This window comes from Neopsephotus bourkii, unplaced genomic scaffold, assembly GCF_033783945.1.
Source record: "Neopsephotus bourkii isolate Nb327-2 ecotype Australia unplaced genomic scaffold, CSIRO-AGI_Nbou_v1 NB_1630, whole genome shotgun sequence".
In the NCBI taxonomy this organism is placed as follows: domain Eukaryota; kingdom Metazoa; phylum Chordata; class Aves; order Psittaciformes; family Psittacidae; genus Neopsephotus; species Neopsephotus bourkii.
The window spans coordinates 9,690,955-9,747,201 of NW_026902105.1; the positions used below are offsets into that span (position 1 = coordinate 9,690,955).

At 42.3% G+C, this 56,247-nt stretch overlaps 1 protein-coding gene and 1 long non-coding RNA gene across 2 annotated transcripts; one reads left to right on the forward strand and one right to left on the reverse strand.

Annotated features, from left to right (window-relative positions):
* Positions 1–7,436: 7,436 nt before the first annotated feature.
* Positions 7,437–15,475, reverse strand: LOC133223061 (uncharacterized). Its single transcript, XR_009728454.1, has 2 exons — positions 15,337–15,475; positions 7,437–8,557 (listed from the first exon to the last, which is right to left on the reverse strand). It is a non-coding gene; the product is annotated as an uncharacterized LOC133223061 (long non-coding RNA).
* A 5,509-nt stretch (positions 15,476–20,984) lies between these two features.
* On the forward strand, positions 20,985–42,048 carry COLEC10 (collectin subfamily member 10). The gene is made up of 6 exons (XM_061373435.1): positions 20,985–21,379; positions 32,357–32,428; positions 33,739–33,810; positions 36,471–36,524; positions 37,803–37,898; positions 39,668–42,048. The coding sequence occupies exons 1-6, from the start codon at positions 21,232–21,234 to the stop codon at positions 40,057–40,059; spliced, it is 834 nt and encodes a 277-aa protein (XP_061229419.1). The 5' UTR covers positions 20,985–21,231; the 3' UTR covers positions 40,060–42,048.
* The last annotated feature ends 14,199 nt before the right edge of the window (positions 42,049–56,247 follow it).

Here is a 56,247-nt window from a genome sequence, read left to right on the forward strand (position 1 = left end):
TCTTTCTAGTCTTGGGGCTTTTTCAAAGACTGGAGTAGCAAGGAAATGATCTGTACTGCCTAGACAGAATCTGGCTTAGGATCTTGGCAATGAGAAGTATCATGAAGCCACAATACATGTTTAGGTAATCTGTAAGTAAAAAGTTTGCATTTTGGCATCTAGTTTATTGACTTTACTGGTCATTCAGGAAAGGATATAGATTAGAATCATTAGAACCACTAACTCATTCTCCAGTTCCTCTTAACAGAAGCTATTGTTTCTCAGCTAATGTATAAAGGAAGCTTTCAGGCTAGAACTGATATGTCCTGTTTCAGTCTCACCCTGATACATTTCTCAGAGCTAAGCTAGGGACTGCAGGGAGTCCAGCAATAGCTCTCCTTCAGCGGTGAGAACAAGAGAAACCTTGGCACCAAAACATCCATCAAAACGTAATTCAGTGATGACAAACATAAAGGGATCCATTATCTGCTTTCCTGTATGTATTACAGACCTTGGACCTCCCTGGTTTTCAAGATCAGAGAGACTAAAATATGTGGCAGGATATGAGGCCATAAGTACTACTCAGATTCTCCATGTAGCACTGAAGTAGGGCTGAGGCAGTACCGAATTCCATGCCAGCTTCCTGGGCAGGTGTGCTTTTCACCCTGGCTAAAGGACATAACATTTGCTTATGTCCTGACAATTGTGGAATGCATTGCTAACCTCACCACAGCCTGCCACAAATGCGAACACCAACCTACGGGAGCATGACAAACCTTCCTCCATGTCTAGCTTAGAGCCTTCTCCCCTTTCCAGCCACATGCAGCCTGGCAATCATTCAGTCCCTTACTGTCCCTCACCTGCTTTTTTGTGAAAACAATATCATTTCCATTACTGGCATCCAAACCCCAGCATTATAAATATAAAAATCAGACGGCTATTCCCTCTTTCTTCATGGGATTTTCCAAGATTGTCTTGGATATATTTAGTATTCATGTGTAATGAGTCAGAGTGTCCACCTGTGGTCTCCATAAACCGATTTTGTAAATAGCATTGACTGATGTGACTAAAAAAAAAAAAAAAAAAAAAAGGGCCAGTTTCTGTTTTCCAGTTTTAGTCTGAATTCAAACACTGTCTGCAGTTCCAAGAACTCTGTGGGTTTCATGCTCTGGGTCAGTGGGTGGGGAATACTGGAAAAGGCACACTCCATCCTGTCCCCTCGTTCCGGTGGGCTGTAGGTCTGCAGAAAGATGACTTTATTTTATAGCACAGCAAACAACCTTTTCATTTAGAAACTGTTTAATATGCAACCTGTAGATGAGGCCCTGGCATACATCCCCTTTCCTGTGTCCATCCCTCACTTGGAGGTTGCTATTGAAGAAATCAAATTTTGATCAAGCACAGCATGAGCTGTGGTCTGGTTTTTATAGGTGCCAAGAAGTGTGGAAGGATGTAATTCTCTCTGATTTTCAGTAACACTTTGAAGAATATGGGAGAACAACTTGACTTCAGTGTCACATTATCTAAGCTCAATTTAGCCGTATGCTACTAGAGGTGGCCACACTGTGCAGTGTGCCCATGACGGGGGGGTTGGAAGTAGAAGAACTTAAGGTCCTTTCCCACCCAAACCATTCTATGATTCTAAGTGACACCTGAACTACTTAGTTTGGACTGGAATCACCTATGTGTGGAGTGAAGCCCTTTGGGGCTGCAGTACTTGTCCTTCATCTTTGGAGAACTGAACTGTGGCTCTGAAATGCCCCTGTGTGACTTGAGAGGGAGCTTCCAAGCTCTTTTGGTGGAAGGGAGAAGTTTTGGGAAGACAGTAAAAGACTGCTTGCAAAGAAGAGGCACCTTGTGACCTGAAGAGTTGTGTTAGCTGTTTATCAAGAGGACCATTAAGACTCACAGAGCTTTTGAACCTGCTCTGGGTTGCAACCTTAATAACACTGCTTCATTTTCCTTCACCAACACTTTATGAAATTTAATGTTTGCATATTTCCATTATTTTCATATTTCCTTTATGAAAGTCAGGAAATATGATACCTTGAAGGATTTTTACATTAATGCTTCAGAAACACTTGAATGTGGAGCTCAAAGCAAACTTCAAGGCTAGCAAAACCACTTAGGTTGGAATGTGTAATACAATAAAAGGCAATAGTCTGCCTGTCTCTTTGCCAACTGAAACCAGCAAGTACCACATGGATCGATTAGGACGTGATTCTGCCAGGTACCAATGTGTCTTGTGAGTCACTGTGTACTCTCAGCTCTTTGAAATCAACAGAACCAAGTCAAAAGACACTCAGGATTTAATGAGATCACGTTTCTAAGAAATCAGTAAAAGAGTGTTTCTGCTGTATGCTTTAAATAGAAGAAACTCAAAACACCCACTCTCACATCAAAATTAATAAAATTACCAAGGAACCATCATTTCTCATACGGTAATAAATGCCAAGCAAGCAGCTGAGTTAGCAGATAACATGAGGCGTGTTAATTTGGAATTACAACAGCATTTGATAGCAAGGCGATGGCTAAAGTTCTATCAGCTTTTCCATTATAAGCCACCATAAATATCTACTGAAAGCAGATATTTGGTGTTTCTGAGCCTCAGAGTCATTCTGAAATTTGCATTTGATTGAGTAGTTTCCAGTGGAAATAAATCAAATCAGTTGCATTTATGGCATTACAGATAAAAATTCAACTGAAGTTTAGGAGAATTAAGTTTATTTGTACTTCTAATACCTAGCAAACTTTGGTCCTTAACATTAATTGCAATGCGTGCTATTTCATAACTGTAAGAAAGAGCTTCCTCGTTTTAAAAATAACCTGCAAAGGAGTAATTGCTCATTCTTTATAAGCATGTGTTAAGTGCTCCTGATGCAGGTACCTGTGGCTGGCAATTTTTGCTGGAAGTGTTAGAATATGCACTAGAAATAAAATACAATAACTGGCAAGTGGAGTATGTCTTCTATGTCGGAATGGTGCCTACTGCCTATTTGTATTTGGTGCTTTTTGGTGACTACTGCCTATCGTACTCGGTGCTCTTTGGTGCCTGTGATGCTATGTAAAGATTATTTACTGGCACAAATTCCCAGTGTTCCTCAGGCTAGCTGTATTCTTATTTGGATATGAACCCTAGTTGGTTGGGCACTTTCCAAACAGGAAAGGCAGTTCAGCTTTTGTTTCAAAGTGTCATAAGCTAAAAAGGCATGACACAGAAGGAACAACTCAGAAACCACTGAAATCTAGCCAGGTCTCCTTGGGCATTAGTCAAAGAAAGACAGTCACCCCTAGAAATACTGTTATTGTAACAGTGCCAGCAACACGACACAGAGCAAAGGGAAGTAAGTACAGAAGAAAGAACTATAGTCAATTAAAGCAATCAGAACTGTAAGGTAATTACCCAGTTTGTATATAGCCCAAAGCCAGGAGAGATGCTGCTATTCTTGTGACAAGTGTCAGCCAATGTTTTATGGCATGGAGTGGTCAGAGCCTCAGTGCTGGGATTTACCTGCAGGAGAGCACCCCAGCAGTGCATGAGTGATTCAGGGTGAAGAATGTCATCTTATGAATCACAATGCCACTTCCTGTGGCACTTCTTTTTCCTTCCAGGATTCCCCTGGCTGTCTGATACTAAGTAGATTATAAGATCTTCAGGAAGCTGAATATACCTAAGGTCTCAGAACAAGTCTGTGCCCAGTGCAGTACAGCAACAGCATTGCTGCCTTTGCCTCCAGGTTGAAGCTGAAACATTTAACTTCCTGTAGACCTTATAACCGTAGGAATAGTAGGTCTAATTTTAAAACATGCCCTTGTTTTTGTTAAGTGTTGCCTAGTCTTCCAATTCCATAGTCATTTAGGGAGTAGTCAGTGTTTCCATTACAAACTCCTCCTCCAGGGATTTATCTCTGCAATAAACACATATTTTTATGGCAGAAATATATTCTTTGCACAATTTCTCTGGTGGAGGAAGGTGAGGTTAAGTGTCAAATTTGCTATGCCAGTGCAGGACACAAAGAGAAGGACTAAGGACTTGATTCTGAAAAGAGTGTCAAATGCTGGAGTTTAAGCTCTGGAGAAATTTAATGGAATTCTAGAGCTTTGTTTACATTTTTAATAAGCAAGCACAGGCACCAGAGTAATTAACAGTTGTTAGAAATGGTTGATAAACAAAATAAATAAATAGATGGATAAATACAGGCATAAACAGATACTTTACATAGGCCTAACATTCATGAATGTAAAGCCACATCTGCCTGTAGAAGAAAGGACAAAGATCACAATCACAATACAGAGAATAATGCCATCTCAGTTCTGCAATGAATTTCAGGTGTGCTTTGTACCCTCAGCTCTTGTTCAATTTAACTATGAGAAACTCAAGCTGTTAAGAAAAAGGATTAGGTTCGATAATGCAGTAAGTCTGATGCACCTTCCTTCTACCTTCTGATATCTATCTTACATACATACAATAGGAAAAATTAATAGGCATTACAGTTATTGGAAGAAGACTAATGTGTGACAGAGGGAAACTGCATGATGCTTCTGTAGATAACCAGTTTTGCTAAGGCTAGAACTCTAATCCAGCAATTGAGCAGCAGAAACTGTTCCTTCTCTCATTAACACACTCACAAAATTAATCATGGAATCATAGAATGCCAGGTTTGGAAGTGACCTCAGAGGTCATCTGGTACCACATCTGCATGATGCACATAGAGGCAGAATTAGAATAAAGCCTGAAACTGTTGTTTTCTAATACATAGAGCTACTTACAAGCACAAATTTTACTGTGTATATAGTATGTTAAAGGAAGAGCTTGTTCGGAAGACAGCTGCAATCCTAATCATGCATCTTATGGCTATAACATTAATTTTGTCTATTGCAGCTAGAAAAATGGTACAAGACTAGCTACAAAAATTTAAGCATAGCAGATGCAGAACTTTGCTTCAGGGTGGAACTAAGAGATGGAATACAGACAGTGAAAAAACATTCCCCAAATTTTGCTATCAGAACTATAGACCTTGGCAAAAGGAGAGATCATGAGAAACAGACAGAAAAGCAAAGGGAAGCCAATGAATAAAGAAAGATCCATAGACATTCTGAACATGTTTGTTCAGTTTATGCCTCTTAATTAAATTCTCTACCCCAGCATACCACAAACCCACATCAAATAGTCAAAGAAACTGCCATGCCCAACAGATTTAGTGAGCTGCAGGCCAAAAGCATATGCCTGTGGAAATCAAAGGAGGTGGTTTTTGATGAGCACGTGTACCAACATTTTATCTTCTCCTCTCCTATTGAATTGAGTTGTAAGCACTGATAAACAATAGCAAGCATATCTAAAACAAAAATCCCACTTTCAACAGCATCCATTAAACCACGTTTTGACAATGGCTTTCTTTTATTTCTCTCTGCAGTCCATCTTATCTGTAGAAATATCAGAGTAAGAACACCCCTAGCATATTAAAATACCACAGCACATTTTAATTACCCATTCAGTGTTTTAATATTTGCTTCCTGAATTAAATGAGGTGAAGAGACTTGCAGACAGACCTGTGCCTTTCAGCCCTCCTCATAATGCTGCATCATCTATAAGCTCTCTTGCTTCAATCTCATTCCATGAATTATTTTTAAAGGTGCTCATTTTTACTGTAAAATCACTATACAATGGGGCAAAACTGTTACATAAGATGGCATGCTGAAACTTACCTTTTGGTCCTGTTTTGTTCTCCCAAGAGAGATGATCCAGTTCTCAATATACTGGAATGGCACCTTTCTGGGAAAAGTAGAGTTTTCTTCAACTCACCTCCAGACCAAACTGCTCTACCGGTTCAACTTTAGCAGGCTTTGACCAAACTTACAGAGACCTTACTGAAACAGTCTTTTTTATATGTTTGGTCTGAAAGTCTTGAATTAGCGCAAAAGTTGGTTGCAGTAATTACTGTCAAATAATTTGAAAAGAAAAAAGAGAAGAAAAGTAAAAAGGAAAAGAATAAGGAATAAATAAAAAGAAAAAAAAAAGAGGAAGAGAAAAAGAAAAAGGAACAAAGAAAAAGAAAGAATGCTGCAAAGAACAGGTAGCTCTGCAGGAGCAACTGTTGAAGAAGCTGGCCAGGTGCACAGACTATGGTGCTGTGTTTTAACTGTATCAGGATTTACTCGTATTTTTTGTTTAATAGATAAGCTTGGGAGGCTAAGACAGAAAGTGAATTTATCTAAACCTGCTCTTGCTTCCTATCAGACTCCTGGTTCACTGGAGAGTCTACCAGAGACTGTCAGGGAAGTGACAGTACCTGAGAAATTTTTATTGGAGCTCTCCAGGACAGACAGAGATGCTGGAAATAACTAATTTTTCCAGCTCATCTTCTTTTTAGCTAAGTGAAAACTGAAAGTAAGAGATAATAAAGCTGATGAGGAAGGGTTGTTCAAGCCTGAACACATCAACCTGTCCTTGACAGTCTGTGAAATCAGCCAGCTGTGATGCTGGACTGATGATTAAAGGTTTTATTTCCCCCAATTAGGTAGAATAAAGATGTTGCAGCCTTTCCACCGGCACTTTTCTAAGGGGATTTAACTTCAGAGCAAACTTCACTTTACATGCTGGTTTAGTAGAAGTCATGCAGGGATTTTATGCATCTGGTACCTATTACATGCACTGGAAGCAGTGCCACCTCACTTGCCATGGTATGTTTCTCTGAGCAAGGAAACTTACCTACTTTCATCTTGTACCAAGTATGACTGCTGAAGGGACTAAAGACATAATTTGTAAGCATTGTTTTGAAGCATAAGGCAAGAATTAGGGTAGAGACTCATCCCTTTTGCACAGCTGTTATGCACAGAATAGTGTGATAGCCTCACTGCTTAACGTATGCTCTGCACCCAGGCCCAGGAGTGGATGTATCCCCAGAATAACAAGGGGTGCACTCATATGGCTGAAATAAAAAATAAACCATCTGATGATACTCCATTAAACAAAAATCTCCTACAGTTTTTCCCATGAAGGTACAAAGTTACTTCTTTAGTACTCAAATATAGCAAAATGGTGCTTAGGCACGTTTAGTCTGAAAATGCTGTCAAATGCCATGCTGCTTCAGACAAAAGAATATTTTACAGTAGTCTCTTCTCAAAACTCAAGTCACTTTTAACCAGTAGTTTATAGTTACAAATAACAGCAACTCACATGCCTTTGGGCACTTGTGTCAGAAAGCTTTTATTGAGATTGGGTCAACACACTCAGACCCAGCAAAGCACTGCTGATGCAGAAAACTTTGTCATATTTAGCAAGCATGTTGCAATAAACAAGAGCCATTTGGGAAGGGATCTGCCTTAACAATTCAACCACATGTCGGGGAAGGGCTCTGGCTTAGCAGTTCAATTGCATCTGTTCGCCTCCACTGGCACTGCAATACAAAAAACCATCAGAAAATCATTTGTTGTGGGAAAGGAAAATAAATAAGGGCTGCAAATTGTAGCATATTGTTTATTATTGGATTAATCTTAGGCATAGACATCCACATGAAGGAAAATTCATAGCAAAGGGACAATCTGCCATAAAAGCCTACTTGGTGACTAAGCAAAACACAGAATGTCTAGATCTACTTGCGATAGGCAGCAGATCAGTGAGAAAACTGAAAACAAGGTGTAGGTTTGACAAGCCTCAGCTTAGCAGCCTGGTGCAAGATCCAAAACAAAAGTGTCTATAATATTTAGTCTTCTTTATGGGTGCAGTTGTTCTTAAAACTTCATCATTCGTTTTCTGGGCTGCAGAGGCTATCTTCCTATTGATTTTAAAATATCTGCCAGCTTTCTTACAATTCTGCTCTACTGTTAAGTACAAAGGCTGCATTTCTGCTTACAGCCCACCGTTATTGCTTTCCTCCTTCCTCTGCTTTGGAGTTTATACTAGCTTTCGATTCGGGTACAGTAGTCATGGGCTACCTAAGGAAATTTCCACCTAAGTAGTTATTTCCACCTAAGATAAAAAACGAGTGTCAGTTTCAACTATGCATTGCTGATTTAATTTTTAAAGAAAGCCTACTCTGTTCACATGCAGCTGCCTCTCCATCATCAGTGGGACATCAACGCTGACTGCTTGTGACAGAAGTGCAGTAATGCTGTATTGGTAACCTACAGTCCATTCACATCACTTATCCTTTCAGATTATTGGATTCAATAGTTTTTTTACACTGCTTCTTGCTCACCAGAGAAAGAGCGTTCAGAGATTGCATCACTGACAAAATCAGACTTTCAGAAGTTAGGAAATAACACATTTGCATTTGCCCAGATGGTCTAAATTCTCATATTTTGTGTTCGGTCTAGGCACAAAATGGAGAAGGGCAGATGGGCAGTGTTGTAGAATGGAGGATACTTGGGAAACCCCAGGTTTGATAGTTCCTAATTTCAAAGCATTGATTTTGTAACCAGATCTAACTTCATACGAATCAGGGCCCTGGGGAAGAAAGAGCCCATGATGAAAGCAACTGAAGATCACAGCAGAACACACAAACACCAGGCTGAATTTGAGTTGGCCAGACAGACAAATATCCAGCATTTCCCAACTTCAGAGGACTTGGTTTTCCACCTAAGGGGAAAAAAAAAGAAGTGTCAGTTTCAAGTATGCGTTGTTGATTTAGTTTTTAAAGAGAGGCTACGCTGTTCACATGCAGCCACCTCTCCATCATCGATGGGACATCAACACTGACTGCTTGTGATAGCTACACAAAGCCAACTGAACTCTCTCAGCTACCAGCCACGCACACCTTGCTGCTATGGAGAGAACTGATGGAAGAGGGAATGGAGAGAGCTTGCAGACTGGGGTAAAGGAGGGAGCCTCTCCCAGCTCCCTTTCACCAGAGAGCAGCTCCAGCACCCCTGTAAGCTCTCCTGCTGTGCTGGCTGCAGTGGAGATACCAGCATGGGCTTGTAGTGCTGCCCAGGTGCCCCAGCTTCCCTGAGCTCTGGGAGGGAGAGGTGCAAACCATCTCTGAATCTGATCAGGGCTCCCAGGCGTGCAGGTGCCAGGTGCCACCCTGATGATTACAGCAACACCAGATACAGCCCACCACAGAGCATCAGGTTGGAGAAAAATTTCCTCCTGCATTTCCACATATGGGGTGCCTATTGCTGGTCCTGACTAACCCAATAAAAGTGCTGTTACTGACTTCAGAATGAGAGGAATCCCAATGCCAAACAGCTTTCATATCTGGTCTTCCTGACTGAATCAGAATTTTAAATGCACAAAGCTAATGGTGAGTGTCTGCCACAGTTATTATGGGAAGCAAAAAGAATAATGTCACGTAATGGTACATTTGTCTCCCAAGAAGCTTTGATGTCAGGAAACAGAATACCCAAGTACAACTATTTTTCTAACTTGTTCATCTTTGGGGGTTGCCACAGGCAGGTCTTTTTTTCCTCCCAGACCACCACAAAGTTGAGACACAGAGAACAAGTGATCATCCACATGACTCCGGATCTCTGGAATGGTCGGTTACAGGACATGTTTATTCATTTTTCCAGTCAGTGGGCATTACAGAGGTACGGGACAGCAAAACAGAGGTTATACTGATAGTCCCCAAGTGACTATCAGGAGCATGCACTTTCAGTCTCTCATACAGATGACAGTAGATATTTTCAGGGAACAAAGGGAAGACACAGCCCAGCTTTGTGAAACTGCGTAGAAGACAATAACTTTGAAAATTTGTATCTATGGACACAAAATTGTATTGCTGGGCAAAAGCACAGGAATGTCTTTAATAGAAACCTCTGCATACATCTCATTACCATATTATTTGTCATGCGAATTCACCCTGTATTTTTGCTGCTTTCCAAAGTGAGTAACAATGACTTGGAATAGAAAGCCCTTTGATAATCCGTTCTTACGTTCTATTACATACACCCGCTCCCACTGTGAGTTTATGTCATTCTGGTGATGACACAGACTGGACTCTTCATATTTAAACACTGAATTTTCCATGCTGTATAATTCACAGAGGATTTAGTTCAAAACTCAGGGAAGTTAATGTGCTGTTCTATTTCTCCATCATAGATCTTCAACTCTTCATTTTCTTTCTGAATACTTACCTGCGAAACTGCTTCTTGGAGTCATGCTTTTCATTCATTTGCATTCAAAGACCCACTGGAGAAAAGCCCTTTCAAGTTCTGTAGCTTCCCTATATTTTTCTCTTTACCCTATTTGCTCCTTTCCACAGAAAGGTAGCTTGGGAAATCCTTGTTGCTCCCATCCTTTCTCAATTGCATTATGCATCCTTCCCAAACCCATAGCATGCCTTTCCAGCATAACAGGGTGGGACTAAAATAGCTACCTGGCTTTCTTATTCATGGCAGAATTTGTTTCCCCCACATAAATGTACATAATAAGATGCTTTGTGGAAATCTATTAGAATCAACTCTTCAGAGTTAAGAGGTACTACAACCAAAAGAAAAATACAGGCACAACTCCTTCTGGACCTGAACTGTTCACAGAAACAACTGCATGAGCAATACTGTGGCACTGTGCCTGAACTCCTTAGCTTTGCTCGACTTAAACTGACTCAGTCAGGACCATCTTAGCTCTCTCTGTAACCACTGCACTGGTTGATCTGCAAACCAAATCATCTTCCCATGGATAATGGAGAGATGACCCTTTGTTCGTCAAGCAAACAGGCTGTCTCATCTGAAAGGTTATTCAGGCAAAATGTTGAGGTTTTGTTGCAAATATCTGAACTCAGTTTTTTTCTCAGGAGAGACACTGAGGAGCATCAAATGAGAACAGTAAAGGTCACTAAGGACAGCCAGGCAACATCTCAGCCACTTCCCTACATGATAGGCAGTGGTAAGACTAAAGCCTCCAACTTAAATAGCTGTGGAGTTTGTCAAGAACACTATATGCTGCAACAAGATAAAACAGTGGACCTCAGGACTGTTGTTTAATGGAAAGGAAACCAAGAAACATTTTTTGCTGTGTGCAAAAAACATCACTGGTAAGAAGTATAGCACTTCAAGATGGAAGGTGCTCTCTTAACTACAATACACTATGCCATAAATCAACTTTCAGGATACAGGATTAAGAACTAGGTTGCATCTGGGCCTAAAATTGATAGAAAGCTATAAATACTTCAAATTAAATTGTTTATTTAAACAGGAACACACATTAAATATACTTTACTAAACATGCATTGCAGAAGATCCGGCAGGTCACAAAATGAGGCTAACTAGTCACTGGAACAGGATAGTTGTGTTTGCACTCACTTGAAATAGGTAAATAGAGATGACACAGCTTCCCATCACCACCAGCAGCTGTGAGCAGGAATGGTGCAGTGAAATTCCAAGGCTTATGTTACGTAGGAGGCCAGCCGGGATCATCATAATGTTCCCTTTTGGGTTTAAAAGCTCTGAATACTATACATAATCCTTGTAATTAATCTAGCTCCATAGGCTCCTGTTTACAAGTCAGTTATTTTGGCTCTCTGTATCAGGAGAAAAAACTAGTTGCAGCCAGTCAGGGTTTATTGAAAATAGGGAATTACTATTTGGAGCAAAGTCTGTTTCTAAAAAGCCTGCTGTATAAGGCTAAGCTCTTTGGAAACACCGAAGCTGATCTCTATGACACATCCTATTTGCTAAAAGTTTACGGTAGATTGACTCATGCAGTTTTATGTTGTGCTCTGTTTAAAATGCTATTTTTTTTCAGTTGAGTGGTAGCTGTTTCAGTGGTTACCTTTTGGTTTGATGGTTTGTTTTCATAGGGCAGAGAAAGTTTACCCAAATTACGAGCAGTTGCCAGTACTGACTGAAGAAAAATGTCATCCTGACATTGATTTCTTTGGGGAATGAATCATGCAGCCATATAACTTTTAGCAGTGCTGTCTGTCTAGATTTGTGATCTTTTTTCATTCTTTTAGTACAAAATTTGTCACTTGAAACAATGTGTGATGTCTCGTCTTAAGCTTATTTATAGTTTTCCATCTGTTTACCAACAGTTCTGTTCTGTGTGTCACTCATGTCTGGCATATGCATCATCAGTAGTTCCATTTCAGTATAGAAACCCATAATTTCACCTTATATTTTGTCCATATGTATCATTTTTGTGGCTATGTTTTATCCATGATGGTGCATTACAAGGAGGCCTTCTTAATGGTAGAAACCATAATACGAGTCCCAAATATAGCACAGTGTGGATAATTGCAGACAGCCGTTCAGGGGTATTTTTGGTTTTGACAATTAATGACTGCCTGCATGAAAGATTTAATGCATCTCATCACATTAAAAAAAAAAAAAAACACCAATGGAAAACCAATGGCACGTTCCTTTGGAGAGATCCCCTGAGCTCAGCTAATCCAAAGAAAATCAAACCAGCTAAATCTTTAAATCAGCACAAACAGCAAACCTAAGTAATGAATATAGCTTTATGGATTTCTTCAGGCTAGATCCTGCTCACTTGAAATGCTCCACTTAGGAGAAAAGAGCTGAGGAGTCCCAGGAGCAGCCAAATCAAAGCAGCAAATGTTTCTGGTCTGATTCTAATCCCATGTAATTAGAATAACAGATAAATCATAACTTCCCATTTTCTTATCCCTGCTTTCGTTTTAGAATTGCTCAGTTCCTTTGTTTGCTCTATTGATGTGTGTCCCTGCTACTTATTTTTTCCTTATTAAGTGCTGGTTGATGCACATCTTTGGAGGTATAAAGCCATTATGCTTGCCATATCTAGGGACTCTAGTTAATAAATATAATAGAATCATAGAATCATAGAATTGTAGAATCACAGATTGGTTTGGGTTGGAAGGCACCTTAAGGATCCAACCCCCCTGCCACAGGCAGGGCCACTATCCAGTAGATCAGGTTGCTCAAAGCCCCATCCAGCCTGGTCTTATTATAAAACAGTAAAATATCAATCCTTGTCCTTTGTCTCCTTGAAAAAGGGCAGCTCAGCATTTAGTTTGTGTCTGCATTGCCCTCCCCACCACAGCACAGAGAGACACTCACTGAACACGTGCCTGTCCGTGTGCCATAGCATGACAGCAGCATGGTCATCACATCTGAGGGAGTTGGCACTGAGGACTCACTGGCATCCACACACAGGGAAAAACTCACAGTTACTGACTCATTCCCCGCCACAGAGCCTCCTTAAAGGAAAACACGTGCTATCTGTGAATCCCTTCCTTGTGCTAACAAGCAGCAAGTCACTTTCAGATCAATTAGGTCTAGAAAGTTACAAAGAAAAAGTTCTCAGTGAACAGTTCTTGCTGTGAAATTGGCGCAGGCAACATGAAGCAGGATGCCAATCTAAATCCAATTCCAGTGCTCATCTGTACCCTTGTGAAATTGGCTTCCCACCTCTGTGAGCAGGCACCATGCCATCCTACTGTATGGGTACCAGGGTGGGCAGCCATGCGATGATGCGCACACACTGACTGTGGGCAAGAAGGGCACAAATCCAAGCCCAGGAATGTGGATGTTACAGCATGGATGGAGCTTCTCCACAGATTAAACAGTTAATGGACCATGTCAACAGCATGAAGCTGGAATCACCTCCAAGATCAGCCAAACAGCCTCTTCCACTGTTTGAAGTCATTTTTGCTGCCAAGGGATCAGGACATATGAGACACAAGAAGAAGGAGGAGAGGAAAGAGAAGAGCAATTGGAGATTTCTTAATGATGTGTTCTGCATTCAAGCTCTGCCTGCTCTTTGTGTAGTCTTTATTCTTTTGATCAGGCTGTGGGCTTTGGAAAGAAAACATCTGATCTGTGATGCAGCACTGTGGATGCTTTGCATGGTAAATCTCTTCTGTGATATAAAGCCAAGGACTAGTTAATGTTAGAGGTAATCTCTTACCATTAACCCAGCTGCTTTCCAGTTCAGGTTTATTCTCAACTGGTTATGGCTGGTTATGGCCCAAGGGCTAAGACGTCCCTACCACAACATAGGGCAAAAACTTGTCAGGATCTAGTGCTTCCTCCCAGCATGTGCTGCCCTGACTAAACTGCAAGCACGTAGCAGATTGTGGCAATTTCATGCTCCTTAAACTGAAAGTGACTGTGAATCCCATAAAAAGTTGGAATCTCCAAAACCCTTGGAGGAATTACAATGCTACACAATATATTAATGACAGTGTTGGACACGGTCTGACACTGTCTTTGGAACTGATTTAATGTTACTTCCAAACTCGTAAATTCTTTTGAATACCTTCTGTCATAAAAGACCACACATTAAACGCAACTATTCACCAGGTTTTGGTGATGAGAAATACTGTGCTGATTTATGACCTTTTCTTCTGTATCTGTACTTATATTGCTGCAGCCAGAGAGCAGCTAGACGAAAAAGCAAAGCACCCAAGCAAGGTGCCACTTCCTATGTTGGGATAAGACAAATAAAAACTCGAAGTTTAGGGAATTCTGCCTTGGGGAAAAATGCTGAAAACTCAGTGGTTCCCAACAGCTCCCATCAATGGCAAAGTAATTACTATACAGAGATCTTTTTATAAACCCTGTAGCTCACTTTTTTCCTTGCTAGGGGTGGCTCAGCAGTAGTTCCAAGTGCTGTGAATTACTCTAAATGGTAGAAGTCGCAGCAGTCCTTTTATCCAGCCTGTGCTAGTGCTGTGCTTTATATGTTAAACTTCTAAACCCAGCCATAATGACACCACGTTATATACCTAAGCCAGTATCTACAATTCAGAGACATGCCTATGAAGTGGGGACTGGAATCCAGCTTTCCAGTTCCCAAATCACAGGTCACATCTCAGAGGTACTAGCAATAGTCAGAATTGAGCAGAAAAATACCTTTTTTTCCTTTTTTAATCTTTCTTCATTGTACAAAGCTTCAAGTTGAAAAAAGTAAAATTCATTAATTCAGTAACAGGTAAAAAAATAAAGAAAAAAAAGAAAGCAAGCAAGCCAAGCAGCTTTTTGAGCATGTACTGAAGAAAGGGTTTTTTTCTTTCATTTCTGTTAGGCCATCAAGCAGAAAATAAGCCACCCCCATCACCCCCCCCCCCCCCTTCACTAGCAAACAGTCTGCCAGACAATGACTAGGAAGGTGAGAGAATAAGGTTCAATGCTTTCTTTTTCTTGCCAGAAAGATACCCACACAGACATGAAACCAGCATTATGGTACACATTGCACAACACTGTGAGCCCCCAGACACCGGAGAAGGAGCTCAGGAGGTAAGATAGAGTTCACTGCATGGGGCAGATTCCTTGAGACACATTTGGTAGCAGGGTTCAGGCAGTGACCAAGGCCAGGAGTTCTGAGACCAGCAAGTCAGCCCCTTTGAAGCAGTGAGCAGTCAATGGCACCACTGACGGTGTTCAACACCACAGAAACTCCCTGGTTTAGACTATGCACTTATTATCACATACCAGTGGGCTAGGAGGGAGGTCTTCAAGCTTTCTCTGGTTTTCCATGCATCCTTCCTTGTTCACCGTGTTTCCTTTTCTCTCATCTTCCTTGCACATTCGCCTTCCCTTTTTGCTGGATGAGCTTATAACCTTACAGTGGAGGTAGCTGCCTCTGGTTTGCTGGGGTTTCCTTTGCAAATTGCTGAAGAAAGTGCTAAGATCTGTTAGGCTCTGGATCTGTTTGAAAAGTGAGCAGCAGAGTTTGAATTGAAAAAGAATAAAACCAAAATTCAATAATAATATATCTATATAACCTATAAATACTTGTGTTTAACAGGAAGGTCCAATGGGTAATGCAAGGCACAGCAGCTGAATGACAGGACCAGGAGGCTAAGATCCTGTAGGACTTGACAGACCTTGTGCTTTAAAGCTTTGTCATTGCTCTGCATGATAAACACATGCTGTATTGAAATCTACAGGTCAGCACATCACCTAGGTACCACTTCCTCATATGCGTGTTTTATCCTGGGTACAAGGTTAGCATCTTCCATCTCTTGTGACTGCCTTCCACCCATCACACGGCTTTCTCCAGAGCACCGCACACAGTTCACTGTTTCATGGAAGGGTTGTGAGCTTGTCAGCAAGCAAAGCTCAGCTTTGCACTAATACAAGGCTTCGTACAAGGCTCTGCCAGTCTGCACTTTAAAGTCAGCGACTGTTCTAAGCCTGTTAAAAAGGGTTAAAGGGAACAGCTTCAACCTTTTTTGGTTTGTCATGGTGGGCAGTATCCCTGTTCTTTTGGGGTGACTTGTGCACAGCTTTGCTGCTGATCCCTACTATAAACTCAGAAAGCAAACTCTAAAGACCACACAGCAGTTGTATCTCAGCTCACAGCAGTGTGTTTAGGCCTGTTTCTGAATATAAATACTTTCATTAGCCATGCAATCCTCTGTTTAATTGCTTACGTGATATTTGATTCTCTATTTTTTATAGAGAGGAGCCTCAGACCAGAATGGGAAGGGTATAACTGGGCAGGACAGAAGTGTGATCCCAAGTAAAACATTATATTTGGTCCCTATTTCTGCAGCCCAAAATAACAACTCTCCAAAGAGCAATGGAGATATTCAAATTCCAGAGCCAGAACTAAGCTCCATAGCTCAAGACAGAATGAGATCTCTGGGAGGAGAGTGAAAGAGAGCCCTGAAAGACAGAAATGCCTGAGATAAGAATGCGAACATCCGAGGCTGGATACATGCCCATGATCTCTCATGGGTAAGCAAACAGTTAAATTTGTGTCAGGGAGCAGCATGTTCAGTTTTCTAAAGAAGACATTTCCCAGAAGGAATTACATAAATATTTATGAAAATGAAGCAGGAAATATTTTCCCAGGGTAGGACCCTGCTCACTGCTGCACCAGGTCAGCAGAAGCCGGGGTTTGTTTTGTCAGTTTTCCCCTGGAACTGAATCATTGCCCTCTTGTTTGCAAAAATCTGTTCTGACACAGGAAGAGACTGCACTTAGATAAACACAATTACAAACCACACCGAGTATTTCACTTTCTATCACATCTCTGAATGCATATGTGAATGCCTCTTTTGAAAGATTCCTTGAGTGATTACATGCAAAACAATAGCAATAGGTCTTAGGCCCATCAGGAAAGCTGATGCCGTATGAGGGAAGCCAAAGGCACCTTCAGTAGAATTAAAAGTCTGCAGGCTATCTGTCTGAGAAGCATTCTCAATGAACATGTTCACAATAAAAGTGCTTATACACATTTACTATGAGCCAGTGCATTCTTGCAAATCCAGAAGTTAGAAATGTAAATTGTGATGCACTGCTACGGGAGTGAGCAGAAGTTACACACCATTGAGTCCTGTTGAATAACGCAGTACAGGGCGAAGTACCACACCTCACTAAGCATCCAGCAGCTCTCTGGATTTGTGGTCTGCAACCCAAGCTGTTTCTGAGATCTCAGTACTGACCAGCAGTCCTGCTCCCTGGGCACCAGCTGCATCCAAATCCCTCCTGCCTTGCAGCAGACACTTCCAGATAGAATCTGGGTCAGCTTTTCCATTTAAAGGCTAAAAGCTGCAGAGGACAGGAGTGGGAAAGGAGAGGTGGGAATATCCCAAGAAGCGGTGTGAGCTCTAGGGCAGACCTGAAGTTTTCTTAGAGCATCACCCTTGCATAAGACAAGGGAATGCTCACACCCATCCCTCAAAGTACCCAACTCCACAGACTCAAACTCAGTAGCAGGAAACCAGGGAGATCATAGTTGATAGGGACACGTGTGTTTTTTACACCGCCTAGGCTGACAAAGCCCCTCAAAGATCCATCAAGAATTACCTAAAACCATTAGAGTCCTGCAAGCTCTTTTACTGATCATAAAAGCAAGAAGCTTTTGGAGGAATTTGTCCTTGGTTTGGTTCTTTTGTCAGTTATTTCAGGCATATCAAGGTCTAATCATTGTTTATATCTTAGTCAGAGGAACAACAACTGGTAGGGATGCTGTTTACAGGCACAAGAAGATATTGTGTGGTGTCAAAACCAAAAATAACACTTTACAAAATAGCCCTGGGATTGCTTTCCTCCCAGTTCTTGGCAAGCCACGTTAGTGCCTTTCCTCTTCCATTCTCTCTAAGCTTTGCCACTGCGATTGATGTATCCAGTATGACAGGCTGAAACATTCCAAATTGCCATGACCTCTGATACCAGGAGAACTAAAACCATCTAGGATACCAAAGCAGAGAAATATGGTACTACATTTTTCTTCTACTTCAGATGCCTCCGGATTTATTCAGTACAGTAAGGTTCAGAAGAAGAAAGTTCTCCTGCATACTACATTTGGGTTAGAAAGGATGCTAACAGACTCTCAGCACTTTTGGCTAAATCAGCTCATGGTTATAAGCAGAATGTATTAACCTGGATTCCAACCATAGAATATGTGACTATATGAATTATTAAAATTGGCTGTAGATCTGGCCACCTTTTGATGAACACTGTTTTGTGATGTTGTTTGTACTCCTTATACTCTATTGACATTTAGCTCCTAGCATCTGAAGAATAAGTAAGCGAAGATAATACAAATTACCAACAAAGTACGTGGGCTCCAAGGAGACAATGCACTACACAAAGGTTACCAGACTACTGCTGATCTCAAGCAAACCAAAACTTTCAGGATTTTCTTTTGTATCTCCTCAGGGTTTCCCTGTCAAACATTAACACCCCGGGAAATGTTTGCTTTATATCTTTTATGTCTGGACAACACTGCCTGGTTTATTTTTCACTGTTGTCTACAGACATTTCTCTACGTCTGATTCAATGAGAATTAACATGCACAGTAGGCAACGTGCCTCATTAAATCTCCATCAGCAACGAAGACGCTTGAAGATTTTTCAATAACACTGGTTTATAAATACTCATTTGCCAAAACACAGGCTTTTTTTGCTAGTGTATCAGTTCTAATGGATTGCCTGTTAAGGTAGGCTTCCTAGCTCCAGGGCAGGATTTCTGGTCCAACATACAGTAAGACATAACTGATTAGCAAACAGCCTTGTTATAAGGCGATATAACCTTAAGGCTCTAGTGCAAACATCAGTTTGAAATACTCAGGCAGAGAAAGAATTTCAATTTGGATCTCCTATATTTTATACGAGTGCTTTCATTACCAAGTTCTTGGATATATTACACTTCATTTCTTACTGTGTCTTTAGGGGATTTGTTACCATCATTGACAGAAATACAAAGTACGGTCTCGGTTTCTTTGCTAATGTGGAATGAGAACATTTGTTAAATAATCACAGCAATAGCTGTATCAGAAAAATGTTCCCTGCTTAGTCCTGGTCAGTGACCGAAGTGGTTAAACAAATGGCTTCCTCTCTAACTTACACATGCCCCTCCCTGTCCTGATAAATAACAAAGAAGTCACTGTAAGTCTCTCAATACTGTGGAACAGATAGCATCATTCACGTCAGTTTGGCAACATTTCCCAAACAGCCTCCTCCAAAGCTAAGTACACTAGCTTCCCACTCCTACGCTCTCTATTCTTGCTCTTACATTGACCTTCTGCTCACAAAATGGAAAGTGAAGAGAAGAAAAAGATAAATAAAACAGATTTACAGTGTACAAGTCAGAGGCACACTGCCCAACGCAAATCACAGAGGGACAAGTTTATTCCTGGTATGACTCTATCCAGCTATAATCCCGGCTTTCTCTTTCCTCCCCCTCTAGCTGTGGTGTATCCATTATCAAGGCCGCATTTAAGGGTGTTAGTTAGATGACATTCTTTAGGACAGAGACAACTATTTATTTCTGAGAAGTACTGTACACAGTTTAACAAAAAAAAGAGAAGTATTTTGGAAAGTGGGACAGTCTGTGACCAGGCTAGAAAGAAAGAGGGAGACCAATGTCTTGACCCCTCTTGTGACTTTGGCCAACATTTCATCCCAGATGAAAGCTTGAAATCAAAGCCTTCCTTCAGCCTTTAAATAAAAGTATTCACTTTTACATCAGTGCTGCTACTTATTCTGTCTGTCAAAAGGCTGGAAAGTTGTAGGGCTAAGGAACTAAAGTAATGAGGAAAGCATCTCAAAGCTGTTATCATAGGACATACATTTTTTGCCTAGAAAGCAAAGCAAACCTGCTCTCACACACAAGACAGTTCAAAAGCATAGTTCAGCTTTCAAATTTTGAAGCCATCTCCTTCATTCTGTGAGAAAGAAGAAGTTTAAGAAATTTCTGGAAAGACTACACGTACTCATCTCCCCTTTCTTTTCTGCCTGTACACCTTGAATGATCTGCTGTCCCTGGGTACTGTGCTCTCCCAAAATGAAAGCTAGAGCTTTTTCTAGGAAATGATTCCTCACAGACGGATATCTGTCACAGCTGCTTCCAAGGGAGTATATAGCAGTTTTGTATGCTACCTGTTCCATCATCCGTGAGATCTCTTCTCACACCTAGCTTCGAAGTCCCAGCACCCAGCTGAAAACCAGACAGCTACCTCCTGGGATGTGAACCAGCAGCAGCTTCCTGAACAACCCAAAGATGACATTCTGCTGGGACCTATGCTACACCACTGTCCTGATACAAGGCCTCCCCCATGTGCAGTACAGGGGAAACATGTATGGGAGGAGGTCCTGCAGTGGTTCAAGCTCATCCTGCTCTGTGGCTTCAATCCTGAAGTCGGTCCTTAGGTACTGTGTCTATTAACACAATCTGGGCTTGCAGCAGCCATTATGGAGCAATCTGTAAGCAGCATAAAATCATAATTTATGGGTTTCTGGCTAAAACACCAAATGACATCAACTTTTCATTTGCTAGTCTGGGGACTAGCAAATGTATGGGTACGCGGCACCCAAAAAGTGCAAAATAGCATCAGTGACTTCCAGCCGTAGCAGACTGGCAGCTCATCTGCTGTCACCAACAGTCTCGTTGGAGGAAAGCTTTTGTGGAAAAGTCTCTCTACATGTTACATGGAGTCTGCATTGTTCTTCCAGCACACAGCCAGCCACAAGTGTCCTATAACTCATTAATACGCGCTTGGATACAATACCGAAGTTTTTTGTCTCTTGAGTAAATGAAAAACTGGGCATGAAGAGTTGGTGCCGAAAGGAAAACAAAAGACAAAACAGATATTCCCATATATTGAAGACATTTTCCATGGCAAAAGCGGCTAAACTCTCACAGATAAGAGATACATTGGAATAAACAGCTGTCACAGTTAAATAAATATCCTGGATAATGTGCAGGACAGAAATAACTGCAGCATGGTCGAACTCCTTTCTTCACTTTATTTAGCTGTTCTTGCACGTAGCTCCCAATCTTTCCACTGCTTCAGTTAGTGGAGCATTTATTTTTGAGTCAGCTGCATTTGTTAAGACTGTAACAACGAAAGGCATTTCCTGGGAATCTGCAAGGATGAGCAGCAAGAAAGAACAACAGCTAAGGAAATTCGGGACCCTAGTAGTGCTTTTTATCTTCCAAGTTCAGATTTTGGGTTTTGATGTTGACAATCGACCTACAACAGATGTCTGCTCGACACACACAATTTTACCTGGACCAAAAGGTGAGGAATATCAGGTTGATAATGCTGACACCAGTACTGATAGAGGCTGATTTAAAAAAGATACAGACATGGAGGGCTTGTGGAACGGGCTGGGGATGAGAGATGTGAATTACTGCAGACTGTACAAACATCTAGAAAAGTGGAACTGTGATGGGGGAAAGTGATGAAGCAAGGAGATTTGAATTTGCTTTGCTTTAGCATCAGGAACAGTGTCACCTATTCTGATAAAAGTTAGAGGTGTCCTTTTGCATCCTTCTCCAGCCACAAAAATCTTCTTTTACTTCTTGTATTCATCACACAACCAGTACAGCTAGCAGCCACAAATGGAGTGACTCTGTTTAAAAGTAGGCACCTATTGTGAACTGTTAATGGCTCGCTTTGCACCTACTGGTAGGAAGAGATATGCAATATTTAAAATGACCGAACTGTCATTATCTCCAGATGTTTACTTGTAAATACAGCTCTGCAGCATTCATCAGACCTGATTTAGCAGCTCTTGTTGAATTAAACAGGACTTTTGCTACAGATTTCAACAAGAGCTATATCGGCTCTGTCATATGCAGGTCTTTTATCTTCCAAGCACTTTGCAGATATCTGGAGCAAAATTTTCTGCATTAACTTACTTTTTGTGTAACACAACTAACATCAGTGGAATTGCCTGGAGGGTATTACAGTCAAAAAATTGGGTCCATAATGCACAAATCTATCTTGCAGTGACAGATCTAAAATATATATTCCACACCATGACTGCAGTTCGAACTATTGCCTTCTTTTTAGTAATTCATTGTTATTTTTCTATAGGCTACAGACTCAGAGAAAAAAAAAATGCAGCTGATTTAAATTTTAAACAGAAAAAAAGATTATCAAGTCAAAAGCACTGCTACAGACTCATTTGTTTTTATGATGGATTATTCAAATGCGTGTTGCTTAAAGGACCACTTTTAATCAGCAAGTTAATTTCTTTATGATTACAATCCAGGCTTAAACTTTTGCTGCCACAGCATAAATGCAGAGAGATGTAATGATCCCCAAGGGAGCCAGTGGGAGCTTGTTCAGTTAGTATCTGAATAATGGCAGGCTGGAGAACAAAGTTCGACAGAATTGTGTTTAACGAGTCACAGGGCTAATGAGGTGGTCTGGTGACACACGAGAGTAGCTGGGACTCCAGCTGGTTTCTGTGGTCTAGCTCACATAGGGAGCAGTTAAAGGTTGGATATTATGGCTCTTTGCAAGTGTGATCCTGGGAAAGTCAGGATTTAGTCATTACTGGTCCTATTGCCTCCTGGCTGACACCAAGACACATGAGGAGCCAAATGGTATATTGGCATGGCGTTCACTACTACTTTAAGATTCAATTACGATGCCCAAGAAACATGACTGGTAAAAGGAGCATGGAGTAAATCACCTCCAAATTAATGGCTCACTTCCACTGCAGGTCATCAAATACATTTTCCGGTCTATGTGCTATAGTCCTATAAACTAATCTCAGTTCGTACCAAAGCGGAGATCATCCAGGACAGTTACACGTGGCTCTCAGTGGCACTGGTTGTTTTGACTGCCAGTCAGCTGGCAATTCAAGACTGAGCAGGCTGCGTGTGTGAACTACCCTGTTACTCCTCAGGCATCCTTTGTAGTCAAGGATGAAGCGTGCTGACCTAATATGGCAGAAGAAAGTCTGTTCTGCTGCCAGTTTTCCTCTATCCATCTTATGTCTGCAGACTCAGAGCACATGAGCCCCCAGCCTACGACTAAAGCAACACTTTGCTGCTCAAGCTTTAACTCTGCTAGATAAGCTACTGACTTTTGTTGCTTCAAGTTCTATTTTCTGTGCTACTTCTGTTGTGCCCTTTTGTCTACCATTCTCCTGAAAATGGATTTTGTTCCACCCTGCACCAGTTTTACCCCCTTACCTCCAATCTGCTCAGCATCTTCAGCTATAGTAGAACACAGCGGTGATCCCACAAGACAGAGCTGCTGAGCTCACACAGGGCATTGGCCAGCTTTTACTACCACCACATTCCTGTTGTGGCAACTTCCTTCTTCCACATGAACATGGGAGCCTGTAATGGGCCAGAGTAACTAGAAGCGCAAGGAATTAAAAGGTGTTCAATGGCTGTAAGACTTCCTGAACCATCACACCTCACCTATCCCAAATTGTCCTGCTGGCTAGATACAGTCTGCGGGCTACAGGTGGGATAGTCCCTGGTGCTATGCAGCAGAAATACTACAGTTCCCATTGCACTGCACAATGGAGAGGAGAAAGCTGAGGGAGAAGTGAGGTTGGTTTGAAAGACTCAGGATTTATAACCCTTTATTTCTTGCACTACTGGAGGCTACATTACACACTTCATCATCTAGGCATTCACAGTTGTTATAGGAGCAAGCACCTGACCCCTCTGCATGCTCACCCTGAAAATCATCTGTTGGAAAAGGGTCATTAGTGTTGTGAAAACTGGCCACTTCCACAAGCCTTATGTAACTTGTCAGAGTTACTTTGTGCAAGCCAAGTTCTTCCCCTTCAAAAATATACTCTTCCTTATGCTCATACCAGAGATGTCACAAGAGAAGTATGATATGAATGAAGGGATGAAAGGAAAGGGTAATTCCAGGCTGATTATCAGGAAAATCTTCAAACCGGTCCCACCAGCTCCCTAAGAGCATGAGACAAAACCAGAGGCCTTAGTGTATAACACAAGGAGCTAGAAAATACTGTGGAAGGATGCAGCCTCCAGGAACACAAGGAATGCAGTCAATGTCCTGCAAGCGTTTTGCACTTTCTGTTGCAATGACAGAAGTCAGTCTGAAGTAAACTGCTCAGCATTAGAACCGAATCGGAGTTTTAGTCTGACCTCTTGTGGTCCTGAGCGATGCAAACCAGGAACCTTGCAATCAATCCCCTTCACCTATCAGCTGCTTTTCCATCCCTGGTGCAAGCACATGGAAGCTGAAGTCTGCTTGTAAGGAATTATGGAAAGAAAACAGGCACTCCAGAAAAAGGGGATAAAAAGAGTAGAGAAAAGCAAAAGCTGGCACCCCAGTTGCCTTTCCTAGGCAATGCTCTGGTTTCTTCTTGAAGAGAAGGGATTATTTTTAATGAGCACAGCCCTAGTGCAATGGCTGCTTTGTTTGCCTTCCTGAGAAAGCTTTTGAGGTACACAGCAAGCTGGCTTATACAGCAGTTAAAAATAGAGATGTGTGAGGCATTTCCTAGGACCCTTATTGAAATAACCCCAGGAAACCAAGAAAAGAGAAAAAATACATGCTTTGGACCAAACCGGATTTTCAGTATTTGTAACTAGTGATTTCTGGTGTTTGACCTGAGATGTTTAGGAACAGCTTGGTCTCAGCTGGACTGCTGTGGCACAGGACCTCTGAAAACTTAATTAGGTAACACTGATCCACAGCTGAGTAATTAGAGCAATGAAGGCCAAGCTCTGTACTCCATCAACTTCCGGGCCCAAAGAGGACCAGATCAAGCATAAACAAAACAATTGATTTCCCAGGACAGCCAAGAGCCTGGCCTAACAAAGCCATTCATGGCCCTATTGCTTACTTTCCACCTTTCCAAGCCTGGAAGCAAGCTGTCTGTTGCTGCTGCTGAGGGAGGACCTGGCACTGCAGAGAGGCAGCAGCTAACAGAGTGATAGCAAAAGTTGGTCCATGCCCTGGCAGCATCAGGAACACTGGGCTCTGCACCTCTGGGCTCTGCCTTTGACTGGTGTCCTGGCTCTGTCCTTTCTTCTAGCCTGCTCTCTCCTGCAGGCTGCAAGCTCAATTTTGTCTGACCTGCAAAGGAAGTTTTAAGTAAATGGGCTGTTGACATAGATGGGACGGGATCTGACCTGGTCTGGGTAAAACAATAAGCAACACCATGAGGGCGGAAATAAGCAGAGCGCCCAAATAATTGTTTTCTGTACTCCATTAAAAGCATGAGCAGGGGGAAAGAAGACTGGGATGGGGGCTGGCTCTGTGGTACCTGATTTGTTTGTAGGAGCTTAGTGTTTCAGAAGACTGGATCTAGATCTTGCTATCTGTACCCGGTTACAGCTCATTTCCTTTGAAATCCAGACATGGGAACTTCAAAGGTCTTGAATCAGATCCAGGTTGAGAAACTGGAATGAGATGAAACCTGAAGAATACTGGGGGTTTCCCATAGCAATTTAGACGTAAAATGTTTCCTTATTATTTCTGACAAATGATGTTTATAAACTCCATGACACTGGCTGGGGCCTCAAAATAGCATTTACTGTGGTCTCCAGTATAGCTGTCCATCTCTCTAATTGTGCTTACGCAATTCTACTCCTGGAAAATCTCAAACTCGCTCAGAAACCAGATACACTCTTATCCACAGTTCCTTCCGAAAATATAAAATGCCTTACCACATCCTATAGGCTGTTCAAACCTATAACTTAGTGCTTCACGTTTGATCCAAAGAGCCCTTTAATTTCAACATAATTCTGTTTTCATGCCTTTTAGACTTCCCCATCTTAGCGTACATTAAGTTTCAGAAGTTTATCAGCCTGAGCTACAGAGCATATATGTGGGGACTTGAATCCATAAATCCAAAGTATATTGGCCAGCCTGATGCCCCACTGAAGCCACTGTAATCCAATGGTCTCTGAGATCATGTCAGAACAGCAGGGGAAGAGGCTGGGAAAACTAAATCAGGCAAATCAAGTAAAAGGAGACTCAGGAACAATTTATATTATTTCTATGTCATTAAAGCGACAGTGTGTGTCCCAGTCATTCACAAAGGCCCACACTTTCCAGTAATACAAGTCAGCTTACAGAAGGCTCGGGTATGGCTCATGCAGGGCAACAGGAGAAGAGGGTCAACAGACATTTATAAGTGGAAAGCAAGAGCAAGTTTGTTCTTGAAGATTCCTTCTATTTCACTAAGGAAGGGCAACTGTCATCTAATTTGGAGCTGGGTGAAAAAAGACATGTCCAGGAACAGTGGAATCTGTGGGAGCCCTGCGTGCTCCTACAGGACACCTGGAAGAGTGGCTATGGGTCCAGTTGCACACTACAGTTGCACTCATCTGTCAGGTTTTCTGCCAAAACCAGAGGCCAAGCATCTTCTTCCCCCACTTTGACCATGTGGTGTTACCTTCACCTTGGGCTGGCTCAGCTGTTTACTCATCAGACTGTTCATTGAGCTGATTCAGCTCACTCACTAAAAATGTGTATTTGCCTTCTTGAGATTCCTCTCTTTATTTAGTTGAATTACTTTAACACAGGGTCAACATCAGGCAGAGGGCAGGGAGGTGTGCAGGCCAGTGCTGGGGGCTGAAGGGAGGAAGAAGGGCAGGGAGGAGGACATTGCATCAGATAGGCAAAAGATGTCAAGGAATCCTGTCCTCATTAGCCATATATAGCTTGAAAGAGCACTATATATATCCAGCCATATATAGCAAGAATCCCCACTGCTACGGGAAATTCGCTAAGCATCTAAAAAGACACTGAAAGTGAAATTAGAGGAAATCTTGAGGCTTTCCACTGATGTACCTGTGACGCACTTGTACACTGGAGAAACAAACTGAGCTGTCTGTATTTGTTTATTTCTTGGAGTCTGCAACTCCCTCTGGTGACAGAACCTCTCAGTAGAGACTGTGCATGTGCAAGTGCTGCAAACGTTCACAGTGCTCAGGGTCACTGCGTCCATAGGCTGCAGGGCTAATCCTGTGGCTATCTGTAAGGCTCTGCATGAGGGCAAGGCATTCAGTTGCTCATGGAGGGTTTTCAAGGCTTCAGAATGATGCACATCTCCTTGTCCCTTTAGTTTAACACCCGTAGCAGGCAGAAATCACCTTTGCTTTTCACACTCTTGTCTGTGGAGGTGGGAGCATCCCTACAGCACCTCAGGTGGGACTACAAGCATGAAACGTGGCGCTCAGCAGAACTGTGTCATGCGTGATTAGAGGGTAAAAACGCCTAATGGATCCCATAGAAAACCTTTGTGGTGGAACATTGACTATGCCTAAGAATGCTAAACGTATCCAAGGCAAGCAGTACAAAGCATCCATGTGCATACTAATCAATATTAACCATTCTTCTCCACTCACAGAATTCAGTCATACCCCCAGGGCTTCTCAAGGACTTTTTGGCTGGTGGTGGGCTGTTTTCATTTCAGAGTATCTGACGCAGGAGAACAACTGTGCTGAACCCAGGACACCCAGCATAGGTGGTGTTCCTATCCTTTGAAAGGCTGGGTATGCCTGGAGTGTGGGGAGGTGCATCTGCAAAGAGAGGCTGAGAGAGCGTAAGTATTTCTGTAGTGTTTTGGTCAGGAGATGGGAACTGGAGCTGACCTGAGGCCATGACTTGCCAGCACGCCTGAGAAAGTGCCTCAGTAATGGACCCAGGGAGTCTATCAGCAGAGCTCCAAGTAAAAAGACTTCAAGCTCACAGAGAAACACAGGCATTAATCCAGCTAGGAATCTCCTCCTGCCTTTAGCCTTTAGGCAGCCTGCAGACATACTCTCACCCTGATGCAGTGCTGTCTCTATAGATAAACATGGACTCCACAATCCCCAGGGATTGCACCCTGGTTCTCCAAGAACCAGGGTCATCCCTTGATCACAAGACTTGAAGACTCACTAAATACATGGAAACAATTCAAATCTTCCTCAATTCATGAATACAAACCAGATAAACTGCCTGCAAAAAATCCAGCAGGGAAATCTAAGTCACTTGAAAGTCAGTAAATTATTACTGATTAAATTCTTACCAAATGTAACCTCTCAACATTGTGCTATTTAATGAAACTCCTAAAAAGGCAGAGCCCCTTTCACTTGCCTGAAAATCCTGCCCATCATTAGGCCTTCAGCATCTTCCTGAGCCTGTTTACAGGGGAAGGAAGGACTGTGGTTCCCTCTCAATTACAATTAGAATTTTCTAATGGCTGCAAAAGTCATTTACAGTTTATGGCTTCTGCTTCCCTTCTGTCTCACACAGTCCCAAGCTGGAAGAGTCTAGTAATTTATTGCTCTGTGCGTTCATTTTAATAGTCTGGTATTTAAAATCTGTGACACAGAAGAAGTGAATCAGCTTGAGGGAATACTAACAAGATTGAGAAATGGTCTTGCTTCAGCTACTGGCTCCAAGTGCTTCACCCATGCTTCAAATGCCAATGCAGAGCATTATCTGACATCCTTCCAACCAGTTTTAAAGTGACCATTTGCTAATTAGGTTGTGTGTAAAGCAGCACAAAGGAGGGTTAACCTTTAGGTATTGGCTACAACCATAGGAGGTCAGGATACAGAGGTTTGGGGTTTTTTTCTGTAAGAAAACTCATGTTGCACAAAGCACAGTAGTACAATATTCAAAGACCCAGTCCAGAGTACTGTCAGGATGTAGATTGTTTTCTGCCAGATGACAAGAACGCAGGTAATACAGGGGGATGGCCTGTCCACGGGAAGTCCCAGAGGAAAGGCTGGGATAGTTATTAGAAATTAGAAATGAAGCCTACTCAGTACCTGTCCAAAACCAGTCACCCAACCTCTCACAATCCCTCCTGCCTGGATGCAAATCACAGCGAGACCACAAGGGGGGAGCAAAACCCAAGAATTCACAAAGCCTGAGCTCACTGCACACAACTAAAGGAGGAGACAACGTATTTATAACACTGTATTATTAAGCACTGGGCTTAATCCAGTTTTACATGAACAATGAAATAGTACTATTAATACTGTTTGCTTCTACCCCTGCTTTGTAATGGCCTTCCCATTCTTAGATGCAATATGGGGTGAAAAGCAGATTTTCCATCCCTTACAGATAGGCAAATTATTATTCTTTCCATTTTCCTAGGTAGGAAAACTAAGGCAGGGTGTGCAAGGCTGCTTTATGACAAGATGAAACAGAAACATGTGACATATCTTACTGCCCTCTCCCTCGGGCTTTAAAAGGGCTTGAGCAAATATTGGGACTACACAAGGTGTTAGCAATGGAAGTTGAGACACTCTCTTACCTCCCAGAATCCCCAGAACAAACTTTTGCACACCTTTTACCCCTTTTCCCTGTCGGCTCTCAGTATAATGGCCCTTACAGGACAACCTAGCTTCATCCCCAGCAGCCCCATGTGTGAAAAGCTCGCTCCAAAGTCTCTCAGAGAAAATCACTGCAGCTTTCAGTTGCTTGAAATGTTGAAACTGAGACTGGAAGAAAACACCTTTGGGAAGTAATCACAGCTTCTCCACTTGTATATTGGCTTTCTTTCCTGGGCTCTAAGATTAACTGTCTAAGCAATGTTTCTTACAAAAAAAAACAACACCATCTTTCTTGCAGAGAGTTCTTTCTCCTGCAGCAAACAAGAGCCTCTCTAAAGCCCTTAACTCAACAGAGCAGGCTGCAAGCTACAGGGAATGTAGCTATCTGGCCTGAGTGAGGTAATGAGGACTGCCATGGTGACAGGCATGGTTTGGAAGGTCAGCAGGAATCTGGTTTGCTCACCTGTGTGATACAGGCCAAAGAAACTCCCTCAGCAGTTTCTACGTCAGACCGAGAGTTACAGCATATCTTACACAAAGGAATTCATTGCATGGGGAAAGGCTGCACATGAAACGCCTCCTACATCTCCCCTCCCTGCCATAGAGTGTGGTCATTTGTTAAATATCTCCATGTTGCATTTCTAGTCAGGACTTATCCTGCTTTTCTACCCCTTGAATCACACCCTGCTTCCTTTCTATTATTACAGTTTTCCCCCTCTATGGGTTTACAGACTGTGATCATACCAGCTCTCAACTTCTCCCAGAATTTTATTTCACAAGCCCTTTGTCAGCCTCTGGGAATCTTTTGAATTTCTGAACTACTGAGAAGTGACTTTTACACTTTCCTCAAGGATTTTATAGATGGGTTTGGAAAGGACAATTTCTTGGTTTCTGAGTTGTAAATGTTGTTAGCACCGAGGTCAACAACAAAATTAACCTGTACATTCCCTTGCTCTGCTGTTTGATGGTCAGTAGACAAGAAACCAATGCAAGAAGGCATCCTTCCATCAGTTCCAGGCTCAGACCTACAGCTTCAGGTGGATGTTTAAGGAGCCTGGCTTTTGGAAATACTCAGTATTTAGGAATCAGTATCCATCACTCTAGCAAATGCTTCCTCCCTCCAATCCAAACGGAAGTTCAGCACTTTCTTTCCCAGCTTGGACCACTGACCTTCCCCACAAAAGGGCATCCTGACCCACAGGGTGAGCCTGCCCTCCACAAGAGAGTCCCAGCACTGAAGCTTTTTTGCAGCGCATAGGGACACACTCAGCCCAGTCCACATAACTGACATGGAAAGGAGCCAGACAGCTAATACTACATTTTATTGGCTGCAATTAATATGCACCACTTCTCATCTGTCATCACGCCACAGAGCAGCCCACGATATGCCACCTATGGCTACAGAAGTAGAAGGTAAATCAGGAATGAGTGGGCAGTACATTTCAGAAAACAAGAACAAGGCCTAATGAAACAATCAGTCTTAAAGCAACCATGGGAAGCTACTTTCTCCCCTAGCACACAATTAAATCACTGACCTCTTTGCCACACAGTATTTATTATAGGGGCCAAAAATGTGAAAGGGTTTAAAAGGCATAAGCCTAATCTCTGCAGGGAAGAATCAGTGGTGGCTGTTCACAAGTGGACTGAATGCAATGATTGGTTCAGGCAAGCCCTTAAACCACTGCTTTTGAGAGTCTGGAAGTAGCTGCCTGGGTCATAGTCACCCTCAGCACACCCAGTTCCCTGAAAACCTTGTGCCAGGGTTGGAGGCACCACCCTCAATGAGGCAGGTTACTGGTCTCTTTACAAAACACTGTTTGGTCCTCACTTCTCTTTTGCTGACATCCAGGCTTCCCTCCCTTGGGTCTCCATCCACTGAAATGCAGCCTCTTCTCCCCTTCTGGGCTGCAGGCACACACACCACTGGCTGCCACTCCCATGGGAGATCCTGGCTTGGCCAAGAGACTGTGGCACTGCTTCCCACTGCATGGCACGGCTTACTGCAGACAGCGGCAGGGAACAGGGGCAGAGGCTTTGGAAGGCTGCTCATAGTCAGTGCTGGTCATTTGGTGCAGGGGGGTACAGGGATTGGCCCCCCTCCAGTATTTTTTATCTTTAAAAAAAAAACAGTAAAGATGTTCTTGGGATTTGGCAAAAAAACTAAGAAGTAGAGGATAAAAAAGTCAAATGCAGTTGTGCCTCCAATTTCCTGTGCAATGGGAAATGAAATTGTATTCTAAGGAAAGAGGTAACATTTCTTTCCTACTAATTGATGTCTTGCTCCTTTATACTGTAAGCTGCTCAGTGGGAGACTGTCTCTTACAATAGTACTTATATACTACTATACAGGAACCTGTGTCATAGACTCCTGATCTCGGTTGGAGAAATCCCTGTGCTGCTGTAATAAATGCAATGATTTTACCTCTTACAGATAATCTGTGTATGACGTTTTGTAATGGCAAAACATGTTTGTTATACAAATGCCACCTGTCAAAAACTGAAGGCAAGAATTCTGCCCATACTAAGAGCTAGGGCCTATGTTAAGATCTATTTCAACATATTTACATTCCTTTCATTCCAAAAGCATCTGCATACCTTGAACAGAGTCACTACAGAGTCACTAGGAACAATTAAATTCCTATTGCCTGCCCTGGCAGTTCGTCCATGTGTGTGCAGGTTTCCAAACACAGAAAGATTGGTTTATTTATCCACTTTATAGTTAATAGGGCCTAAAGGGAAGGACTAGGAGTTGGTGTCATATAATTCTCATGTTTGAATAGCTCTCCAAAAAGGAAATTATTTAGCTTTTCTTAATGATGGTCAGATTCATCAGCTCTTCTCTGGAAATTTATGTCATGGCTACTGTGTCTGCAAATAAGAAATTAGTAGGGAAAAAAACCTGTGAACTTTACTTTCTGTGGATGTACAGTTGCACTTACTGCACCAAGAAAAATGTACCATGATGCTTTATTTTCTGTTTTTTTGGAAGGGGATGAAGGTGTAAAAGGAGAGAGAGGAGAAGTGGGCAAACAAGGAAAGGTTGGACCAAAAGGACCAAAAGGTATTTATGATGGTTTGTTGGCTATTACTGATATATTAATATCATTACACACGACTGTACTGGTGCATGTGTTCGGTGATCTTTAATGCTTTGCATTCCTGTTGCACCAGTGGATTTCACAATCCTGTCAAACATTAATCAGTGAACCTAACAATACTCGCAGAGCTGCTTGTAATTCCTACCTACATGTAAGACAGCTACCTATGGCAATAAATCAAAAGAGTCATGTAACAAAGCAGTGCATTTACTACTGCTCTCCCAAGTAGCTGTCGTAAGGTCATAAGCACAATCTAGAAGACCCAGATCATATGTATAATGAGGAAGAGTACTGTTCTCTTAATGAAATGACCCCTTAGTTGAAACTGAATTCTGAGAGTTATTTCCTAGTAACAGGAAGTCAGGATGCTCCACAAAGTCCAGTCTGTTGTCCCTGTTTTGAAGAAAGGCAAGTGGAGGAATACACTAAGAAACACAGATGGTGTCAGCCTTGTCTGCATGCTCTAATTAAAAAGCTTAATTTATCATTAGAATTTAATGATAATGTGTATCCATGGTCTTTCTTCCGTGACGTGGTTTAAGACTAATCAGGAGAGTTTTCACTTTTACAGAAACTTTAAAATCACCCTGTTATTATTGTTAAAATAAAAAACCTTTTCCATTTTTAAATACATTCATATGGTTTTGCTTCTTACCTTAAAGAGAAGATCAGGTAAAATACAAGGGAATCGGTAACAATTTACAAAGCATCCTAGTGATGTTAAATTCAGTGTGGAAACTGAGATTCCCTAAACTGGGCTGTCATCAGGTGCTCTGAGGACCGGGAAAGCACACATAGCAAAACTAATACCTCCCTATTTGCAGTCCTGCTTTGAGAAGGATTCCCAGCAAAGCAACAAGAACTTTACAAGGAAGAAAGAGTTTTGTTTGGCGTGGAGAAAAAGAGCACCAAATAAAACCTGCCATCAGCCTTGTTCGGCTGTGAAGTAAAATCAATATTTTACTGATTTTATTTGAATACTCACTAGCAGTTTTAGTTTGTATTTTCTGTAAGGAAACATGATGTTTCTGCACATTTCAATAGGCAGTTCTAGTAAGGTGCTTTCAAACTCCTACTGTTGTATGCTGTAATAGCAGAAATCTGCACTGTCCTCCGCCAACCATCCTCCGGGCTCCACTCATTTTGACTTTGCCACACATGTGTGGGCTAGCCAAGCTCAGGAAAAAACAACAGCAGTAGAGACCTAAATAGTGCCTTGGAAAGAAATGACAGAAACCATCCACACTCTTTTCCTCTTTATTTCTCCTCTCAGGACACAAAGGACCTGTGGGGGATGCTGGTGACCAGGGAATGCTTGGGAAAATTGGCCCAATTGGTGGAAAGGGTAAGCTCTGGTGTGGGAACTTTCTTGTTTTTTCCCCCAAGGTAAATATGTGTTTTGTGAGAGTTCCAGCTATGGAGTAATATCAAATAACGGCTGAGACCAATGCTCCCAAATAAAGTTATGCATAAAGATCGGTGACAAGAGCTAACTGAGATACTGCTTTATTCACCATATGCAAGATAACTGACAGAATACAGGGATGTTGCCCAGGAAGCTAGGGACCAGGTTAGGAAAGCTAAGGCCCAGTTGGAATTAAACTTGGCCAGGGATATTAAGGATAACAGGAAGGGATTCTACAGGTACATAGCAAATAAAAAAATAGACTAGGGACAATGTAGGCCCCCTCCAGAAGCTCTCGGGAGAGCTGGCTATACAGGGTTTGGAGAAGGCTGAGGTTCTGAATGCCTTCTTTGCCTCAGTCTTCACTGGCAAAGGCTCTGACCACACCACCCAAGTCTTGGAAGGCAGACCCAGGGATTGTGAGAATGAAGACCTTGGGCCCACTGTAGGAGAGGATCTCATTCGAGGCCATCTTGAGAACCTGAATGTGCACAAGTCCATGGGACCTGATGAAATCCATCTGTGGGTCCTGAATGAGCTGGCAAATGAAGTTGCTAAGCCACTGGCCATCATCTTTGAAAAATCACGGCAGTCAGGTGAAGTTCCCAGTGACTGGGAAAAGGGAAATATAACCCCCATTTTCAAGAAGGGGAAAATGGATGACCTGGGGAATTACAGACCAGTCAGTCTCACCTCTGTGCCTGGCAAAATCTTGGAGCAGATTCTCCTGGAAGGCATGATAAGGCACATGAAAAACAACCAGGTGCTTGGTGACAGCCAGCATGGCTTCACTAAGGGGAAATCCTGCCTGAGCAATTTGGTGGCCTTCTATGATGGGGCTACAGAACTGATGGACAGGGGTAGAGCAGTTGACATCATCAACCTGGATTTGTGTAAAGCGTTTGACACTGTCCCACACGACGTCCTTGTCTCTAAATTGGAGAGACATCAATTTGATGGATGGACCACTTGGTGGATAAAGAACTGGCTGGATGGCTGCACTCAAAGACTTGTGGTCAATGGCTCAATGTCCGGCTGGAGACCAGTAACGAGTGGTGTCCCTTAGGGATCAGTGTTCGGACCAATCTTGTTCAACGTCTTTGTCGCTGACATGGACAGTGGGATTGAGTGCGCCCTCAGCAAGTTTGCCGATGACACCAAGCTGTGTGGTTCAGTTGATACGCTGGAGGGAAGGAATGCCATCCAGAGGGACCTTGACTTTCTGGCATTCCTAAAGAGCTACTTAGAAGGAATATAACCTCTGCTGCTAGGAGATCTGCCTTGAAAGCTGAGCAGGGACACCACAATCCCCAGGGGAATTCTCGTTTCTAACCAGCATACCAGATAGAACCAACTCTCCAGGAGCTTCCCAAATCAATGTTTTGATTAAACCTTTGATGGCCTCTAGCCAGCCACGGATCAGAGAAGAACAAGAGAATTTGGCCTGAAGGACTAATCTTCAGAAGTACCCAGATGGTTATCTCCTAAAGTTCTCTTCAGTCACCAAAGGAGACTAGAACTTGAAAATCCCACAAACTACTTATTTTTATCTGTAAGTAAACCAGTGCTCTGAGCCTTTAAATCAAGCTCGCTCTCAACCTGAATGTACAATTTATTTGCCCCTTCTAGTTTTTCTCATTTTCTTTCTTTATTTACAGAAGCAAAGGTCACTAAGTCACTGTTTAAATCTACCATGAAACATTCAAGTTCTTAATGAAGCAACCCTGAAATTTGAGCTTGTAAGTGTGCAGTGTCAAGCAATGCTCATTAAAATCACACCCAACTCCTAATTCATTTTACACAACCATATAAAGGAAACAATACCAAAACATGGCCATCAACAAGGCAGAGCAAGTATTCGTATTTTTTGGCCTCTGAAGGTTTTAATTCATAAAAAAAGAGCTGACATGTATTTCAGATAAAGTCCAGCTCTTCCTGATCCAAATTACAACTGAGATTTATTAAAAAGCTAGTCACTTCCACTTACATAGTAGCACAGCATTTGGGGAAGTATTTCTATCATTCTTATGGTTTACAGAAGAAGGTACAAACAACTGGATGAAAATAAGTCAGATTTCCATGGACTATAGCTGATATGAAATGCTGTTCCTTACTGACCTCATTTTGTGCAGGTGCGAACTGGTGCCTGCACAACATAAAGTGTTGCACACATGAATTCAGTTGCTTAGTGCACATCAGCTTCATCTGGTGCCTCATCCCATCATGGAGCTACTGAACTCAGGGAAGGGCTCTCTCGTGCAAGGCAATGTGAGAAATCAGGTCTCACCTCTCACAGATTTCATGGGTGCTTTCAACCTCTCAGGATCGTTCTGCAGTTTATGTTCAAAGTAAGTGGTACCAGGAGCCAGCAGCACACAAGATGCCTGTGTTATCAGTGAGTTAGCTATTAAAGGGTTCTCTATTTCCATACACCAGAATTTATCACAATTTATTTGATTTGGCACATCTGCTGGTACAGCACATCAGGGCTTCCTATCAAAAGCACACCATTAATGTATTATTAAACAGGTTTTTCAAATAGTCTCCCCTGACATGTGCGCTGTCTGAGATTTGAGACTGTATTTTTGCTCTTTGTTCAGGTGACAAAGGAGCTAAAGGCTTATCAGGGGTTTCTGGAAAAAAGGGAAAAGCAGGTAAGCTGTGCATCCTCCTCTGCACAATGGTCAAGTCTGCTGGGTCTTTGATTTCAGGGTTGTTTTTTCTGGAGTTTCATGAAGTTTTAGGCCCATGGAAAAACTTGAGAGTAGATGACCAGGCAGAGACTGAAAAAGTTTTGTTTAGAAAAATGAAGACTTGGGTAGGGACCTGACTGATACCTATGAATATACCAGCATACTGAAACATGCAGAAGAATAACCTAAATTCATGGACAATGTTTGATATCACAGAACCTAACACATAGATGGGCCAATGGTATATTTATACTGGAAACTAGAAGAAAGTTTCTGAATACCGAAGGAATTAAGTCCTAATTCTATTAAGGATTCATATTAATACATATTAGTTATTCTATTAATTTTCCTAATAGGAGCATGGGGTTGAAAAGAATAAGTGATTTTAGATACAGCATAATCTGTTGTCAAATAAATGCAATGCATTTGCTCACAATAGGAGAATTTGGATCTGATGACCCAGAAAATTCTGTTCAGTCTTAATAACCTTGACTGGTTTTCCATCTTGTGTTAATTTTCAAGATATTTCATATGCAGTGCCAGTTTGGTTCTTAATGTGAAATCATCAGCAACTTTTTTTCCTCAGAATAACAGAGGAACAAACATAAACCTATACCAAGCCAAAATTCAGTTTACCAATGAAAATATAACTGAGACTTCAGTGCTTGAAAGTTGTTATTTGAGTTGGTATAGACTATTACTGCTGGACCACAGCTGCATGCAGCATAACAGAGTCCTTCTACCAAAGTTTTGCCAATCACACCTCTATGCATGATCACAATACTCATTCACTGAGAAAGCAACAGTTCCCCATTTCATGGATGCTGATCTTTCTATTAGAAGGCTGGGGAACCCGTACTGTTTACAGATACAAGGTAGACCACTGGCATTCAGATGTGGTGATTACCACAAGCCACATCTCTACAGCTAGATGAAATAAAAAATGATAAGGGCAGCGATATGCAAATCCCACACTGATATGGGTAGAAAGATGGCAAACTTTTCAATCCATGCTTTTAACAGTAGGGATTCTTACGCCAGTTAGCAAGGGAGTGTACAAAGCCACAACATAAAGCTCTTTGATCAACAGAACTATGGCCAGTGAGGCAGGATGAGACTAGCTCTCCACAAATGGAGCCAAGTCTTCAGAAAGTTTGGAAGTGGGCTATAAAGGGCCCTCCACACACATACACAAATGCTTCTAAACAGGTAAGTCCTCTATTTTTTTTATTGCATCAGGCACGGTCTGTGACTGTGGAAGATACCGCAGAGTTGTTGGACAACTGAATATCAACGTTGCTCGTCTTAACACATCCATCAAGTTTTTAAAGAATGGTAAGGATCCTTATGTATTTGATGTGATGCTATTCTTCCACCATTGCTACTCTATGGCAACATCCACAGAAGATCTGGAGAGAGGGTTGCACTGTGTGAGGCACTCTGAAAACATATAGAAAAGAGACACCTATAAGGATATAAGCAGCAGATGACCAAAAGCAAAAGCAACACATAAATTATCAACAACATAACAGAAAGACTCATGAAAAGCACAAGGCACAGCTCGCTAACCGCCTCTGCACTGTCAAACTGCTCAAGCTCTGCTGCCACACAGGCAATGAAAGAGAAAAGTTTGTGCCAATATGCTCCAGAGAGGCAGGGAAAGCCATAGGAACCTACTGATCTTTCTGCTGCACAGGAAGGCTGCAGACACGGTGCTCTTAGTGCTTCCCTCATGCAAGCATAATTTTTCTGTAACAAACGACCAACACTCAAAGGCATGGGTTATAATACCTAAATACCAATACCTAAATACCTAAAGGGGGCCTACAAGAAATCTGAAGAGGGACTTTCCACAAGAGTATGTAGTGATAGGACAAGGGGGAATGGCTTTAAACTGACAGAGGATAGCTTTACATTAGATGTTAGGAAAAAGTTCTTCACTGTGAGAGTGGTGAGACACTGGAAAAGGTGGCCCAGAGAAGCTGTGGATGTTCCATCCCTGGAAGTGTTCGAGGCATTGGACGGTGCTTTGGGCAACCCGATCTAGTGGAAGGTGTCCCTTCCCAATGGCAGAGAAGTAGATGATCTTTAAGATCATTTCTAACCCAAACCATTCTATGATTCTGTAAGAAGCCATGTCTGCAGGCAGTGCTGCCGCATGGACAGTGCAAACTGTCCCCACTGAAAGGAAGGAGGCACATTTCCTGGCATAACAGAGATTTTGAGAAGGCTCAACCACTCTTCTAGCCCTAGGGCTGTATCAGTAAACTAAATGTGTTTGAGACGGTTCTCTGGCACTGTGGGCAACCAGCACAGAACAGCACTCATCTATATTACAAATCCCACAAAACTGAATGCCATATTACCCAGAGTGTCCCTCTACTAACTAACTGACTGTGCCTAGACTAAGTCCTGAATTGTTTGGGAAAGTATTAGTTACCCCAGGTCAAAGTTCTGCTCAGGACCATTCCTGATTGCTATCCATGACCAGGGACAATCAAGTTCCAGCTGCTCAGGCATGCTCCTTGGTACTGCTTAATTCACTAGGATACACACTGGTTGAGAAGTTTGGCTTTTAAAGCTGGTGAGCAGCCAGTTTTTGTCCAAGTCAATGCCACTTAGTGGCTACAGAGCAGCTCTGAATATCAGGCTGTATTTAAATGTCTCATTTTAGCAGTCACACTGATTTTTGTCTACACAGAAAGGACTTGAAAAGCTATTTATACTCCTGTGTTTCTATCCTAGGGCACTCTTCCACAGTTGTTATTCAAAAACATGCAGATCAGTGGGGATGATCCAGAATTATTTGACCATTTAGCATGCCTTTATTTGATTAGTACTATATATCCAGGAAGTAAAGCTTAAGTGTCACAGGAGACATATGCCAATCAGGACTCAGTAGTTCTTGTCCTAATGTGTGCAAGGTGCTTGTCAGTCCCACTTGATAGTGTCCTCATCATTTATTACAAACTCAGCTGTGGGAAGACTTTTCCTCTCTCCCTTTTATTAATTCTAATGTAAAAATCATCTCATTGTCATACTGGAACAGAAGCACCTTCAATATCTGTTGACATGCCATTATGTTATTTTCTTCCCCTTTAAAGTTATAGCAGGTATCAGGGAGACAGATGAGAAATTCTATTACATCGTGAAAGAAGAGAAGAATTACAGAGAAGCCTTGATCCACTGCAGGGACAGAGGAGGAACACTGGCCATGCCTAAAGATGAGGCAACCAATGCCTTGATTGCTGACTACATCTCCAACAGTGGCCTCTTCCGAGCTTTCATTGGGCTGAATGACCTGGAGAAGGAAGGACAGTTTGTGTATGCAGACAACAGCCCACTGCAGAACTACAGCAACTGGAAGGAAGGGGAGCCTCATGACCCAGCTGGCCATGAGGACTGTGTGGAAATGCTCAGCACGGGAGAGTGGAATGACTCTGAGTGCCAAGTCACCATCTACTTCGTCTGTGAATTCCTCAAGAAGAGGAAATAAAAGTGCCACAGAATTCCTCTGGCACCTGCCGTGCATGCGATAACCCCTCCTCATTCACCCACTGTAGGGAGAGCAGATAACCAGGGACAGGGCTCAATCCAGCCTTCACCTCACTGGGTTAAGCAAGAGTAACTACTGTTAAGATGGCAGTGACTGTAAAGTCAGCACAGGCATGCAGGGAGCATCCAGCCAGTTGTGAATTCTGATTTCATTTCTATGTGCCATTTCGGGTGGGCATTTCTACGCATAATTTAGGGGCAAATTTAGAGCACACAGAGGTGAATATGGGTTCATTAATGCTAGGAATGGTAAACTCACTGGTATATTAATTACTGATGTGTTTCACAAAGTCCACAGACAGAAAGAGTTGGGATCTTTACTTATCTTGGACCTCCATGGGAAATCCTTGCCATTTCCCTGATGACTTCAGAGCTGGGAGAACAGATTTGTAGCTTCTCTTGAAAAAAAATCCTTTTTTTAGAATCATAGAATAATTGAAGTTGGAAGGGATCTCTCTCCTTGAATCTTCCATGCAAAGCAGAGCCAGCTTCAAACTTAGACTAAAAGTTGTTACACTCTCCTTAATTTGGTGGTGCAATTATATTGCCTCATATGCAGGGGAGGACTCACTTATTTCAGCTGCCAAATCTATCGTCTGTCAGGCTGGTCTGAGGTGTGAGAAATTAATTTAGCAATAGTGCTTCTGCATGCAAGCCTGCGCAGCTTGTAGGCAACCTAAGGCTAGGTGGAGCAGTTCTAGTCTCCAGTCCCCCCAAATCTATGAAAAATATACAGAAGTCTAGCACAAATTGAACAGTGCAAAGGAAGCAACACTATTGCTGCAGGCTGTAAACAGGCACATGTAGTATCAGCTATACCAGTGGGCACTGCTGGCTTAACAAATGCCTCTAGGAATGTTAACTCCCTAACTCAGTAGCTAGTAACATTTGGTGCCTCACGCTAAAATCACCTGTGCCTTTACAACACTGGAAGCAGCTATACAGGCTTTATCCCCTAAGAACTCAGATTCAGGTGTGGTTGAACAACTTAGTCATGAACTTCAGCAGGACTCTCCACAGAACATGAGCAGCGAGTATGAAGGCTTTGCTGCCCAAGCCTAGCTACTCAGCTCTCCATGTCAGAATGCCCACAATGGATCGTATTTTCATGTCTTCGATAATACTGGCGAAGCTCTCTTCTTCAGGCACAGGCAACATTTTGCCTTCACAAGTAAGCCTGCTCTTACTCATGGTTCACCTTTCTTTACAGCAGGAGATGTCAAGAGAAATGCCCGGGCCCCTGTAATGAAATTCTATAGATTCTCTTTCCTACCTGACACTAAAATGAAGGAATAATATCTGGAGGCTAAAGAGAATGCTAGACACTAAACACAGTGCAGCAATGTACCCTGCAGGGCACTCTGAACACTAGCTGCATATGGTCTTCCTCTGTGTACATGAAGAGTTGGACCTGCCATGAGCTATTAATGCAGAGGGGCAGCTCCAAGTCTCCCTTTTACTGCTGCGTACAGCACTGCAAAGACAAATAGACAACAGTCTACTTCCTCAACCTCACCCTCAACAGGAAAATCCTCCAAACCATTTAGCTGGTTGTTAGTTTGACTCCAAGCTCATACCTGAGCAATGACCAATGCAGGAGCATCTCAGCAGACTCAGTGACTCAGAACCACTCTTGCAATCCAGTTTCTCTGACACTTGTTCCTCCAGAAAACCACCTATTGCTACGAGCAGTAAATTACCCATGTTGCCACACACCCTCCAGGGAACTATTCAGGCCCATGAATGAAGGGGTGGAACCACATTTTGTTTTATTGCTGCCCTACTATGCTATGAGAGTGTTTGGGCACACAGGTTAACTTAACACAACATAATTCATCCTGGATTGTTCCTTTCCTGAGAATTGATATTCCCCCAAATTACACAGAATTACACTTTTAAGGATCTATAATAATAAACTCATTAAGCTAAATGCTTTGGTTTAAGTATCATTAATGGGTAATGATAAAGAATAACTAATTCAAGGCAAAGTTTCTTGAGGAAAAGTAATGCCCTTTAGAAGTTCAAGTGCAGGGCTGCAAGACTCACTTACAGTAGGTCAGTTCTTACTAGTCAAGCAGAAGTGCCAGAGTAGCATCCCTGTGGATAGGGACAATCACATTGATACACTCTCTACACCCCATCTTAACTTCTGACCCAAAAAGTCACCAATACATGCTTGCCAGACCAGGGATCCAAATTCTGGAAACTTCTTGGCCATTCTGAGACCACTGGCTGACAGAATCCTTAATGCTACGCTCATCACGAACAGCCCACTTTTCCATTCTTTTCAGAGGAAACTCAGGGCTGGGAGAAGGTGAGAGAGGACACCACTTTGCTGTATGATCAAGCCCTGCCTGAGATGGGATCAGGCACTCTCCTTCACATACAAAATCAGAGAATACATGTCTAAATTGAAACCCTTGTGAGTTGCAAGTAATCCTGGAGCATGCTCCATGTGCGGGAAGGAATGATGGTCACAGTCTCTGGCTGTGGAAGCAAGAGAGGAACTCATGTTGAGTTTCTGCAATGGAAAGTCTGGAACTGCCCAGTTCCTCCATCCTACTCCTCTCCTACCACATCAGGTTAATCCTTGCTTAAATAGAAAAAATAAACAAAACCAACCCTTTTACCCACTAAATACTCACGTACAGTGGGCAGAGCCATACCAGTTGAAACAAGTAGACCTTGGGTGGCCATTCCTTTGCTAACTACTGAAGAGGAACAGTAGAGGAGCAGAGCAGCATTCAAGCTAGCCAGGCATAAGTATGGTCAGGTGCTTGCACAACCCATTCCTGCAGCACGAGGTCCTAGTTAACAAGTTTTGCCAAGAAGCCTAACTCACAGGCCAAGCCAAATAAAAAAGGCTATTCCACACAGGAAACCTGGCAGGTAGGTCCATACAGCTCTGCACCATGAAATGTGGACACAAGCTTGAGCATGCACTAACTCAAGTATTATAGCTGTGTTTTGCAGGAAAAATATACTTGTTATAATTATGAATTTGGGCTCTATCACTGCTCACCAATGGAAAATCACTGTGGTGGGTAAAGTACCTTAGCTTTCTCCAGGAAGTGGATGGAGCCAGGAATACAGGAAATGGTGCCTGAATGTTCAGGATTTATGGTCTGTTAAAGCCTGACACCTAAATCATTTTACCCAATGCCAGTATTATTTTTTCCCATGTTTTTCTTTTCATGATTCCCAGGCTGAACCTTGCTTGTTTCAATTTATGCTTCTTGTCCTCCTACCAATTACCACTGTGAAGAGCCTGGCTTAATCTTCTGCTGCTATGAGATCCACCTGAAGCCGTATCTTCTTCAGGCTGGACAAATCCAGTTCCTTTAGCTCTCCCTTACATGGCTGCAACTCCAACCATCCTGAGGGCCATTGGCTGAACTTGGCTCCAGTTTTTCAATGCCTTTTCTGTCCTGGGGGAGCTCAAAAGGACACAGTGTCTATATGTGGTCTAACAGGTGCTGAGCAGGAGCATAATCCCTTGCATCAAGCTCCTAGCTGCACTCCCTCCAGCAGAGTCAGGATGCTATTAGCCATCTTTGCTGCCAGGACTCTGAGGGCCTTCTCAAAAAAGCCAGTGGACTCCAGCCTGTATTGGTGCAAGGGACCAGCACTCCAGATGAGGGAAATTGCCTTTGTCCTTGCTGAGTTTCATAAGGTTCCTGCTGGCCCATTCCTCCAGCCTGCCCAAGTCCTTCTGTATGGCAGCCCTGCCCACAGCGTATCCACTGGTATGATTTACCACTGGTGAGATCCATGCTGAGTGTTCCCAATCACCACCTTCTCCTTCATAAGCCCAGAAATGTGCTCCAAGAGGACTTGCCCCTTTTAAGTTCCATGAGGACCACAGTGATGCTGATCGATTTATAGTTCCCTAGATTGTCTTTGGCATTTTCGAAGAAGGGTGCAACATTTACCTATTTCCAATCATTTGGAAATGATTTCATGATCTCCATATCCTTTCCAATATGATAGAGAAGCCTTGCAGAGACATCAGACCAGTTTTCCTGGCACCTTGGATGTAGCCTGTCTGGTCACATGGAATCATCTGGTCAAACTCTCACAAGTTCTCTGACTAAACACTCATACTGCTTGTAGTTCTATTTGAACCCTTTCCCTAAGCACAGAGGAATGGGATAGCTTGTTGGTAAAGATGGCAAAGAATTTTTAGAATGCCTCAACTACCTGTGTCTGCTGCCCCTCCATAAAGCAGTGGTTACACATTTTCCCTGCTCAGCCTTTTTATGCAGTGGAAGCTCTTCTTGTTACACTTCCTGTGCAAATCTCAACTGCATTTAAGTTTTGATGTCCTGAGGCTACCCCTACAAACTCAGGCAGTGTTTCTAAATCTTGCCACCATAGCCTAGCCCTGTTTCCACTTCCTCTATACTGCCTTTTACATTGGAGCTCCAAGCTCCCCCTTTAGCCACCCCAGTCTATTGATATACCTGCTTGCAACTGTACAGTGAACATAAGACAGCTACCTATGATCTTGCTACATCCCTGTGGGAATACTTCAGAACGCTTCCTGCTCTCAGCCAGCCAGGATTTTACTATCTGCTGTATTCTGAAGATTGTCACCTCACACAGGGCAGGCATTATCATCTGGCTTTCCCCACGTTCAGAACACACACATACCTATAGTAAACAAAATGTTTTAAAAACTAATTCTAGTAAAAACAATCACAGAATCAATAAGTACATTAAGAATCTGTTTTCCTCAAACATTTCAAACAATCGCATATGGGCATTCAGCAGATCCACTTCTTTCATTGCCTTTAACCTGTTCAATCACATAAGAAAAATAAAGAAGTTAGCACCTAGAACAATGGAGCACCACATTTTTAACCACAGCCATGAGAATATATAGGCATCTCTAGTTTCACATACAGTCTTAAACAGCACATTTAGTTGTAGTTCAAGCAGCTGAAATTGCTAGTAAGAAATGCAATTTGACAGTGTGTATGATGATAAAAATAGTAAATGTGTCACAGAGAGAGGGATTAATTTATGGTTATTTGGAAAGCACTGCTCTAGATTGTCTTGCTTTAATAGTCTGCACAGGTACAAAAGCCATGGGTTGCCATCTCTATTTTATTAAAGTCATACGTAACCTACTCAACATGTGTAAGAAGGAATGAGCAAGATCAAAGCAGTACCTTAATCTGGGTTGGTTTTATGCTTGCATGGAAAGGGACAACAGCAAGTTGTAAAAGAATTCAGTGCCTACCTGCTGCATGCAACGCGTCTGACGGCAGCCCTGGGGCCCCACCTTCCCTGGCCTGGGAAGGTTTCTCCACGCGGATGTTTCAACACAGGGAGGAAAAGTTTCACTTGATGGTGGGTGGGACCAGGAACTTGCATCGCCCTATTTTGCAGACAGCAGTAGCAGTCTAACAGAGTCACTAACTACACAAAACCCTTCATGGCTGGAAAGTGTGTGTGACCAGGTACATTTCTGAGTCCCTAGGACCCTTAACATCCTCAGTGTTATACCTGTGCTTAAACCTCATTGAAGTCCCTGCTAATCAAGGGCAGATCTACAGATGCTGGGGCAGTACAGGGGCTGTAGCTCCTCTCTGGTGTGATGTAGCACAGCATGGAGCATCTGCAGAGCCATGACCTTCTCATACAATGCAATTTCATCATATACTTTCCCTTACGTTGCATTTGTCTTTGCTTATGGGCTTTACAAAACAGGCATAACTTTTTTAAAGTAGCCAGACGTCAATGTCCTGGGTTCAGCAGGACAGTCAATTATTACCTTGGTCTTAATTGTTGTAGACATATTTCAAGACACACAAGTAATATCTTTTTTGAAACAGATTTCAGTCATGAATTCTCTGTTCATTTTTTCTCCTTGCCAGATGTTACAAGCTTTTGCTATCTTATTAACCTCCCAGCAGTGAATTGTCTAGCACGAGATGCCAATCTTCCCAACTTCATACAATAGAAGTCTTTATATCAGTTGCCCCACAACATTCCCTGAGCACGTGGGGCATTCTACCATGTGGCGGGTGGAAGGAGCAACAATGATGATCAGTCAGTCAGCAGAAGATTAAGTAAAACTGCAGAAAAATGTGAATGCAGAGTTGGCGGATGCTTAGCATGTGAGCTCAGGAATTTATTTCCCACTGTGAGCCAGTTTCTAGGTCTTGAAAATGCTTTAAAGTTTGTCAGAGAAAATCTAAAAGGTTGTCAGTAGATCCAAATGGAAATCTCAATTCAATAGCTGAGGAATCCAGAGCTATCTGCAAGTTCATATAACCAAAAGAGCTTTCTCAGGACCTGAAGAAGCAGAAACACATTTTCTGCAAAACCAAGGGCAGTTACAAGCCTTTCTTTTTATTCCTGCTTTCTCAGATTTGAACATTTTCCAGTGCAGATATATGCCAGTGGACCCATTAAAGTTGAAACAGGAATATATATGTGTGCACTGCACTGTCTTCTCCTTGGACAGAACAGTGTGTGACAGATGGTAGTGACCACACATTCCATGCCATTTAAAGAGTCTCATAAAGAGAAAATAAGAGAATAATAATAACAACAACAACAGCAGCAGCAGAACCCTGCATCAAAACTACCCAAGCAGCCATGACAGTTTGGGAAGCAGAGGAGGGAAGGTTAAGGAATAGAGACAGGTACCCTTGCTTATCCTCCCCAGTTGTTCTAATTACATATTAAATTATGAGGATTCAGTCTGTGATTCCTGCTAACCCACAAGGATCTGATTTGTAACTTGGAGATGTCACACTACATATGTCAGTCCCTGTGTTCATCCCCTTTTGATTGTTGCAGATAGGTAAGTTTCTCTGTGCATGAGAAGGGTAGTAGCTAGTTCCTATTCCAGTGAAGATGAGGCTCACTAGAAAAGCTGGAAATGAGGGCCAGGTGTCTGTATGGTCAGAAAAACATGGGAAGTAGAGGAGAGATTTGGAAAAGGTTGAAGAGAGATCCTCATAAGCACAGCTCTTCTGCACTGGTTCATCCAGAAGAACAATTCCAGGGGAGGGAGCTGGACAAAGCCTTGTAGAAACACAGTGCAATCCTACACTGAAAAGATGTTTTCTTTTTCTTTGCTAATAAGGTTAGCAAAACCCTGAAAATAAAGATTTTCTAAAGAAGAGCCAGACTGGGACATGCAAAGATGTCCCTGGAAGGAAGAAGTTTGTTTAGGTGTGAGGTGAAGTGTGCAATTCAGTATTGGGCATCCAAAATGTGAGGTAGACGTAGATTTCCCTGATCACTTCTACAACTGCTTCTGTGGGGCTGGAAGACAATCAGTTTAATGTGGGGGAAGCTGGAGAGATCTTTGTGTCTGCAATAGATCCAAGAAGGAAGGAAGGTCTTTGCTTTGTGTTTACCTCATCAGAGACCACATGAATCTGTGGCTCAGCTTCAGAGATTTCACTAGTACTACTGACCAGTATGAGAGGCTGAAAAGCTCAGAAGTCTCTGGAAGGAAGTAGGCCAAGTTGACACAGCTTCAGTCCTGGACGGGTTTGGTATAGGAACTTATTCTACTATGCTTTGACAGAAAGAAAAACACAAACTTGGAGGGCAAAGAAGAAGAGCATAACATCTTTCATTCACTATGTCAAACATGCCTGGAACCATGTATGTATGTTTATGGCATACACAGTCTCTTCAAGTTACATGAAGTCACTCCCTTCACTCAACCAGCCAAGGATTTTCACTCATTTTAAGCACCCTTTATATTTACTTCCATATCACTGCAGAAAACACTGAACTAGTTTGGTCCAGGGATTTCTCTCACCTAATTATCTGCAAAGGCAGATGTTCACATCAGGCCTGGCCACCATAAACTTCCTTTGCAGTCAATAAGCAGACACAAATGATTCATATGATCTACTTTCAGATACATACTTCAGTACAAAACAAACTGCTCCTCAGAGGGGGGTTGGAACTAGATGACCTTAAGGTCCTTTCCAACCCTAACTATTCTATGATTTCTATGTGGCTATGGCTATTTCTTTTCTGTTTCTAGTGGGGAATCCAGTCAGGTAGCTCAGAGATACACATAGGCAAGGGGTCAGCAGAATTCCACCCTGGTTTCTTTGACTGTGCACCAGAAACCCAAAAGGACTTCATGCAAGGTTAATTATTTCTTTCCAAGTATAACTAGATATATAAGTGTATGAACACAACATTAGTCCTGTACTACAAATTATGTCTTCAAAGAACCCTATAAACACTAACTACAGAGCAATTAGACTAACCTGTTAGTAAAATAATGCACAGAATACTGACCTATGTATTGTTTTGCTGTTGTGTAAAATTAATGAGCTGTGTTTTTTGACCACTGATTCATCCTTCTTCCAAATACTTGTGGATTAAAATTTAAGCTACTTAAATAGCTCCACAAAATTACTGGTAGGCAGAAAATGGCAAGGCAAGTATTTGAAATGCACTGCTACAGACTGCAAATACGCAGAAGGGTATGTGAACGTGAGGTCCCATTTCAAATTGTATTCCGGAGTAAAGGCATAATTTTGTCTAAAGGTGCAGGGAGACTGCTGTTTTATGTTTGGTTTTATTTTTAACCATTTTCTTGTAAATTAATGATGGAATATTCCTGATATCATTGTCCCTTTCCCTCCCCTCATCCAGCATCTGTGAGAATGTGCAAGTCCATAGTGAAGAGTTATGTATGATACAGGATGGGAACACTCACTACAAAAGAGAAGCATGTGCAAGAAGTGGAAAACCGTCAGGAAACAAAGCACTACTGAATACAAGAAACTATTTGCAGCTCTGGGTGAATTAATACTGAGTAAATTCTGTGGTTGTCACATTGAAAATCATGAAGGGAAAGTGAGAGAGTTGGTCTTTTAACTTATTTTTCATTGTTTTAACCACATCTTAGCAGAGTGTGTCTCAGTGTGTGGACAGCACAAACCACTTCACCTTCCCTAATGATTCATAAGTTAAAGGATGCTAGTAGAACCACACGTTGTTTTCTGCCCAGAAATTGCATACATACTGTGCGTAATCCTTATTTCCTCATGAAGGACGCCAGGCTAACAGGAATGCAGTTTAACTGGTTTAGGATTTATGAAAGAAAAGAAAAAAAAAAATCAAACCTGTTTGCTTTCCTATAGACCAAAAGCTACTTGATCAAATGCTTAAACTTACCAAACCATTGTGAAAGAACCTGATGCTGGGTTCAGTATGAACTGAGTAGTTGAGATAGGCCTGAAGAAATATATTCACAGTAATTCCTTCATTGTAAATACTTGTCAGTTCATTCCATCTGCAGCTGAGATTCCTCCAGCCCCTTCCTTAGAATGGGAATCCCTTATGCAGCTGGAAGTAACCACAGATTTTCCTGAACTCATGTTTTTTCGAACTGAAGATACTATTCTCATGTGTTATGCTAACTTCTGATGCTGCTTCACCACTTGGTGAATAAGAAACTCTTACTATTTGGAACTTGCCATCAGTATCAGGGCTGGTTTATGGAGGATGTAAAGCGGCATTTCTAGCTGACAGCAGAAAATTGTGCATTAGATAAAAGGTTCATGTTCTATACAGGAAACAGAGCTCCTGCAAACACCTGAGAGCCCCATGGGAGTTTATCATTGCAGAGAACAAGCAAGCACATAATCTGAAGTTCAAGGTTACAGAACATGTGCCTGTGCTTACTCTAAGTAATAAAAAATGAGAGAAACGCTGATCTATTGTGACCTGTTCATCTCTACTGGGACCCTTGGAGTCCTCCAGGATGTAAAACACTGTAAACTTCACTCAAGAGAATACAGTCCAGATACTAATTTCCCTGAAATCATCTATACCTAAGAATATGCACACACCTCTTTATGAACAATTTTAATTTCACAATGAAATCAATATTCTTTCAGTACAAATAGATCAACTGTGATGACCTGATTTTTGCCTTTACTTACTATGAACACAGCAGCACACAGTGTCTAGAGGTGCAGAAGCATGGCTCAGTCCATATGAAAGCTTCTAAAGGCTGCAACAGAATTTCTTACTTGAAAGAAAAATTGTGAACAATGGATTTCATCTATCATCTTAAAAGAGAAACAGCATCCACGTACTGTGCATTGCATAAAGAAGATAGGACATGGCAGTGTATGTGGCTCAGAACTTTTGTGTTTATTTTTAAACTGATAAGTACTGAAAATTAATTTCAGCACAAGCCTGATCAATCAAAAAGGGAACAGTTTTTCCTTGGTTCGACCCACTCTGTACCCTAACTTTCACTAGTTTTGATGCAAGGGAGGCAGAGGGAAACCATGGCTAGGGGAACATAATCATTTGGCAGCAGCTCTGTTACACTGGGGTTGTGAACCTTGAACTACAATGAGAAAGTTCATGAACACCAGTGGTATGGGATTCTTGGGGTCAGAGACTGTGTTGAGATGAAGCATAGTCAGTAAAAGCATTACAGACCTGCCAGTGATTCGGTTGTTGAAGAACTCCCTCTCAGCCTTGTAACTCCAATAGTTACTGTAAGTAGCAACAGATGCTAGTAAAATAAGACCCTGCTATTTTAAGCAAACTGAAACTCACTACAAATATGGAGGTTACTTAATGCTGCTCCTACTTGCATTTGAATAGCTCTTTACTATCCTACTAAGTAATCAGATAAGGCATAATTATGTGTATATATTCTAACTCTAAGATAAATCATTTTACTTAGAACTGAATAAACTCAGAGTGCTTTGAAATCTATAGGCACACTCCTTTTGCAGCAGTGTTTTTATGCTATTTCAAAACATTACTGAGCTTTTTTACACAAGCACATTTTAATGTCTCACAGCTTCTCCTTCCTGAATTCATTCATCGCAAAATGAAGCCACCGTTGTCTTTTGCTTAATTATCCTTTGCCTTTTATTGGATTTTTAGCCAGGAATTTGCTCAATAAAACAAACAGTACCCAAAAAGCAAACAAGCTGCAACTGAGAAAAAAAATGTGACTCCCTGTCAGCGCTGAGAGTTCATCAAAACAACAGATACACATATTCCTGACCAACAAGAGATGAGATTGGAGGCCAACACATTATAATTAAAGATTACTAATTAAGCCTTTTCTGATGACAGAGTGAGAAGAGACCCATCGTACTCGCAGTACTAATGGCACAGAGCTGTGCTGCATCCTGCATTGGCAGTACATAGACAGCATGTCCTCCTGCCCGTGCTGCTGAATCTGAGTTACTCTGCAACCACCTGCATTGTTTGTCCCTTACACTATAGAGCAGGAGGGTGAAAGGGGAGAAAAAACACTAAGTATAGCTGCTGTGCAGTCCATCTAATGGTTTCCCTGGGCAATTCTGTCTTAAACAACCAGTGCCACTTACTCATCCCTCATCCACAAGAATTTTATGCTGTAGCTCGTACCTCCAAGATTTTCCTGTTCTCTGCTGTGGATCATTCATGCAACTCATTTTTCCTGCTGGCTCACCTATGCCAAGAGCAGCACACTGATTTCTTGAAACATTTTCCAACTTGGTAACTTTGCTCTGCTCTGTCATGTCCCCCTCTACCCACCCGGCCTCCCACACCATGTGAGCTCAGGATCATAGAATCATAAAATCATAGAATAGTTATGGTTGGAAAGGACCTTAAGATTATCTAGTTCCAACCCCCCTGCCATGGGCAGGGACACCTCACACTAAACCATGCCACCCAAGGCTCTGTCCAACCTGGTCTTGAACACTGCCAGGAATGCAGCTTTCACAACCTCCCGGGGCAACCCATTGCAGTGCCTCACCACCCTAACAGGAAAGAATTTCTTCCTTATGTCCAATCTAAACTTCTCCTGTTTAAGTTTTAACCCATTACCCCGTGTCCTATCACTACAGTCCCTAATGAAGAGTCCATGCCCAGCATCCCTACAGCACCCCTTCAGATACTGGAAGGCTGCTATGAGGTCTCCACGCAGCCTTCTCTTCTCCAGGCTGAACAGCCCCAACTTTCTCAGCATATCTTCATAAGGGAGGTGCTCCACTCCCCTGATCATCCTCGTGGCCCTCCTCTGGACTTGTTCCAACAGATCCATGTCCTTTTTATGTTGAGGACACCAGAACTGCACACAGTACTCCAGGTGAGGTCTCACAAAAGTAGAGGGGCAGGATCACCTCCTTCAACCTGCTGGTCACACTCCTTCTGATGCAGCCCAGCACACACTGAAGCCGGCTCATGTTCATTTTCTCATCAATCAACACCCCCAAGTACTTCTCTGCAGGGCTGCTCTGAATCTCTTCTTTGCGCAACCTGTAGCTGTGCCTGGGATTGCTCCAACCCAGGTGTAGGTCCTTGCACTTGGCATGGTTAAACTTCATGAGGTTGGCATCAGCCCACTTCACAAGCATGTCAAGGTCCCTCTGGGTGGCATTTCTTCCCTCCAGCATATCAACCAAACCACACAGCTTGGTGTCATCGGCAAACTTGCTGAGGGCGCACTCAATCCCACTGTCCATGTCAGCAACAAAGATGTTGAACAAGACCGGTCCCAACACTGATCCCTAAGGGACACCACTCGTTACTGGTCTTCAGCTGGACATTGAGCCATTGACCACAACTCTTTGTGTGCGGCCATCCAGCCAGTTCTTTATCCACCGAGTGGTCCATCCATCAAATTGATATCTCTCCAATTTAGAGACAAGGATGTTGCGTGGGACAGTGTCGAACACTTTACACAAGTCCAGGTAGATGACATCAACTGCTTTACCACTGTCCGTCAGTTCTGTAGCCCCATCATAGAAGGCCACCAAATTGGTCAGGCAGGATTTCCCCTTAGTGAAGCCATGCTGGCTGTCACCAAGCACCTTGCTGTTTTTCATGTGCCTTAGCATGCCTTCCAGGAGAATGTGATCCAAGGTCTTGCCAGGCACAGAGGTGAGACTGACTGGTCTGTAGTTCCCTGGGTCATCCATTTCCCCCTTCTTGAAAATGGGGGTTATATTTCCCTTTTTCCACTCATTGGGAACTTCACCTGACTGCCATGATATTTCAAATATGATGGCCAGTGGCGTAGCAACTTCATTTGCCAGCTCCTTCAGGACCTGCGAATGGATTTCATCAGGTCCCATGGAGTTCTGCACGTTCAGGTTCTCAAGATGGTCTCAAACCAGATCCTCTCCTACAGTGGACACAAGGTCTTCATTCTCATAGTTCCTGCGTCTGCCTTCCAAGACTTGGGTGGTGTGGTCAGAGCCTTTGCCAGTGAAGACTGAGGCACTGAAGGCATTAAGAACCTACCCAAATCCAGGGTAGACAGTTCTCCTGATAGCTTCTGGAGGGGCCCATGTTGTTCCTAGTCTGTTTTTTATTTGCTATGTACCTGTGGAATACCTTCCTGTTATCCTTAACATCCCTATCCATGTTTAATTCTAACAGGGCCTTAGCTTTCCTAACCTGGTCCCTAGCTTCCCGGATAACATCCCCATATTCTTCCCAGGTCGCCTGTCCTTGCTTCCACATTTTATAAGCCTCTTTTGTCCTTTGAAGTTTCCTCAGCAGGTCCTTATCCATCCAAGGAGGTCTCTTGGCCCTCCTGCTGTGCTTCCTTCTAGCTGGGATGCAACACTCCTGAGCCTGTAGGAGGTGATCCTTGAATATCAACCAACAGTCTTGGGCCCCTCTGCCCTCTAGGGCTATATCCCATGGAACCTTACTAAGCAGGTTCCTGAAGAGGCCAAATTCTGCTCTCTTGAAGTCCAGGGCAGTGAGCTTGCTGCATGCTCTTCTCACTGTCCTGAGGATCCTTCTCTCTGCTCTGATGAGGTTTTACATTTTTAGGTTTGCTGCACCTTAACAAATCTCAGAGGAATTTCTCAGTGTAAATGAAAGGAAACTGGCCTTTTGATTGCCTGTTATACTATGCTGCTAGGGAGCTGCAGTGCTACCAAGCTGAACAAATTAAGTGTTGGCATCCTTAGAACATGGAAATGATGTTATCACAACAGGCCAAAGACTTCATTCTGTTCTCAGTAGCACCAGCCTACTCCACCAAGGAGGATCTTTGTTCTGATGCCAGCCTCTTGGCTGTGTGGTGCCTGTATGAAAGGACCTTAAAACCCCCTTAACTAGCCAGCTAAGGATTTCCTGCTTTACAAGGCATCCTTGGATCATGGAGAACTAAAGTAGCCAGGTCAATGTCTTTCCTCTCACAGCTCTGGATACAAAAGGCACTTCTGTGGGAAAAGGCCATATCCAGTGTACCAGCACAGACATATGAGCTGACAGAAATCACTGCTTAGAGTAGCTCTGAGACCACTTTAACCTCTGGGGACTGGTTTGGTAACAGCTATCCCTAGGACTAGTGGACCAAACAGGTGCCACATTTATCTTCACCTCCTCTTTCCAGCAGGTATCCCAAGCTCAGTTTAACTGGATCGAGTGAGTAATTTCAACAGTTACTTTTCCCTTAGTTTGACTATGCGAAAAGAAGCAGCATCCAATCAAAAGACTGGCCTTACCTGTTAAAATAAAAACTGTCATGCTGCCTCTCGAGAAACCTAACAATAAACTGCTGTTTGCACAATAATTCACAATATGCACTGGTCCAAGCATGACACTAAAGTTCTTTTACCACTGAGTAAATACACTATACAAATGACGCTGAAGGGTTTCCTTATCACTCACCTTATGGAAACCAGCTTAGTGCCTGTTTAATTTCACTGGCTAAAGGGGAATGACTCCTGAGTTTGTACCAGTATAAGATCAGAATCCCACAAGCATTTTCTAGGAGCTGTTAAATTAATTAACCCATAAACAAATCAGTCTGTGGTTTATACAATCAACTTCAGGCTTCCTATTTTTGATACATAATCAACCACAGGATTAAGAGAGTCTGTGTTCTGTCAAGAAAGAGAAGCTTTGCAAGTCTAAAAGAAACACAGAGGGCTTTTGGGGGCAACTTCCTTCAGATAAGAAAGTAACTGGAAAAAAGAAGCAGATCCTGATACTATCAGACAAACCTTGCTCTGGCTTAGGGAGATCTGTTTGTGCAGATCTGGCTGTGAGCAAACAGAGCCACATGGGTAGGAAATTAGGTTACTGTCATTTATGGCTTTTAAACTTTCCATCCCTTTGGCCATTTCAGCAGACCACCCTTGTGTGTATAGCAACACAAGACATGACATGGGCAGAGCTACACCTCCTGCCAGAGATGCTTCTGATAATGCATTCAGATAAGGCATTAAGGACCATGAATTCTTATATTGATATTACTTTCAGCTATATTTAGCTCTTCCAGAAATGTTATGCCACACATCACAAAAGGTACTCTGAATCCTGCTACACAGAACTCCTGTATAAGGAGTTTTTATATCCAGCATGATGTATGGCTATGTTTTACAAATGTTAATTTACCCCTTCTTAATTTTTACTATTTGGATATGATGGTTAAGTGCTGACTACAGATTTTCATCATTTAATGCATTTTTCTAATGGTTGGTCACTTGGGGGAGGGAGGAATTGCAGCATGAAGAACCAGATATTTTGATTTCTATAGGTGGTGAGGCACTGGAATAGGTTGCCCAGGGAGGTTGTGAATGCTCCATCCCTGGCAGTGTTCAAGGCCAGGTTGGATGAGGCCTTGGGTAATATGGTTTAGAGGGAGGTGTCCCTGCCCATGGCAGGGGGGTTGGAACTTGATGATCTTAAGGTCCTTTCCAACCCTAACTATTCTATGATTCTATGATTATAGATATTAATATACTTGGAACTTAAATCATCAATAATTTTTACCATCTAAAAATGGTAGCAACTGGTTTGGTAGTTCTGTGACACTGCCAATTTTATATTTAGGCTACCACAAGCATAAGAATACAAAAGAGAGAGTCTGGACTTTATCTAACAGTTATTTAAGAGAAATTTTTAGTCCTTCTGACTGTATAGACAGACCTTCCTATGTACAGTGAAAATACACTGCTTGTTGACTGTGGTAGACTTGAAGCAGCATCATTAGTAACCCTGTAACATGCCAAGATGCAATTAGTTACATAAAAATGCTATTAAAAAGCAGTCCAACACAAACATGCTTTTGCCATGGAAACTTAAAAAACACAATTCTGATACTAAACTCTTAAAGAATCCAGGTTTTCGAAGATTCACCAATATA

Excerpts from the sequence above, each read along its gene's own strand:
- COLEC10 (XM_061373435.1), top strand. The coding sequence starts at position 21,232 with ATGAGCAGCAAGAAAGAACAACAGCTAAGGAAATTCGGGACCCTAGTA. Across the intron at positions 32,429-33,738 it reads TGGACCAAAAGGACCAAAAG|GACACAAAGGACCTGTGGGG; the intron begins GTATTTATGATG and ends TTCTCCTCTCAG. Across the intron at positions 37,899-39,667 it reads CATCAAGTTTTTAAAGAATG|TTATAGCAGGTATCAGGGAG; the intron begins GTAAGGATCCTT and ends TCCCCTTTAAAG.